Source organism: Theobroma cacao, chromosome 9 (assembly GCF_053813885.1).
Source record: "Theobroma cacao isolate CCN51 chromosome 9, ASM5381388v1, whole genome shotgun sequence".
Lineage (NCBI taxonomy): Eukaryota > Viridiplantae > Streptophyta > Magnoliopsida > Malvales > Malvaceae > Theobroma > Theobroma cacao.
In genome coordinates this window covers 36,394,056-36,466,144 of record NC_142647.1, presented here as the reverse complement: position 1 = coordinate 36,466,144, position 72,089 = coordinate 36,394,056, and the positions used below count along the sequence as shown (strand labels likewise).

The following is a 72,089-nucleotide window of genomic DNA, read 5'->3' as shown; positions in this document are numbered from 1 at the left end:
TCCTAAATATGCTAAACTAACTTAAAACACTAACATAACTTAAAATCAAATTAATCTAACAAGTTTCTCTCTCCTAACCCATTTTTTCCAGAATTGAATTCATCCTCAAATCACATGATTCAACCATGGAAAATGATGGGAAATGCATGGAAATGATAAATCTTAAGCTAAGCTTGAAAAATCATACCTTTAAACACTTGATTTCTTGAAAAATCATACTTTTTCTTTGAATTTTCTCACTCTAGGGTTTGTTCTTATTTCTCTCTCTCTCCTGCTGGTTTTGGCTCACCATCCCAATGAAGAATTCTGAAATTTTCAAGCCTTTTAATAGGCTTAATAAAATATTATTATTTTATTTACCTTTTGAATATTTTATTATTTTATTTTTTTTTAGCCATCTTTTTGACTTTCTTTTTCTACCACTCAATCCTCTTCACTTATCCATGTCTTCCTTGAAATTTCTAGACTTTTCCAAAGTTTTGGTGGAGTAAATTTTTTAAAATTACACTTTTACCCCCGTAAAGTGAAAAATTACATTTTTACCCCAAAAACTGAAAAATTGCCCATAGACATATTTTTCATCCATTATACTCATACCATTCTACAATTTGTCAAATGTGATCTAAATTCTCTTAAAATCTCAAATTTTATCCACGATTGGAAAAATTACGATTTTACCCCTACACTCCAGAAATCACCGGAATTAAACTTTTTCACTTCTAAACCTCAAATCATACTCCAATAAGTCAAATGGACCAAAAAAATCTTTTCAAAAAATTCCCATTTTGTCCCTAAGTGGCAAATGACCATTTTACCCCTAGATAGTGAAAATTCCAATTTGACTCCAAATTGATCCTCGAACTCCGAATTACCATTTTGAGTCATCCCTAAACTGTGAAACTCTTAATTTCACCTTAAAATTCCTATTTGAACTAGTTCGAGGCTTAATCGACTCAATGGTACTATTAGGGGCAATATCATATTTTAATGATTGCTCGAACTTCTTAAATATACAAACATTCTATCAAGCATGTGAATGACATTATAATTATTTTACAAAGTAGGGTTTGACAAAATAAGATTAAAATAATTCTATAAAATGTAATTATCAGTTAGCATTTAGCCTAACTAGCAAGTAGACTTATCTCCCAATAGCTTAATATACATTATCTTACATTGCTAGCATTTTGATTGATGGTGAAAGCTGATACTTCATTCTCATTTATTCCGATCCTCAAACCCTTAATGGTGATTCCGTTTTCAACTAAATAAAATTGGTTAGCAGTAGCCATCATGCATATTCATATATAGATAAGGCCAACGCTTTCATTAAAGGGGAAGTAGGTGCATTAATAATTCGTCTATTTGATTCATAGCAACTGCATTTGAAACCATTGCTTCTTGACCCAACATACATTGGAAGAAAAAATTAATAGGTTTATCTCAGTGAAATTCTATCAATATAAATCAAGTGTTATATCTTGATTCAACAAAAATAGATAACCCTATCAATAAATTAGCATATAATTTGATAACTTATCATAAAATTTAACTAACTGCACATGTGGCGTAAAACTTGAAATTAGGACCTCAAGATTTTAATCTTATCGTGTGTGAGTTTGGCCCAACTTGATAAACAGTCTTGATTATTTATTCAAGGAGAGATTTACATGTAAATTTGTGGTTGACAATTGCCTTCGTCAAACTTTTAAAAATTTATTGAAATTATATAGAAAATTTTAAAATTTTTGTAATAGAAATAATCATTTTGCTCTTACAAAATTGAAAGTATTAGAATAAGAAATTCAAAATTTTGAGCATATGAATCTTTTTAAGTTAACCACCAACTTAATTCAGGCTTCTACAATTGTATACGAAATTCAAAGAAAAAAATTATAATAAAAAAGTCTTAACAATTATTTTATACAAAACTATATATATACTATCACTGCAATTTATTACAATCTAAAATTTTGAGCATATGAATCATTTTGAGTTAACTATGGACTTTATAAATGAGCTTAATTGCTTATTTAAGACGTGAAAATGGTGGGGCAATTGCTTCCACTGAACTTTTAAAAATTTATGGAAATTATATAAAAAGTTTAAAACTTTAATAGAAATAATCATTTCGCCCTCACAAAATTGAAAATATTAGAACTTTTATTGAAAATAATATTCACCACAAGAATTTATAAAAGCCTAATAATTTGAGCATATGAATCTTTTTGAGTTAATCATCAACTTAATTTAGACTTCAATTATTTTTATAAGAAAATCCCAAGAAAAAAAATTAATAAAAGTCTAACTATTATTTTTATGCAAAACCATATATATATATATATATATATATATATATACATATATATCATCTTTCAAGACATTTTTTGAAACATAAGGATATACGTTGTCGTTTATAAAGTTATTATATAAATACATTTTTCAACTTGAAATATTTTTTGTGAATAAAACAAATCCACTATATAAAAATTTTTATTTATTATTTGCTATGAAATAATAATCAAAATCTTAAAAAATATAATATAATGAATAAAAGAATATAAAATGACATAAAAATTAAAAAATATAAAACTAAAGATAAAATAAAAAAGTCATAAATTTTTTTATTGTTGTGGTTTTCTCACTCTTATTCTTTCTTTTGTTCTAAGTGTGTTGATCAAAAAAACCATTTACAATTTACAATATCCAATAAATTGAAAAAAATCCTATATTAGATCAACAAAAACAAAATGGCAATGTATTAAATATTAGATCTAATTTTTTTTCATTTCTAATCATAATATTTTTATAATATTTTGAACGTTAGATGAAAGTCCTTTTTACTAATTTTATGTTATAAATAATCATAAATATATTTAAAAAATAATGAGAACAATTTATTAGACATGTAGTTATCATTATCTTACGGTACGATACAAGTAGAAAATCATAGGTATTTATAGTTGTATTGCATTTGATCAAGTATCGAAACTGCATCATATGATACGTGATACATATCTTACGATATGAGAGCACATCGTACGATACAGTCAATACATTTTTTATGAGCTTAATTCTAATTAATTTTTAAAAAGTTTTTTTTGAGTTGAAACATGAAAAATTATATTTTATGAGTTTCAAGCTTTAGATTTTAAACAAAAAAATACTAAAAAATTAAATTTCCTTTTAATTTCAACATGATAAATGTTTTTTAAATTTTTTATTAATAAATTAATATGAAAAAATATATAGTTTATTTTAAAAATATATTATTCAGAAATATGTTGAGAATTTAAATTAAAAAAATAATGATCTTTTCAATTTATGTTTTATAATCTCAATTCTACTAAAAAACATAATATTTTTCAATTTATTTATTTTATATGTATAAATGTTATTTACAATTAATTTGAAAATTTTTTACCGTATTTTACGATACAATATGATACCTGATACTAAAAAAATAAGATTTCGATACACTATACGTATCTTGATTTAACAACTATGATTAGACAACAATTGACCTTGATGTAGGTAGTTAGTATTAAGTACATGATTGAATCATTTCCCAAATATTGGTTATTGATTAAATTACGAAACCCTATTTCTTGGACATAAAAATTACCCAAACCAATATCTTATTTCAGAATAGCATCATCCTCCCCTTTACTATTACCCCTGTTAGTCTAACTGTTTTTTTTTTACGTTGCTGAATGTTAAGATTAAAAAATCTTAGTCTTTATGATTGCAATGAAATGAAAATATATAACAAAATAAAAAATAAGCAACTAAGCATTTAACTCATTGGTTGGTGCATGATCCCTCTATCTAAAGAATAGGATTCGAATTCCCTTTCTCCCAATCAAAAAAATAAAATAAAAATAAAAAAACCCCTAAGTTCCTTAACTTCAGGTATAAGAATGATTGAAGCCTAGCTATCTAAATCTAGACATAATGGAGTTAGTCCAAATTTATCTATCACTATTTGAAATTCTCTCATAGACAGACGGATCCTCAACTTTAAACTCTATTTTATCCTCCTTACAAGTCGTCCAAATATAAATCACAAGAGTTCTGTCTCAACCGCAACTAGTTAAGCATATAACAATCTCATTCAAAATCAAAACTTTGGTATCCAAAAATTGAAAGAATCCCCCTTTCGACCAACACCTTCTTTAATAAGTTTATCTGCTTCCTCATTCCCTTTTCTCATACTATGAGTGATTTTCCAACTCTTAACTAATGTTAAGTTTGAAATCTGAATTAAACATTACCAGCACCTCCATGGAGCTATCTCATAATTATTAATCTAAGATATTGCATTTCTAGAATCATTTTCTATCTAGAGGTTTAATGTTCAATGTCTCATGTAATTGGAAAAAAGATGAAAAGCCTTGTTGATAACTTGTAACTCAGCATAATTAGAGTTACAATAAGCAATTAAACGTGAGAACTTCACAGAGAAAACCCCATTATTATCTTGTAGTAGACCACCAATTCTAACTAGTTTCAAATTACGGGAAGCCATACTATCCACATTAAGTTTCACTTATCTTTTAGGAGGAGCCATCCATCAAACATCTAGTCTCATTGGTTTAACTTAATGTGACATCATTAATCTATGAGGTATTTGAAACATATCATCAATTCTCTCAGCTATGTTCGACCATTTTGCTTTAGACCAGGTGGCCACACGTATTTTAATGAGATCATAGACTTGAATAGTTGATAATTCTATGAAATAGAATTCTTTTTATCTCAAATTGTTCTTAAAAGTTAGGTAAGTCTTGAGTTTATGTTAGAATTTAGTTATTTTTAGTTATTTCTAATTAATATATTTTTATTAAGTTATTTTGTTTTATGATAATTTTATGTTTATTTGTCTTAGTTTAGTTATTAAATATTAGTTTTTATGTTTTTGTAGCACTCTAGAAGAATAAGGCTTAATTAGATGAAAAAAAGTGTTTAAGGAGATCAAGCCCTATTCATACATGCCACGATATTTTGAGCATAACTCTCACGTTAGATGTCCAAATGTTGTGATTCTTAGACCATTGGATAGCTAAGAGACAAAGCTACAACTTACATGAGATAACTTTGCTAGTTCTGCTTCGAAGAAAGAGAAAATTGTGTTGCAAGTTGATGGATTGCAATAGTAGGTAAGAAAAAAAAAACATGAGACCAAGGCACAATGTTAAGAGAGCAATTTTGGACTCCTTTACTTGAGAAGTCCCTTCATGGATTATACTAAGTTTCTTCTACACTTGTTTAGTTGTTGTACAACTTGAGACTTTATTAAATTCAGTGGGGGTCAAGGCACAATGTAATGTATTGATGGCCTTAAAATTTACTTGAACTTTCTTAGTCTCAGCCTTGGTCCATTCAGACCTTGGCTTGGGCATCAACTTATTTGTTACCACATTCACGGTTGAGGGTATAAAGGATCCATCAATTATGACATCCCACATTTCATAGTCTATAGCTTTAATATAGATTGACATCCTAGTGCTCCAATAAGGGTAATTAGAGCCATCAAACAGAGGTGGTCTATTTGTTAATTGTCCCTCAGCCACTACTGATTTTAGTTGAGCCATTTGGATCCTCTCAAAGGGTGTTAAACCTTAATAATAGGGGACTAGCTCTGATACCACTTGTTGGTTCCAATAATATGTGCTAGAGGGGGGGTGAATAGCACAAATCAGCTCTTGACAAGATAAGGAACTAATTTTCAGAACAAAGAAAATAAAAACAGAGAACAATGCACAACAATTTATAATGGTTCGGTCCAAGGCCTACATGCACTACCTTGATTATCTAACTAAGGATTTTCAATAAATCCACTAAGAACCGGTGAAATTAACAAGCTTTCACCAAGCTTTACAATGGCTTTTACAAGGCTCAACCAAAACCTTTTACACTAGTTTTTCACGGGCTAAACTAAAGCCCAACACCTAACTTTTCAAGGCTAAGTTATAACCTTAACACCTTCAAGCACACCGAGCTTAAAACAACCTCTTAGAGTGACTTCCTCACTTTAAGAATAAAACAAGAAAGGTAGAAGAAAGTATCTATGATCACAATTTGATCTAAATGGTACAAGGTTAAGTGCTGAACACAAGTACAAAAGATGATCGTTTGAGTGCAGCAAAATGTGGAGAAGATTTTTTTATTTTTCTACCCTATAAGGCTTAAATCTTCTCTCTAAACTCTTAAAAAAACTTCCTTCTAATTGATGGAAGACACTTTTATACTTAGAGAAACATCTTTGATGGCAGTTTGACAGTTTTCTAGCCATTGGAGATAGTTGAGAGTTAGTTCTAGCCGTTACTCAGCCTTTTGGTTCAAATTTCAAACTTGCAGGCAGAATGCTTTTAGTCGACTACTCGATAGCTTAGTTGACTAGGTTGTCTCTATTTTCTGCTCCTTGTCTTTGGTAGTTTTGGTAGTAAACACTTAGTTGACTAGTCCATTTCTTGGTTAACTAAGTTGTCTCTGTTCTTCAAACTCTTCAGCCCGCCATTTCTCCAATTTGAATCTTGGCCAACCAACATTATTCCTTATTTAACTAATGACCTTCCTCCTTGTTAATCAGTCATGTCTCATTATTTTTATCTCTCTTTTTCTTTTAATATACACTTTGAAGGATTGATTTATTAATTTCATACATTGATTTTCCTGCACAGTTAAGTAAAGGTATTAGACACAAATGAATGGGAATGTTTTATTATCATCAAAAACTAATGGAGTCAACAATCTCCCCTTTTTTTTATGATGACAAAACATTCCTTGATTAAACAGCATAGTGTCTTTTTACTCATTGTAGTTTTTTGCAGAAAATGGGGATTGCTCCCCCTAAACATATGCTCCCCCTTAGTGTGTGCATATTTATTCTAGCAAATTTTACCCTTGTCATGTAGAGAATGACATTGTACATTTAAAGCATACATATGTGTAGAATTTTGGTGTGATTTATAGCAATGAATGTTGATAATTTTTCATAAAAAATTCAGCAGTGTCTGTCAACAGTATATAGTCATCAGATTTTGTCTATTCCCTTCATAATTCAATCAACACACTATACACAACATCCATAAATATTTGCAATCGTAAGTTGATCAATTATCAGCATACAACAGCAGTTATCAGCATGCAGTTCAATATGGTTCAACAGTAGATTTTGTTAACAACAGTTAAAATATCATGGATAGCAGATTATCAGCAAACATTCAATTTTCAGCAAACAAACATCATAGATATATCAGCATTCATGTCTCACACTACCATATAAACAACAAAATTAAAATTGAGTGTTCAAGTGCCACCATGGCACAAATAGTAGTTAATCAAAAGATGTTTCGAAATTGCCCCTGAACTGTTTTTGCTTCATATCCCCTATTTTTCTAAGTTTTTGCTCCTGATTCATTTTTGCTTTCTTTTTTTTCTAAGTTCGTTGCTGGTTCCTCCACTCTAACACATTTTTTTTATTCTCTAGCTGGTTCTTGCAACCCTAGTTCTGCCATTCTACTCCCCCTTTTTGTCAACATCAAAGGAAGGGGCTTCTATTCATCTGATGTGTCAGAGGGTGAGGATTTAGTGCCATAGAAAGGGTTTAAAGGAAAAGGAGAGGGCTCTCGGAGAGGTGATGACTTTCTAAGGGAAGGTTCTGGTGAGGACTTGTTTGAGACAGGGACTAGACTTTGATGAGAAGAGGCTGAAACTGGTCTAGATTTCCCTGCCAAACTAGAAGACTTTCTTCTTTTGAGAAAAGTTGTCTTGGTGGCCATAGTCTTTTTTCCCTTGGTTGGTGGTTTTCCTTTTATTGATGGTGTTGTAGTGGCTTTTTCTTTCCTAGATTGTGCCTTTACTTTAGGAGCTGATGCAGGTTTCTTCCCTTTTCCTATATCTCCACCACCTTTTTGAGTTTCTGTCCTGGCAGTTTCTTTTTTAGCTTGTCCCTCTCTAACCATTTGGTGGAAAATATCCATAATTGATATTTTTTCTGAGTTGGGAGGGGAAGCCTACTGTTTCTTTGTTTCTGAACCAACCACTTCAGTGCCTTGTTCTGATTCATTTTTACTTTGAAGTTCCAAATAGGGTGTCTTGGTTGGCTGATCAACCCCTTGGTGAGAGTCTTCAATCTATAGAACAGGACTGACGGATTTGTAGGTGGAACCTTCAACTTGAATGCCATGACTTCCACCATGAAGAGCAAACTTTTTTGCTGGCTCAGCTGAACCTTCAGCACCTTGCTGTGTTGGTACAATGCTAGATGTTGCAAAGGTGTCTACAGCCACAAGTTCAAATGGTTCATTTCTTCCTTTTTCAGGTCATTTTCCAATTTTGTAATTTTCTCTTCAATTTTCTGTAATCTTTTTCCTTGGTCAGTAAGCTTCCCATCGATTCTCATAAAAAGATTGAAAATAACTTCATTTGAGAATCTAGATTGTGTTCTTTCTTATTGAGTAGGCAAGCTGGATTCTTTTCCAGGACCAGTCTTGGGGGTCTTAATGAATCTTTCCCCATCGAGTATATAACCCATTTTGATCAAACTGCCTTAGTAAATGGCTTGATCTCTAGTTTTCACCATGTCCATTTCATACCTCTTTGCCCAAACTCCCTTTTTCTGCACAAGAGATGTGATGGCATTCCCATAAGGCAAGTTGATCTTATCAAGTCTGCAAGCTCCTCTTATCTTTTCAATCATAAACCTTCCTACATTCAGAGAAACTCCATTGAAGGCATGTTCCATCAGCCCAAGATCCTGAAGGCTGACGTAACTCAAACTTCCAATTCTACCCTGAATGTTTGTTGCTATAAAATAGTGTAAAATCCTAATCTGGGGGCTGATTATCAGTCCTGAATTGCTCTTTGACGAATAATTTTCCTTTCTCCTAGTGATGATTTCCCATAATGAGGATGGATCATACTTTTCTAGGAACTCATACTCACCTTTTTCACACTCGATTTTTAGTAAGCTTCCTAAATCCTCAATAAAGACAACAAATTCTTTCCCATTCAAATATACATTCAGACCATCTTCGACATAATCATCAGAATCCTCTAATTCCTTTTCTTTTAAAGCAATGCCAGAATAGAATTCCTTTACCAAACTTGCACTATAGGATCTATTCTTAAAGGTGTTATATCCTTTTAGTTTTAGTTCATCAAAAGAGTCGGATAAACTAGTCTGAATCTCTAAGTTCTCATCAAAACTCTTCTAATCAATATATTTGCCGCAGGAAATTGGTGCATTCTCAATATTTTTGAACCTCAGTTCATGCAATCTATTTTTGAACTTAGAAGACGATGAACTAGTACCTTTCTTGAGTGTAGTTTCCTTGTCCTTCTTCTTTTCCATTTTCTGCTTCTTCTCTTTTAGTTTCTCTGATATCTCTTTCACTAACAAAGACATGATTTTTTGTTTCTTTTTCAAACTTTTCGTTTCTGTCCCTTCTTCTAGTGGTCTCTTCCCTTTCTTCTTTTCTATGATTTCTTTGCTCTGTTGAGATCTTTCCATTCTGATTCAAGAATTTGTCTGACAGGGGTTTTGTCTAAATGGCAAAGGGTTTGAATAGATTTTAGAAGAAAATGTGAAGAGATGGGTTTCAGTTTTAAAGGCTCGGGTTTCAGGGGAGAGAAAAGTGGAGAAAGAGAAGTTGTTAGCCGTTTTTAATTCCTCTTAGAGAAACCGTTCAACTCCCCCTTAAATATTGCCCTATTCTATTTGCTTAAAATTTCAAAACTCCTTTTAAATTTTAGTTATTCACCTCAAGCAACATTTCTTCTTTCTTTATTACCCGGTAGGCAGTTTCTTCCCATTATTTTATTTCTCCTACTTTTATTTTAACTGAGTCTTATTATTTAATGCTACCAGAACACTCTTAGTTAACTAAGATTCATCTTAGTCCACTAAATGCATTCTATTTCATGTACATGAACCAAAGATTTTCTCACAATTCTTGCTGACTAATCATACCTAAATTCCTTCTAATTTCACAGAATCTATCTTCATTCAATGGTTTAGTAAAAATATCAGCTAGTTAATGCAATGTATTCACAAATTCAATTTTAATATCATTTTTTATTACATGGTCTCTAACAAAATGATGTCTAATTTCAATGTGTTTTACTTTAGATGCTGTACAGGATTTTTTGATATATTAATTGCACTTATGTTATCACATTATATTGGTACATTATGCATAGTCATTCCATAGTCCTTCAATTGTTGTTTAATCCAAAGAATTTGTGCAGAGCAGCTTCCTAGGGATATATACTCTGCTTCTGCTGTAGATAAAGCCACTGAGTTTTACTTTTTGTTGGACCATGATACAGCAGCTTCCTAGTGCTTTTTCTATTAGTTTTGCTTCCTGTAAAGTCTGCATCCGATAGCCTACAAGATCAAATGATGATTCTCTAGAATACCATAATCCTAAAGTTAGAGTTTCTAAGAGGAATCGAAAAATTCTCTTAACAGCTGTTAGGTGTGATTCTTTAGGTTGTGACTGAAATCTAGCATACAAACACACACTAAACTGAAATCCGGTCTGCTTGCTGTTAAGTAAAGTAGTGAACCGATCATACCTCTATATAGCTTTTGATCTACATTCTTTCCTTTTTCATCAAGATCAAGTTTTGTGGATGGACTCATTGGTGTGGAGATTGATTTGAGCTTCAGCATATCGAACTTTTTAAGCATATCTCGAGTGTATCTTTCTTGGTTGATGAAGATTCCTTCCACACTTTGCTTAATTTGAAGACCAAGAAAGTGCTTCAACTTTCCCATCATGCTCATCTCAAATTCACCTTGCATTTCTTTTGCAAAATTCTTGCATAAAGCCTCATTAGTTGCACCAAATACAATGTCATCTACATATAATTGCACGATAATTAAATCATTTAAACATCATTTAATAAACAAAGTAGTATCAATGCTGCCTCTATCATAACCTTTTCCAACTAGAAATTTTGAAAGCCTTTCATAACAAGCTCTAGGAGCTTGTTTTAATCTATACAAGGCTTTGTGGAGTTTGAAAACATGATCTGGTTTTTCAAAATCTTCAAAACTTGGTGGTTGTTCAACATATACTTCCTCTTGAATGAATTCCATTTAAAAATGCACTTTTTACATCCATTTGGTATAATTTGAAATTCATAGAGCATGCAAAGGCTAACAACAACCTTATGGCTTCAATCCTAGCAACGGGTGAAAGGTTTCATCATAGTCTATTCCTTCCTCTTAGTTGTAACCTTGTGCCACCAATCTAGCTTTATTTCTAACTACATAACCTTGCTCATCTACCTTATTTCTAAACACCCATTTGGTGCCAACAATAGGGTGATTTGAAGGTCTAGGTACTAATGACCATACATGGTTTCTTGTGAATTAATCAAGTTCTTTTGCATGGCCATTATCCAACTTTCCTCTTTTTCAACTTCTTCAAAGTTTTTAGGCTTAATTTGAGATATAAAGGCTGAAAACTCACAAGTTTCTCTTGTTGCTTTCCTAGTTCTAACTTTTTGTGAAATGTCACTTATTAATTGGTCTTGTGGGTGGTCTCTTACAAATCTCCAACTCCTTGGAAGATCATCATGCTGATTTTCTACTATTTACAGATTTTCTAGAGATGGAGTTTCATTTTTTCTTCGAGGTGAGCTTTTTTCAATATTTTTATTATTTTCTAAGCTCATTTCTTCCATTTGTCTTTCTAAGATTTCTACATCACCATCATCATCATGAATTTCTTTTTGTAAAGCATTGGACTCATCAAAAACTACATGGATTGACTCTTCTACTGTTAAAGTCCTTTTGTTAAAAATCTTATAGGCCTTTGAGTTTAATGCATATCCTAAAAATATAGCTTCATCACTCTTTGCATCAAACTTTCCTAAGGGCTGTTTTCTATTATTCAATATAAAGCACTTACAACTAAGGCTCCTTAGGTGAGAAATGTTTGGTTTCCTACCTTTGTAGAGTTCATAAGGTGTCTTAGATAACATGGGTCTTATTGAGACTCTATTAAGTATATATGCTGCTGTGTTCACTGCCTCAGCCTAAAAATACTTTGGTAGTTTATTCTCACATAGCATAGTCCTAGCTATTTCTTTTAAGGTTTAGTTTTTCCTTTCTACAACTCCATTTTATTGGGGTGTTCTAGGTGCAAAAAAGTTGTGATCCAACCCCTTTTCATTGCAAAATTTCTCAAATTTCTCACTTTCAAATTCTCCTCCATGATCACTCCTTATGCTAACTATGGCTAGTCCTTTTTCATTTTCTACTTTCCTACAATGAGTTATGAAAGCTGATAAAGCATCATTCTTGTGAGCAAGAAAATAAACCCAAGTATATCTAGAATAATCATAAATTATTACAAAGCCATAAGATTTTCCTTCTAAGCTAGTTGTGCTTATTGGACCAAATAAATCAATATGCAGCATTTCAAGAGGTCTAGATGTTGACACAATCTTCTTAGACTTGAAAGATGTTTTAACTTGTTTTCTTAGTTGGCAAGCATCACATATTTTGTCATTTTCAAATTTCATATTTGGCAGCCCAACAACTAGATTTTTCTTAATTAATTTTGACATGGTATGCAAGCTTACATGTCCTAGTGTCCTATGCCATAACCAACTATCACTATCAACATTTGCAACTAAATATATTTCATCATTTATTTCAAAATCCTCAAGAAATATCACATACATATTTTTCAATCTCTGTCCTATAAATGAGACTTTGTTTGCTCCTATGTCAATTACTTCACACTTATTTCAATCAAAACACACTTTAAATCCTTTGTCACATAATTGACTAATGCTTAATAAATTATGCTTCAAACCCTTAACTAACAACACATGATTGATTTGAGTTTGGGAGTTCTTACCAACTGTACCTATCCCATGAATTTTACCTTTTGAATCATCACCAAAGGATACGATACCTCCCTTTTTTTTGTCCAACTAAGCAAATAACATTTCATCTCTTGTCATGTGCCATGAGCAGCCACTATCCATGTACCAAGGTTGCTTCTTCTTGAGTTGAGCTCTTAAACATGTCTCCTTTAAGTGCAACTCAACCTACAAAACAAAATTTTAGTTTGTCTTTATAGGTACCCATGCTTTGATGGGTCCTTGAGAGTTAGTTGCAACATAAGATCCTTTAGGGACCCAAATTTTTCTAACTTTCTACACATTTATTTTCTTAAAACAATCATATGATAAATGACCATATTTACCACAATTGTAGCATTTAGGTAATGCATTAGCAGAATTTTTATTGTGGTATGCATATCCTTTTGAAGATTCATTTTTCAAACATTTGAGAGTTGTGTTTTCATCAAGTAATTTCTATATAACATCAAACTTATTATCCAGCTCCAATTTTAAAACTTCAAAATCTATTTTTGAGTGTTCTAACTCAATTTTCTAAATATTTCTATTCTTAAAAATAGAATTGAATTCTTGTCTCAACTTATCCAAATAATTTTCAAGAGATGTAGCCTTTTTCTTTAATGTTTTGTATTTTGAAAAATGTTTTTCATATTCATCATAAAGGCTATCATATCCATCTTGTAAATCATCAATAGAAATGTCACAGGAGGATGAGGATACCTTGATTTCATTATCTTGTGCCATCAAGCAGAGGTTTGCTCTTTCCTCAGATTTTTCATTTTCAACTTCAAAGCTTGAAGTGTCACTGTTCGACCATACAGCTGCTACCATTGCTTTCTTGGATTTCTTTTTTTTTCTTTGGTGTCTCATCTTTTAGCAATGGACATTCTGACTTGAAGTGGCCAGGTTTCTTGCATTCGTAGCTGATTAACTCCTCATTTTTGATGGAGTCATTTTTGTTTCTTAATTTCCATGAAACACCTTGATCTTTTCTAAAGCCTCTTCTAGCTAATCTTCGGTTTCTTCTACCCATAAGCTTTCTGAATTTTCTTGCAACCAAAGCTAACTCTTCATCATCATCGCATGACAACTCTTCCAGCTCTTCTTCAAGGATGTTGGCTTTAAGTGCAATCTTTTTTCTTTTCCTTTGCTTCCCTTTTATCTTCTTTTTCTTCCTCTTTAAGCTCCAGCTCATGAGTTAGGAGAAAGCCACAAATCTCATCTAAGGTAATAACATTTAGGTTTTTTGCCTCTCGGATTGCAGTCACTTTAGGCTTTCAATTTTTTGGTAGACTCCTAAGCAGTCTCTTTACTAATTCATGTTCAGGAATAGGCTTGCCTAGCTGACTCAATTTATTTGTGATGTTTGTAAACCTATCAAACATGCTGGTGATGTCTTCACCAGGCTCTATTTTGAACATTTCATAGTTTTGTGTTAAGAGGGCAATTTTGGACTCCTTTACTTGAGAAGTCCCTTCATGGATTATTCTAAGTTTCTCCCACACTTGTTTAGTTGTTGTACAGTTTAAGACTTTGTTAAATTTAATGAGGGTCAAGGCACAATGTAATGTGTTGATGGCCTTAAAATTTACTTGAACTTTCTTAGTCTCAGCCTTGGTCCATTCAGACCTTGGCTTGGGCATCAACTCATTTGTTACCACATTCACAGTTGAGGGCATAAAGGGTCCATCAGTTATGACATCCCACATTTCATAGTCTATAGCTCTAATATAGATTGACATCTTAGTAATCCAATAAGGGTAATTAGAGCCATCAAACAGAGATGGTCTGTTTGTTGATTGTCCCTCAACCACTACTGATTTTAGTTAAGCCATTTGGATCATCCGAAAGGGTGTTAGACCTTAATAACAGGAGACTAGCTCTGATACCACTTGTTAGTCCCAATAATATGTGCTAGAGGGGGGGTGAATAGCACAAATCGGCTCTTGACAAGATAAGAAACTAATTTTCAGAACAAAGACAATAAAAACAGAGAACAATGAATAACAATTTATAATGGTTCGATCTAATACCTACATCCACTACCTTGATTATCCAACCAAGGATTTTCCCAACAAATCCACTAAGAACAGGTGAAATTCACAAGCTTTCACCAAGCTTTACAATGGCTTTTACAAGGCTCAGCCAAAACCTTTTACACTAGTTTTTCATGGACTAAACTAAAACCCAACACCTAACTTTTCAAGGCTAAGTTAGAACCTTAACACCTTCAAGCACACCGGGCTAGAAATAGCCTCTTAGAGTGACTCCCTCACTCTAAGAATAAAATAAAAAATGTAGAAAAAAGTACTTATGATCACAAGTTGATCTAAATGGTACAAGGTTGAGTGCTGAATACAAGTACAAAAAGATGATAATTTGAGTGCAGCAAAGTATGGAGAAGATTTTGTGATTTTTCTGCTCAATAAGGCTTAAATCTTCTCTCTAAACTCTAAAAAAAACTTCCTTCTAATTGTTGAAAGACCTTTTTATACTTGGAGAAACATCTCTGATGGCAGTTTGATAGTTTTCTAGTCGTTGGAGACAATTGAGAGTCGGTTCAAGCCGTTACTTTGTCTTTTAGTGCAGATTTTAAACTTGCAGGCAAAATGCTCTTAGTCGACTACTCGATATCTTAGTTAACTAGGTTGTCTCTGTTTTCTACTCCCTGTCTCTGGCAGTTTTGGCAATAAGCACTTAGTCGACCAGTCCATTTCTTGGTTGGCTAAGTTGTCTCTATTCTTCAAACTCTTCAGCCCGCCATTTCTCCAATTTGAATCTTGGCTAACCAACATTCTTCCTTATTCAACTAATGAGCTTCCTCCTTGTTAATCAGTCATGTCTCATTATTTTTATCTCCCTTTTTCTTTTAATATACACTTTGAAGGATTGATTTATTAATTTCATACATTAATTTTCTTGCATACTTAAGTAAAGGTATTAGATACAAATGAATGGGAATGTTTTACTATCATCAAAAACTAATGGAGTCAACAGAGATAATTAATTACTTATGTAAGGGTAATGGGGAGTGGAAATTGTTTAAAGGTTGCCTATGTCCTTTAAAAACAATAAGCTTTATGTTGCCTACAAATGTTGGTTCTATTTTATTACTGCTAGATTGTTTCCAATTAAGCATGTAAGTGATATCACTAAATATTGAGCTATGTTGCTTTATTGTATTCTAACTGGTAAAGCAATTAATATTGGACGTTTGATGTACCTCATTATCTTTAGTCTTCTAATACTCTTAGTGAGATTATTTGGTTTCTTTCTTTGATTACGAAATTGTGTAAGAGAGTTGGTGTGGAGTGCGGATCTAAGGAAGAGGTTCTTTATCCTAAGGGTCTAATTAATGATGGAATAATTGAAAAATATATGCAACAAGGGTCCTCAACTGTTGGAGGTAGTTCATCGACTACGAGACACTAAATGTCACGAACTACGCTCCTTTGTTTAAGTATGCAATAGTTTGTGTGGAACTTGAGTGGACGCTTCTACACAAGCTAGTCAATAACTTGTTCATTGATAACTCTATGATATAGAGTTATTTAGGCTTAGTTTTGATAGTAATTTAGCTTAGTTCTTGTAGTAATGCATAGAAATTATTAGATTTTATTTAATTATTTTAAATTAGTTAATTTAGGTGAGTCAATCTAATCTTAGTTAATTTTATGCTTAAATTGGTGTTAATGTGGTTAAGATAGGTTGTTAGTGATTTATTTGCGCTTTTGTAGGTGTTTGATAAAAGAAGAATTTTAGTGAAAAAAGAAGACCAATTTCAAGGTGTAAACTTCCACTGCATATATTTCGGTATTTCTACTATAACTCTCTCTACAAAGCTTCAAATGAAGAGATTTTTGAAGCATTGGAAAGATAAGAGAAAAAAGCTACAACTTTCATGTTTAACACTTTGTCCAGTTTGACCGGGAAGGTGGTAAAAATCTTGTAGAAGTTAACACACTATAGCATTCCTAGAGCAATTATGATTTCTGTTAATTAATTGGGTAAGGCTACAACCCACATAGTCTATTGAGGAAATCTAGATTTGAATTGACTTCTTTCTTTGCCCAACTTGGCCTAACTTCAAAGCCTATAAAAACCACTTTTCGAAAGACTTTTTTTTTTAAAAAAAATGGGGAGAATGAAACACCGGATTGATAGTTGAGAATCAAGTCACAAAGTCATTGAAGCTGAGAAGAATGTGAAAGATTCAAGAAGACTTGGAAGATCAAGATTATAATTCTTGAGTTTTATCTCTTTTATTATTCTCTTATTTCCTTAGTTTGTTTTTATTGTTTAAACTTTATTTGATGATGATGTGTAACTTGATGGGGAACTAAGTTTTTAATCTAAGATTATGATTGAACTCAATATGTAATCTAATTTATTTATCTCTCTTTTACTTATGTTTTACGGATTTTAATCATTTATTTTATTTTGTTCTTAATGCTTCTGACTGCTTGATCACCAATTAGATTGAATTGGAAATCTAGGTTAAACCTTGACGAAGGAGATTTAGTAGACCTTGAATAGAATAGCGTATGATCGAATGCACTTAGTTGATTAGGTGGTTTGATTTGCATATAGGGTAGACATACACCTATAAGCCAAACGTAGCCAGAATTAGAGCATGAACTTAAAGAATCTTTCTTCAATATAATTTGCATAGACATATGGTAAATTAATTAGGAAAGGTATTTTTATGAGAAACTCGACAGAGGCTTATAAATAGTTTAGGACTCTAGGTTAGCAACTTAATCTAGTAAACTAAGTTAAGAAACAGAGACAATAATCAGATGAAGTATTAAGGGACATCATAATCTTATTTTTGGTAGTTAAGTGAGCTTCATAAAACAAATTTACTATTTAATTTTCGTTTCAATTTACTAGTTTTAATTTTTCTTTTTTTTATTTTAATTGTTTGGATAAAATTAGGGTGTTATAATTTTAGCAGTTAACAGTAGGAATTAAACAATTATCTGTGGGAACGATACTCTACTTCATTACTATATTACTTGTTAACGATACGTGCACTTGCGTGAGAAATCAACAACATTCATATATAAACAAACATCAATAATAGCTACAAATTAGTTTAAGGCAACACAATATCGAAATCATAGGGCATAAAAAATGTCATATACACAACCAATGGAGCCATATAAAAAAATACTTTATTAATATCAAGATAGGTACAAAGGGATCGAGATACGCCTTTGTTGAGCCATAGAGCCAACCCTGGATGGTTTGCTACAGACATACCTTTACCAGTGAGGTAGCTTATTAATTCGTCAATTGTTCACCCCTTATAAAGAGTTTACAAGGTTTTACAAGTATTTCACTAGTAGCCATTATGATGCTTGAGATGGGAACTTTCTTTTCCTAAGTGGTCTTCCCCCTCAAGACTTAATAATTATTTCCAAAGATATCACCAAGTGCCATTACAATGTTTAAAAGAAGGATATCTCCCTTGAAGGTATAAAAAACTTAATCTTTTAAACAATTCTACCTTATCATAGCCTTATACAAGGTTGACTCATGACAACCTACCCCACTCAATTTGTCGATGTCCTCATTGATTGGTTGACTTGGAACTCTTCAATCTTCTGCTTGAAGGCATGGAGGTTGGCTTCTTTCTCCCAGGTGATTTCATCTATCCCTAGACTTTTTGTTTAACCAAATACTTTTGTGTTAGTCATCGATTGATTATGGTCATCCTCTCTATAAGAATCTCCTCTACTCGACATTGTGATGGTGGCTTAGTGGTGATAGTAGCTCTCATTGTCTGACTCTTGCTTACATCTGCTGGATCTGCATAAAATGGCTTTAGGTTGCAAACGTGAAACACTTGATGCACCTTCATCCACTTGAATGGATCAATCGTGTAGAGGGTCTTCCCCACCTTAGTTGTAATCTATATAGGATCCTTATACTTCTACACTAGTCGTCTATATTTTTTTCTTAAGAATTTTAGTTGTTTAAGTACCAATTTCACTAGCACAAGATCCCCTACCATAAAAAGTTACTCTCTTCAACTTTTTTTTGTCCACTTCTTCATACAGCTGGAGACTTTTTTTAGGTAAGTTTGAGCTATCTTGGTATTTGATCCACTCCTCAGCAAAGTTAAATGCTCGAGGGCTCTTCCTGCTATAGTATTCTACCTAGGTGTGGGGAAGTCTAGGTTATTGGCCTATGACAACCTCAAAGGGGATTTTGTTTATGGTAGAACTCTTCTGCAAATTGAAACATAATTGAGCCATATCTAATAGATTGGGCCAATTCTTCTAGTTTGTTTGCATGAAATGTCATAGACATTCTTCCAATAGTCCGTTGAAAAATTCTGTTTGACCATCTATTTATAGATGATAACTAGAGGAGATGTTGAGTTCTAACCTTAATAGTGTGAAAAGGTCTTTCCAAAAAAAGAATAGTAAATCATGGATCTCTATTGATAATAATGCTCTTAAGTATGCCCCAATACTTCACCACATGTTTGAAAATCATATAGGTTGTTTCCTTTGCATAGCCAAACTTTTGTGTTGGGATAAATTATCATACTTTGAAAAAAGATCCACTACTACCAAAATTGCTGTCATATCTCTCACTTTAGGAAGCCTTACTATGAAATCAAGAGAAATGCTTTGCCATGGCCTACTCGGTACTGGTAGTGGTACAAGCACTTCTACTAGTTTTTGTCTCTTTATTTTATGTTGTTGGCAAATAAGGCATGTCTAGGTATAATCCATCACATCTTGCTACATATGGGGCCAATAGTAACCTTGTTTCAATAATGCCACTATGCACTGCCAACCTAGATATCCTGCCCATTGAGTGTCATGACATTCCCGTATTAACTTTTATCTTAACTCTCTAACTCTCAAAACAAATATTCATGGCCCTTTTGTTAGTAAAAGTCCATTTTCCACCAAAATATACATAGATTTTCCATTAACTTCATGATAGCAACAGCTTGCATTTCCCTTTTTAATTTCTTTTCAATAAGGTTGTGAATATCCGTAGTTACTTTGTTGGCTGTGATTAGAGCTCTAAGAGTTGTGAATTCAACCTATCTGCTGAAGGCATTTTTGGTTTGGTTAGCCTTCCCAAACTTGTGTTCGAATGGATATCAAACTTGGCTAATAACTCTTGCCATCTTGCTTGTTTAGCTGTAAGTTTCGAATGAGTGAGAAAGTGACTAACTGCAGCATTGTCCATCTTAACCACAAATTGAGACCTTAATAAGTAGTGTCGCCATGCCCATAAGTAAAGAATCACAACTAAGAGCTCTTTTTCATGGGTAGTGTATCTTTTTTTAGCTTCATTCAGCTTTTGACTCTTAAATGCAATTGGATGTCCCTCTTACATCAATACCCCTCCAAAAGAAAAATCTAATGCATCTGTCTATACCTCTAAAGGTTTTTCAATATTGGGAGTGTTAGGACAAGATCCGTCATTATCACTTTCTTCAAATCTTTGAAAACTTCTTGGCATTGAGAGGTCTAGTCCTATTTTTGTCCCTTTTTAAGCAACTCTGTAAGGACCATTATTCTTTTCGAATACCCCTCCATAAATCTTGGATAATAATTAGGTAGCACTAAGAATAAGCGAAGCTTATTTGTATTTTTGTGGGTGGTCCACTCTTTGATAGCCTTCATTTTTTGCATATCCATCTATATGTCCCTTTGTTCAATTATATAGCCAAAGAACTAAATTTAGGTTTGCACGAATGTGAAAATCTCCTTTTTCATATACAACAGGCTATCGTGTAACCTTTGGAAGACCTATTGTAAGTGCCTTTGGTGCTTCTCTAAGGTTGAACTATACATTACAATATTGTCCAAGTTGATTACCATGAACTTGTCTAAATAATCATGGAAAACCTAATTCATCAATGTCCAAAAAGTGGCAAGAGCATTGGTTAGTCCAAAAGGCATAACAAGAAATTCAAACACACCATGCCACATCACACAGGTGGTTTTCTGTTCATCTCTAACAATAACTCTTACTTGATGGTAGCCCAATCTCAAATATAATTTAGAGAAGTACTTTACAGAACTCAACTGGTTAAAAAGATCTACTATAAGAGGAATTGGATATTTATTCTTCACTATGACTTTGTTCAGAGCTCGACAATCCACGCATAACCATAAACTCCCATCATGTTTTTTATGGAAAAGCACCAAGGCCCTAAAAGGTGCTTTTGAAGGTTGGATGAATCCATCTTAGATTATCTTATCTAATTGTTTCCTTAGCTCTACTAGCTTTGAGAGCCATCCTATATGGCCTCTTTACAAGTGGCTTAACACTTGAAAGTAATTCTATCTCATGGTTAGTAGCTCCTTGAGGTGGTAAGACCTAGGTAGCTGTTCTGGCATCATATCTACAAATTTTTTCAAAACCAACTCCACTTCCTTAAGTATTAGATTTATATTATCTTCGCCTTTATAGATGGGCATGGCCACATAGGAGGGCTTTCCTCTCTTAATCCTTTTTTTCAACTAGATAGTTGATATAATCCTCTTTCTAGTCTTGGGTAGAATTGTAACTGGTATCACACAACATTGTTCCTCGAAGAACATTAGACAACTTACACTAAGGAATGGGATGGCCTGTGTTTTCATCATAAAATCCAAGCCCAGAACAAAATCAAAGTCATATATAGTGACTACCGTCTTGTTCACCTTCCCTTCCTAGGAATCAATCTTAACATTTATGTCTTTAGAGTTCCCCATAATAGTTTAGGCTGGCGAGTTGACTGTTTTCATCTGCTTAAAGTTTTTATCAACCTTGAGACTGCATCTTTTTACCTCTCCTAGAGTGATGAAGGCATTGAAGGCTTTTGTGTCAAGCATGGCTTTGTTCTTTTTATCATTCACCAACACATTTACTTGTCAAGCACTAAGGAATCGAATTGAACCCATAGGTGTCGGTTCTTCCTCAACTTCCTTAACTAGGGTTTAGGCCCGAAGTGCTTCCACATTAATGGTACATATTGCACTTGGAGCTACTCGATGTGGGCAATTAGCTACTTAATGAGGTTCATTGTAAAGAAAACAAGATATTGAGGCTCGAGGTTTAAAGCCCCATGACTTAGTTTTTCTTGGTTAGGGTGTGTCTAATTACACTTGCAAGGCATTAAAGAACCGAATTAAACTCATACGTGTCGATTCCTCTTCTACTTCCTCAACTAGGGTCTAAGCTTGAAGTGCTTCCATATTAGCAGTACATATCGCACTAAAAGTTGCTCGATGTGGGCAATCAGCTACCCTATGAGGTTCATTGTAGAGAAAACAAGATATTATGGCTCAAGGTTTGAAGCCCCATGACTTAGTTCTTATTGGTTAAGGTGTGTGTCCCTAGCGGGTGGTTTCTTTTCTCCCCCCTCACTTAAGGGTTTGTTAACTTTTGGGAATTTCACCGTTGGAGCTTGAGCTACTAATTCTCAATAGAAGGTCTTTCTATTTATATGAGTTATCACTATAATTAATAAGACATTCAACAATTACCATTGCTGAAGTCATGTCTTATACCTTCTATCATTGTAACTCCATCTCTGCCCATGACTTCAAACCTTCAAGAAAATAGAACAACTTACCTTTCTCAATCATGTTTCTAATATTTAGCATTAAAGTATAGAAGTTTCTCACAAATTCTCATGCTAACTCAGTTTGCGTCAATTCTCGTAACTTCTGCCGAGCCATGTACTCTGCATTCTTAGGGAAAAACTAGTTCTTCAGTTCTCGCTTAAGGTCCATCCACATTTGAATGTGGCACTCGCCATCAATAAATTTGGAACGTCACCATAATTTTGCATCCCTTGCAAGATACATTACGCCCATCACCACCTTGTCTCCTCTAACACTATACGCACAACTCAAACATACTGTTCAATATCAAAAAAAGGTTTTCCAGCTCCTTTGCATCTCTGGCCCATTCGTATCATTTAGGCTCCAACATTTTAGCCCTTTTTCCCTCCCTCAATCTCTTGGGTTTGCACTATTATTACTTATAGTGTCATGACCCGAAACCTCCCTTGGGCCCATGACAATCGCCGCGATGTCCCGATTTACACTCATTACTGGGAATGCCAATCGGAACCCTGCAAGGCTTACGTATCAGTTTCTTGTCTTTCTTGTGAGCAATTGTTGTTAAATATTCCTTTTTAAACAATTACCAGTTGTTTCCGGCTCAAGTAAATCAAAAGACAAAATTATTTTAAAAGGATTTATAGATAAATATTACTATTCAAAATATTGATTAAAATATAGCATTTTTATAGAAAACAATATTTATAGAAACACGTGTAAGTAAAATAAATTCATACATACAATAATTTACAAAGTTATAATGTACAATAATAATTACAATGACAAGTGGCCCATAAATACACCAAGTGTTGGTGATAGTAACCTACTATCTGTGGGATAGAGGGGTCAACTGGAATCCTCGACAAAATCGGTTATCTATAAGCTACCACAGGCTTGAAATATTTGGAAAGGAGGTGGGTGAGATTTTGCAATCCCAATGAGTAAACAGACATTATTATAAATATCTAAAGGCGAGTAAAATGGAGGCTAGTTTAAACAACAAATCACAAACCATTTCATAAGGTTTTCAATTTATTTCTTAAACCATAAAATATTTGTAATTTAGCAAAACAGTTGTTAAGGCTTATGACTTTTATTAAAAATAGGGCTCAAGCCAAAAACTAATCCTCGAGGATACCTTTGTCGAGGCATCTAACCGAGTCTGCCAAGGTTGTTAAGATATTTACATGTTAAACACATGTTAGCTTTGAAAACAAGCCGTTTCTTGACGTTGGCCGAGTTACACATTCACGTGGGGGTTTGACGTGAAGTGAGCTCTAACACTACCCCGGGAGTTACCCTCCTCGCCTCTACAACCGAAGTAACTATATAACCGGGTTTACCGTACCCCTCTAATTGGCAGTCAATGAAAACTTGTCACTGCAGTGACTGAACCCACCAATTTTAATAAAATTTCGATAGTATAACGTGGCTTTTATTTATTTACCCAGCTGCATAGTAAAAGACAGCTTACATAAATTCTCAATGCAATTATAAAATATAGCCACATATACTCATAAATCATAAGCCATTCATAGGAAAATATATGTTTCAAGACAATTGGCAACCTCCTATTTACTCAATTTCATAATCAAAAGTTTCTTATTCCAGATAATCAACACCATATATTTATTTGTCACATTTATTTCTAAAACATCAAAAGTCCCATTTTAATCTTATTTTCGTTTCATAAAATACATAAGGAGCATTTAAAAATAAGCTCTAGATAATTTACAATAATAATAGGTTTACTCACCGTTTGTACAAATTAAATGCTTTCTAGGTGCCCCGATCATTGTTCGTCGGGTACGACTTCCTTGCCTTTACCGGAAGGCTCTCCTCCTAGACACATTGTAAAAATTACACAATTCACCACATTGATGCTAAATCACTATATAACTGACTTAAATCCTATGCTAAAGCATGGAATGAAATGCAATAGCCTAAAACGGCTTAAATGCGATATTAACCTATTTTTGGCACTTTACCCGATAAATTGCTAACGTTCTCCATTTAAACTCCAATTTAATTTTTTTCAGTTTCTATACCTCAATTGCACCCAAATTGACTTAATGTCCCTCAGTGTGGTGCAAATTATCAATCCTGATAGCAAATTATGGAAAATACCCATAGTGGGTAAAAATTTGTATTTTTACTCCGAAAATTCCTAATATTTTTCTAGGCTCATAATTCATTATTATTTATCATAATTCCTCAAATAAACATCAAAATCAGCTGCCAATATTCCCCTAGAAAATTCGGCATAATGGGTTTCAATGGGAGAAAATTATTTCTCTAGCTTATTTTTGCTATATTTCAATATAACCTAACTAAAATCACTTCATTCAATTAAAATCAACCAAAACTCAAGCTCAAAACTCATCCATGGAGGTTTGGTCAGCATGGGTGTCCATACCCACTTTCTAATTTTGCATGGAAATGAGAAAAAATACATGGGTAGTGAAAATCAAAAGGAAAATCAATGGAATTTACCTTTTTAATGCTTGATTTCTTGATTTCTCTTGATTTTCCCCAAAATTTTCAGCTAGGGTTCTTATTTCTTTTCCCCCTTTTCTCTCCTGGTTTGGACGGCTTGAAGAAGATGAGAATTCTAGAAATTTTGACCTTTTTAAAGGCTAAAATAATATAATATTATTTTATTCATTTTTTAATGTTTTATTAATTCCTTAAATTCTAACCATCCATTTGTTTCCATGTTTTCACCATACACTTGTCCCACATATCCATAGCTTAGATAAAATTCTCAGACTTATCCAAAGTCTTGGTGGAGTAATTTTTAAAATTTACATTTTTACCCCCATAAAAGTCAAAAATTATATTTTTGCCCAAAAAACTGAAAAATTGCCCATAGACATATTTTTCATGCCTTATACTCATACCATTCTCCAAGTTGTCAAATTTGGTCTAAATTCTCTCAAAATCTCAAATTTTATCTGCGGGTGGCAAAATTACGATTTTTACCCCTACAGTCTAGAAATCACCGGAATTAAACTTTTTCACTTCCTATCATTAAATTATACTCCAAATAGTTAATCTTGGTCAAAAATTTCACTCCATGATCAAATGATTATCTTAGGTGGCAAAATGATGATTTTGCCCCTAAACATCAAAATTTTTAATTTTTCCCCAAATGAACCATCGAACTCTAAACAATCATTTTTAATCATTCCTAGACTATAAAATATTAAATTTCATCCTACGATTCCTATTTGAACTAGTTCGAGGTTAAATCAACTCAAGTGTACCGTTAGGTACAATATCGGGTTTCGTCTATTTTTAGGGACTTTCCTAGCGTAATAACATGCTACTCAGTGCATGTATGTCATGACATGTGTTTATAGGGTCGGGTTTTACGTATAGCAATAATCAAGAGGTTTACCTGAGCTCTTAATTCTCCAAACTCACCTTGTAAAGTGCTCAACGCATCCCTGGTCTTCTCAGTAGGGTATTTATCATCTTGAATAATTCTCGCTGAATTGTCCCAATTTTATCTATCCGTTTACACGGGACCATTTAAGCTTTTATTGTCCCCACCAAGACCTCTAACTCATCAATTCTCTGATGGTCCTCTGCTACACTCCACGTGGTCACCATGTTTGCCTTTTCACTTAACATGTTTCGTCTGTGCTCTGAAATCAACTGTCACGAACTATGCTTTTTTGCTTAAGTACACAATAGTCCATACGACGCTTGAGTGGACGTTTCCACACAAGCTAGTCAATAACTCATTTATATTTGAACAAACATCAATAATAGCCATAAATCAGTTTAAGGCAATGCAACATCAAAATTATAAGGCATAACAAATACCATATACGCAATCACTGGAGCCACGTAAAGGAACTATTTTATTAATATTAAGATAAGTACAAATGGACCAAGACAAGCCATTGTCAAGCCATAGGGGCAACCTTACATGGTTTGCCACAGACATACCTTTACCAATGAGGTAGCCTAACAATCCACCGACTGCTCATCCCGTATAAAGAGCTTATAAGGTTTTACAAGTATTTCATCAATAGCCATTACAATGCTTGAGATGGGGACATTCCTTTCCTAAAAGGACTTCCCCTTAAAGACTTTATAATCATTTCTAGAGATGTCACCAAGTTCCATTACAATGTTTAAAAGGGGGACATCTCTTTTGAAGCTAAAAAAGACTAAATCTCCTAAATAGTTCTACCTTGTCATAGCCTGATACAAGGTTGGCTCATGACACCAAGAATCGCATCCTCAGATTTTTTCCATCATGCAAAGTATGGAGAAACTAGAGACTCGCATGGACAATCATTCACAATGCTTTAATGCAATTGAGCAAATGATGAAAGCTTATGCAAAACATATAGGCAAAGGTATGGACACTTTCCCTATGTTGCCTGATGATCCCACCATTGCTATTGCAGTTGATGATGATGATGAGGAGAAGGATGTTTAGACTATTTTCCTTTTGTGGCTTCATTGAAAAATGAGTTTTTGGTTTCCTTTTCTCTTTATTTTATTTTTATTGTTCTTTTTTCTTAAACATTGGGGACAATGTTTAGTTTTAAGTGTAGGGGTTGTCTTTATTTTATTTTGTGACTTTATTTACTCTTAAGTTGTTGGTCTTTATTTATTCTTAGTTGCTTATCTTTATTTTAATTGTTAAAATTTGTCTTTTGTTTAGTTACCTTCTATGTTATTATAAAAAAATTATTTTGAAAAATATATATTTAGAGATATTTTTACACCTTGTTTATGATTTTTTTCCTATCTTAGGTAGACATTATGATTATTTTATGATTTTAGGTTTTGTAAAGAATATAGGTATGATTTAAGTTTATGTTAATATTCTTATGAAAGCTTCATTATAGAATGTGACTTCCAAAAATTTGAGCACTATATTCTTTTACTTACTCCAACATCTGGATTGATATTCCTGATTGTAGTAGGAGTATAAATTTACAGAATATTTGTTGTAGTGCGACACTTCCAACGTCACAACCACCAGTTTCAAATTTTAAATTTTGAAGATGCCTACGATTCATAGAATTCTTTTTTTCAAGTTGCATTTAGCATCTTCAAGATTTAAATTTACCAGATGGGATTTACCATCTTCCAAACATCCTTCAAATTTCAAATTCCCAGCAATATTACATTCTTTAATAATATTCAAATTTCCATATCGTTTAACCCCATCAGCGACGAGTTTATGAACATTATTAAAAACAATGCATTGGCAACCAACACAATGCAGATTAATTACTTCCCTCTTCTCCATTTTCAAACAAACTAGATAATTTTTGTCCGAAACTGCTAAAATGTCTAAACAGCTAACCACCGAATTTAAATCCTTCTCTAATCTAGAAAAAATATTTTTAATCAAGCTAGAGTTTGAATTTAACTAAACTTCCTTTTCATTTGAATTTTTGAAAGGTTTATGCTTGCCAAATTCTCCTCACCCCAATGTGAATCAGATTTGAGATTCAAGTTATCCACCTTAGATGAATTTGCAACCAAACAATCCTTACCAATCGGGGCCACCATGTACCTCCATCTCAGTGACTAGTGCATGATGTGATGAGGCTGAACATTGACGATGTTGGAAATTATAGCTCTTAGAGTGAAGAGATCCTTCCTAATTTTAATTTGAGGATACAACAGAATGTTCTGAAAACTACTAACCTATACTAAGATTAATACACAGCTAAATCGAACCAAATTCGTGGTGTCCCGATCAATTCTCACAAATTTTCCCTAAGAATCCCCTAGTGCCTTGAAGAGGTTAAAATGCCATAGATAAATCGAAATTTCTTTAACTCTCACCCAACACAAAAATTCTAATTTATATTAAATAACATCATAAGGCACAAAGCTAGAAAACTATTCCTGAAAGTATTCAATATAATATGTAAGGAGAACTGCCATCTCATCCTCATTTTGGAAGGTAACAAGTACTTTAAGTCCCCCAACTTCTCGAATATGAACCATCATACCCATTGTTGCCAAATTCTGTTCAACCATTTTTAAACACATACCTTCCCAAAGAAAACCCAATGCACTATTCTTCAACCATGCATCATTAAATTTTGGCACAAAGAAATTAGCACTTAACTTTTCCTTACATTTATCCGTGGCCTTAGGTTTATCTTCAACCTTCCTTGACTGCGACTATTCATTCATCTTTTTACTCATTTTCACAACCTTAGGCTTATTATCTACTTTCCCTAGCTATGTACTTATATCCTTCCCCCGTATTGTTTTTTATCAGCTACTACATTTATGAATGAATGTTGATAAGGAAAATTATCATTTACTTGATCTTAAGGTAAAAGATGAGAAGGCTATCCCCTTTTCATTACCTTTTTCCTTGTAATACGTCATCTAGAAATAATGATCCCATCTCCAAAAAAGATTGTTGCTTGCTACACCCTAGCAAACCTATAACACATAAAAGCAAAACACTTACCTTTCCTTCTAAAAGATCTTGGGACAAAAACATCAACCACAACACCAAACTGATCAAACACTAATTTGATATTAGCCCATGACATTACTAGATTCTCAATGAAGGCTGTATACAAAGACCTCCATTAGGAATTTAAGAATATGATGCCTTAGAAAGAAAGTATATTCTCGTGTTTAATTCTATTTTTTTTGTAATGAAAATACATTTTGATAATAAGACGAAAAGTTTGTTTTAAGTAAACATTTATTATCTAATTATAAAAGTACCAAGTTTCTATTGAAAAATTAAAATATATTGTATGAAGAGTCATACATAGAAGACATGTATTTTTAATTAAATATAAAATTGTTCATAGCCATATATAACGCTAGTCATTTTAATATGTTAAGACTGTGGTGTCTAGATTACTTTCAATGTAAGGAATGTGGTTCGCTTCAAGAGAATGATGAGTCTCAAATCATCGAAGTAGTTGCTCTGAGTAATGACACTATTAAGTGAATTGGAATCATGTGAGAATGAAGTTTAAGTTTGACCGTTACTTGAAACTTAATCTCACACCTATGTATCCACTTATGGTAGAATCGAAATCCTTATGGATATTGGACTCGTGTTTTATCTTCTTATAATCTTTGATATGCCATGAGCATGATCATCATATTGCATTGATCTAGACTTTGTACGTTGGGATTATAATTGAGGTAAGCATCCAGGAACATAAATCCAATACATGGAGTTCATAGTATTAACATCACTTTTAATGATTTCAAGAGGATTGGTGATTAATTTGGGTCTAGTTGATTGATGAATTAGCTACTCATCACATCTTGATACTCAAAAGATTAGATCTAGAATATTGGATTACTAATTGGATGAAATCTAAAACTAGGGGACAAAACTAGCACAAAAGGTAAAACAATAATTTCCTCTATTGTCATTGGATGGTTATGAGTGTTCGTAACATAAGGTTTGCAATTGGATAACCAATATTAAATATTAATATTAGAATATTTCTTGTAATTGTAGATAGTCCAAGAGTGCAACCATAAATCTATGGTGGAATGATTCCATGGTTAATAAACTTGAATTATCTTAATGAGATTAAGAATAATTCTAAGTTTATTAGAGCTTAAAATATTTACGTCCAAATAGATTTCCCATTTAGCTTCATAGAATTCAAATTGTTTAAGATAGGATGTATCTTTAATTGATTAAATTAATGTTCAAAATGGTAATTTTAAATGTTGTCTTAATTAAGACAAGAGTTGTCTTAATTTACACAATGTACATAACTATAACTATAGTAAAAGAAAGCCTCATAAGGGCATTTTCTAGCTGCCATATAAAGCATTACTTTTTGGCCACATGGATGTTATTGGTTCTTCACACATTTGGTGGGCTTGGGATGTTTTTTTGCTGTGGTCTTTCGATTTCCCCAATTGAGGTTTACATCCTAACTGCCGTGTTGAGGTTTGGTTTGGTCTTTTTCAACTGAGGTTTTTCATTCTTTAGTCTTCTCTCAAGCTAAATGATTCATTTAGGGTCTCAACTTGCTTGCCTTAGCTTCATGGAGACAATAGATGCTAGGCATTTATAGCTTTACTTTGCACCAACTGCACTTGTTGTACTTTAGATGGTGTGCTCTTTTGGTTTTGTTATGGGGTGCCATACCTGATATTTGTTTAAACTTTGTGGACTTTTTCAGTGTTTTAAGCCTTCTTTTCGTCTTTTCAAATGATTTCCTTTTTTTTTTGGCTAGGGTGTTTTTCATATTTACAAAAAAAATTTCATGCATTATAGTATTTTTACCTTCTTTAATCTATTACAGAAGCTTCTTGCCTACTATTTTCTCGTTACTTTATTGGCCTTTTTTTTGCTTTTGTTGTGAGTGTTGTGCTTATGGCTTGTTATTGCCTTTTGTTGGTTCTTGCATATTTTAGCCTTTTCATTTTAATTTTATAACCACGTTTGTCTTCTCCACAAGTTGTCCTCTTCATTTGTTGGTGTCGTTTTCCTATTTATTATGAAATGCAATGCACCATTGTTTGATTTTTGCTTTATAATTCACTTTTATGTTAATCTATTCAAAAAAATAATGTTTGGAGGAGGAAAATTAATATTTTACTTTTTCAACGTGAAATGTAGATGGGCAGGACATGTTTACACTATCTGCTTGTTAGGTTGAAATGTTAAATTAAATTGGTTGTGGTTAATTATTGTTTAAACATATTTTTTGGGTTTTGATTGTCTATAATGGGAACACATGTTAGTGAAATTTGTTTATGGATTGTTTGAATCGAATAAATTTTTGTTGTGTGTTTTTTATTCTATATCAAGGGAAAAACTAAGAAATAATGAAGCCTAACAAATACCAAAGTCAATTAATCTAAATGTGATTGTATATGTGTTTCTATGTTTGGCGTCTATTCGAAAATAAAAGTTTGAATGAGTTAGGATTTCAGCATTGTTTTGGTTAGTGGAATAAAATTTTGAAAGGCTTCAGCTTTGGAAGATGTGGATTATAGTCTCTTGGGATTGAACTTGACATTGGTTGAGCAATTAGGCAAGGTGATAATTGATTTTAGCTTTCAATTATCTTGATTTTAAGGTTCGACAACAAGTGGTACTCTCTAGTTCACACATCCATCTTTTACCTTGGCATCTTCAACCGTATTGGTGGAAAACCTTTAAAGTGGTGAAAGTTTTGTCTTATGGATGTATTGAGATTTTTAATACACTTACAAGAGCATACTAGGTAATGAAACAAAGCCTCAAGCATTATTGCAGCAATAAAGAAGTGAAAAAGGGGGTATCATAATCAAGCTAGTGACTATAAAAAAGCATTTTTTGGGAGGCAACCCAAATTTCTAAACTTAGCTTATTTTAGTATTTATTTTCTTTATTTTTTATTTACAATGTGTGCTTGTCATTTAATGTTTATTTTATATTCTAATTGTCTTGTGTCTTATTTTGTAGGTCTTAGGAGTCAAAAATTAGAAAAAAAAAAAAAGAAAGGTTGAGCACCATGGCCCTCACATTGAGAGTTATGATTCTAGAATGAGGATTGCAATTAGCTAGAAACAAAGAACTTGAGCGCCACAACAATGAAACTGGAAGCGTAATGCTTCGGGTGCATACAAGCGAGAGCCGCAACCCTTACATTGAGAGCCACGACACTAGTTTGTGGTCGAATCTATAACAACCCGTTCCTTAATCGCTACTGACATCCTAGTCTTGCAGGAGAACCCGCCAAGTCCCAAACAAGCCTTATTCGAAACTCTTGTTAATACGTTATATTCAATCCACCAATTTGTGTAATTGCTTTGAACCGTATAACTCTTTGCAATATACTTGAAACGAAAAGCTAGACAAATCAACTAAACTTTTATTCCACATTAATTGCATAAATACATTAAAGTTTGTAATCTCCAACTGTACATTTACATTAAGACTAGTGTCCATTTACAACGAAATATACTATGAATGACTTGACCTCTAACAGTGGAGTGACTCGGAATAAAGTGCTACGAGATGCCTTTACCTATCTGCAATGGACAATATGTGCTAATGAATGCACGCTAGGCTGATCACTTCTATGCAAAAGGGGAGATAAGGAGGGTGAGTCTCACAGACTCAGTGATCATCAGCTCCGTGAGTAGGGCGTAGATGTGAAACAAGCTTAGAGCTAATAATTTGAAGGATAAACCAGAGTATAAAATGATATCCTTATAAAACCAAATAACAAATAAGGTATTTATGCCTTGCAAAAATAATGTCGTGAAAATCATAGTGTAATACTTTCCTTGGCAAACAATGTCGAAATCAAGGCATGGTAAAATAGATTTCAATCGTCAAAATCATTTATTACTTTCATAAATACAAATAGCCGTATAAAAACACGCATGATCCCAAACTCTTTGGCATGTAAGAAAATAACCGAGTATGCCCACATACATCAATTCATGATCAACATATAAAGCACTGAAAGCTTTTAATTAAAAAGGGGAGCTGTGGAAAAACTGATATCTCTCCACCATGCGAAAGAGTACAAGTCCAAAAACTCTTAAGGCTCTTTAGTAAGTAATCATAGATAATCAACCCGTGGACTTTCTTCCACCGGATTCTCAAAGCCATGGTAGTCTTGACAATGTTGGTTTTCATCGGAGAAATCATGTGGTCGCAACCACGTATATCAACTAGTGGCCTAACCACGTATAACAACCCGTGGCCTTGACACATATAATCATAGACAGTGGCCTAGCCATGTCTAATAGCCCCTTGGTGACCTAAAAAGTTTTCTAGCTATAGCTCACTTGTGCACAAGGGTCACACTATCCCAATGTGGCATTCGGCCTACTCTTGAAGCTTTTGGTTTGTCAAAACCATTTTCAAAACCAAGTCAAGGTTTTCAAGAGTTTTTCCTTAAATCATTTGAAAACAAGGTTTGGTAACCTTTCAAAATTGTTTTTCACATTAAAATGCATGGTGTAAACATTTCAATAAAGTTCGAACTAAAACCAACTCTTGAGAATTCACATTTAAACCATTTGTCAAGAGCATTTAACTATGCACGTCTCACAAAGATACAAGGCACAGTCTTGATGCAAAACAGTGCAAAAGGGCTTGTTTCTCGGTTTCTAAAACACTTTACATATATATATAGTATACACAAACAACTTCCAAATCAATTTGCATCCACAATTGCCTATTGTTTCTACCAGCTCGTGCTTTCCACAAAAGCAATGTATAAATCATTCCAAACCTTGTATTCAAATCACATATCATTCTCTAGCAACTCATGCTTTCCACAAAGGCATTGAATAATACTAGACATATACTTTAATATAGCATAGAATCTTTTAAAATTGACACCCCCTATTCTCCTTAGAATGGTGGGATGTTACTTCGCCAATAATATTTTCTCAAATGCTTACTTTATGCTTGCAACAATAATCCTTGCTTTGTCAACTTCCTGACATCATTTCAATCCAATACATTTAATAAGCTTTGTTGCCATTATATTCTACACTTGTTGTTCGCATTTAATTCTATACTTTCATCTCTTATTCTTAAGTGATAACCGTTTACACTAAATCCTTAGTGTAAACTTTGAAATAAATAAATTCGGCAACTTGTTTATGACTTCAAATGCCCATGTCAATCTTTCTCATAACATTTGTCATGTTCAAACTATCATTTTCGTACTATTAATCACATATATGGTAGCAACGATAAACTTGATTTCACCAAGTAATTTCTAAGCTTATATGCACCATTATTAACTTTTAACATGCTGCCACTAAGCACAATATCAATTTCCATTTGTGTTGCACCAATATTATTCATATTACACCATCATTCTTAACCTTTTTAAATCTTTCAAAACAACATATGTCCACAATGTGTTTTTCAAGCTTTCAACTAGCATAATTGTTTCGTAATCGTACTTAAGGCACTACACAATCATTTCACATTGTATGGCTTACCTTTGTGATGGCTTGGATCTTGCATGCAACTTCAATATTCTTCCAAAGCTTTAATCATCAAGCTGCCATAATAACTCACAAATAAATTCCCAAGATTTCTTATCAACCGTAGAATTAAAAATACAAGATTATACTTACCTTTTTCTTTATACTTCAAATCCACCATTCACAACAGCTTAGTTACATGCATGTAACTATATCCCTTCCAATCAAGCTAATCTTTGCTGCTACAAAACATTTCTTATTGTTACCAACCCATTTTCAAAGAATTTTCATGCTAAAACCACAATCCTTACCTTGTTTCTCTTGTCCATTGAAACCAAGCTTTACACCTCCATCAAGACTCCACAATTTCACCCTTGAATGTTGAAGACTCTTTGGGTGGTCAAATATGAAAACTCTACAAAATAGAGGAAGCAAACCTCACGATTTCTTTAAATCTTCTTCAAACCTGAGCCCTCATTTGATTTCTTCTTTCCACTCTTTTCTTTCTCTCTTTTAGGTGGAGTTTGCAAGAACTAAGTTCTTTCTCTTCTTCACTCTCAAAGGCACGGTTTTGCCTAAGTTCTCGACCCATTTCTCTTTTCTTTTTTCTTTCTATTGGTTATTTATTTGGCCACCCTCTTGGACCAATCACAATACATGTACACATTCACCTTTTATTTTCATTTGGCTATTTTGCCAACCTATGAATCTTCATGCAACAATTCTATCCCTTTTGCCATTTGTTGGAAATCTTTTACATTATCCATCCCATTCAGCTTCATGCATGGTTGGCCAATCAATTTACACTTCCATTCTCTCATTTTCCCATTCTTCCATTAGTTTAACATGTTTCTACTTACACCACCTTACTTTTGTCCAATAGCCTTTCATGCATTCTCCCACATTATTTCTCATTTGGCCTCCCATTTAGCCAATAACATTACATGCATATACATTTCCTTTCATTTAGTCCAACATTGCCACCAAGTGTCCATCATGCATAAATCTTCTATGCTTTCTTTAACTAGTAAAATCACATGCATATTTCACCTTGTGCATTTGTCTCCTCCCTTATTATTTGTCACATGGTGGGGGTCCCACATGTTCCCCACTACAAGTACATCCTTGCATGCATATCTTTGCATGTAATAGTATTTGTTACAGGTATATTCCATCCTCCCACATAATCTAATTTTCCTTGATTAGTTAATTTTCATTTAACTTAAATGGTAAAATTGCACATAAGTCTTCAAATTTTTTCCTTATTTACCATTTGACCCTCCAAACTTTTCATCCTTTACAATTTGGTCCTCCAAATATTTCATAAATTGCAATTTGATCTTTCAACTTGTTCATAATTATAGCTTCACCCCTTTACTTTTCGTTATTTGCAATTCCACCCCTCAACTTTTTTGTCTTTTCAATTAGGTTCTCCATCATTCCTTTAATTCCAATTTCTTTTTATTTTTCTTCCTTTACACTTGTACAAATAAAGTATCAATTTCATACTTCACCAAGGTGTCACCTAATATTTAAAAATATACTTATGTCAGTTAAAATCCTACTGCGCAACTATACGTATTGAATAGATAGTATATTAGCAAGCAAGGTATCGATCCCACAGGGAATTAATCTAAAACTTTACTAAGTACTAAAATTAGAACAATTTAATCTTATCCAAATAATCAAAATTAAATAATTAATTAAAACTAAAATTAAAACCAACAAGAAAAATCAAAATAATAACTTGAGAAAATATCCAATCAATAAACCTAGGAATACAATATCCCTCACACTTTATCTAAATCTTACCTCTCTTCCTTAACTTATTTTAATAGGTTGAATTGCTAACCTAGAGTCCTAAATTATTTATATAAGGGTCTCCCGACTCATCTTATAAAAATATCTAGTTTAACCAAAACACTATATCCCTATATGAATTGAAATTAAAATAGACTCATTAAGTTCAGGCTCTAATCTGGCTACATATGGCCTATAGGTATATCTTTATCCTATACGCAAATCAATTAATATGATCATATGCTATCCCAATTTTAGTCTACTCTAAACTCCCTTTCCCAAGTTTGTTTACGCTTCGAGTTTGAGCATCGCGGCTCTCAGGGTTGAGCGTCGTGGTGCTCAACCATTTTTCCAATCTTTGCGTTGTTCAATGCCGCGGCTCTCCTTTTGAGGGCCGCGACGCTGAAACATTCTGTTTCATACTGCAACGCTAATTTTTTTTTTTTGAATTTTTTTAATTTTTTTTAAACCAATTACTTGTAAAAGAAAAAAAATAGTAAATTAAAAGAAATAAATTCTAACTAAACTAAAAAAAAATTAAATAAAAGAAAGGCTAAAATAAGTAAAGTTTAGAAATTTGGGTTATCTCCCAAGAAGCGCCCGTTTATAGTCACTAGCTTGACTATAGTGCCTCATTTTTCAATTCTTCATCCTCGGAATATGGTCTAAGGCTCATCCCATTAACCATGGTTATTCCTGTATCCTCACTATAAATCTCAATTATTCCACAAGGATAAGCCTTTACTACTTTGAAAGGACCCCACCATCTTTCTTTGCGTTTCCATGGAAAAAGCTTGAAGTATGATCTAGAAAGCAACATTACTTGATGTCCAATCTTGAAAGGATAATTAGATGGTGGTGGAGGATGCTTCGTTACTAATTGCTCGGGTCTCACAAGCAGAGGTGGTGGCTTAAACTCAAAAGATTGGTGCTTGCTCACTTATAGGTGGAGAATTAGGTTCACCTTTGCCTTCATCAATTGACTCCACTCTATAGCAATAATTTGTAGGGTTAGGATTTTTATTTGCATTGAAAATGTTAAACTCAACTACCTCTTCTCCAACTTTGAAAGTTATCTTGCCTTTTCTCACATCAATGATTGGGCCTGCAGTGGCCAAGAATGGTCACCCCAAGATTAAAGGAATTTCCAAATCTTCTTCCATCTCAAGCACAATGAAGTCCACTGGAATGTAGAGATGCCCAACTTTAACCAATACATCCTCAATAATCCTAACAGGATACTTGATTGTTCTATCTGCTAATTGCAAAAAAACTGTGGTAGGTTATATCTCATTAAGTCCAATTTTCTCAGCAATTGACAAAGGCATGATTAAAACACTTGCACCCAAATCACATAAAGCTTTAGTAAATTTAAATCTACCAATAGTACAAGGTATAGAAAAACTCCCTGGATCTTTAAGTTTTGGTGGAAGCTTGTTCTGAATTATTGCACTGCACTCCTCAGTAAGTGCCATTGTTTCAAAGTCTTCCAGTTTCCTCTTCTTAGTTAAGATGTCTTTCAGGAATTTGACATAACTTGTCATGTTTTCCAAAGCTTCAGCAAAAGGGATGTTTATGTGGAGCTTCTTGAAGACATTGAGGAATTTCTCAAACTGCTTATCAAGCCTTTGCTTTTTCAACCTTTGTGGGAATGGTGGTGGAGGGTCATTTGCTTCAAAATTCCCTTGATTTTTAGCTTGACCATTATCTGTCTTTTCCACTTCAACTTCTTTCTCAACAATTGCCTTGTCATCATCTAGATGCTCCTTTGAAGATTCAATTGATTTTTCATTCACCCTTCTAACTTCTTTTCCACTCCTAAGTGTAACTGCATTACAATGTTCCTTACCTTTGGGATTGACTTGTGTATCACTTGGTAAGGCACCTTGGCGTCTACTATTGATGGAGTTTGCAACCTGTCCCATTTGGGTCTCAAGATTTCTCAAGGAGGCTCCATAGCTCTGAATTATGGCATCAGTCTTGGACATATATTGCAAGATAAGTTTTTTCACTTGGGACTTCTTTTTAGGAATTGGTGGTCTAGATTGTTGTTGAAAACCAGGAGGCACGTTGGGGTTTGAATTGGAAGGCCTTGCATTGTTGTTCCATGAAAAGTTGGGGTGGTTTTTCCAACCAGGATTGTATGTATTAGAGTATGGGTTATTCTATTGCTTGTTGAAGTTCCCCTCAAATTGGACTGATGCAGAATTGTATGAACATTGATCACTTGAATGGCCATCTCCACACATCTCACCAATTGAATTTTGAACTGCATGAACTCCCATTGTGTCAATCTTCTTGGACAGTGTAGCCACTTGGGCGGCTAAGTTGCTCATTGCATCAATCTCATAGGCTCCAATAGCTTTTCTCGAACCCGACCTTTCTGAAGGCCATTGATAATTATTTGAAGCCATCTCTTCCAACAAATTATAAGCATCTGTAGTATTCTTACTCATCAATGCCCCACCAGCAGCAGCATCAATTGTGGTTTTAATTGACCTAAATAGCCCATTGTAGAATGTATGAACTTGCAACCAATCAAGAATCCCATGATGTGGACATTTTCGTAGTAGTTCTTTAAACCTCTCCCAAGCTTCATACAAGGACTCACCATCAAATTGTGTGAATGAGGTGATATCGTTGCTCAACTTTGTAGTCTTTGCAGGCGGAAAGAACTTTGCGAGAACTTTTAAGCCAATTCCTCCCATGTAGTGATAGACCCATTAGGCAATGAATTAAGCCAACTTTTTGCTTTATCCCTCAGAGAGAATGGAAATAGTCTCAATCTAATAGCATCATCAGTTACTCCATTGTATTTAAAAGTATTGCAAATCTCCAAGAAATTTACTAAATGAGCATTAGGATCATCACTGGGTAACCCACCAAACTGAACTGAAGATTAAATCATCTGAATATAGGCTGGTTTAATTTCAAAATTATTCGCATTGATGGAAGGTCTCTTAATGCTTTGGTGCAAACCTTGCAACAGAGGAACTGCATAATCTCACAATGCTCTATTTGCTTCGGGAACCACATTAATGGCATTATTACCATTATTAATGTTATCCTCGGCCATTGTCTGATTTAAAGCTGCAACTTGCAAATTCTCTCTTTGATGTCTTCTAAAAGTTCTTTCTATCTCAGGATCAAAAAGAACAAGATTCAAGTTGTCTCTTCTTTGCATACAATGACCAAAGATATCTGCAAGATAAACAAAATCTAAAATTAAAACAAGAAAAATAAAATTTGAAGTAAGACCAAATTGCTTGGTATTAGTATTAGTAAAAATTCTAGAAACAACTCTCCGGCAACGGTGCCAAAACCTTGCCAATTAAAATCCTACTACGCAAGTATACGTATTGAATAGATAGTATATTAGCAAGCAGGGTATCGATCCCACAGGGAATTAATCTAAAACTTTACTAAGTACTAAAATTAGAACAATTCAATCTTATTCAAACAATCAAAATTAATTAATTAACTAAAACTAATTAACTAAAATTAAAATCAACAAGAAAAATAAAAATAATAATAACTTTAAAAAAATATCAAATCAAACAAGCCTAGGATCACAATATCCCTCACACTTCATATAAATCTTATCTCTCTTTCTTAACTTATTTCAACAAGTTGAATTGCTAACCTAGAGTTCTCAATTATTGATAAGGGTCTCCTGACTCATCCTATAAAAATATCTATTTTAATCAAAACACTATATCCCAATGTGAATTGAAATTAAAATAGATTCATTAAGTTCAGGCTCTAATCTGGCTATATATGGCCTATAGGTATATCCCTATCCTATACGCAAATCAATGAATATGATCATATGCTGTCCCAATTTTAGTCTACTCTAAACTCCTTTTTCCAAGTTTGTTTAGGTTCCTAAATCAATTTAATTGGTGGCCAAGCAATTAAAAGCATTAAGAACAAATTGGAATAAACAATTCAAATCCCATTAAAAATAAGTAAGATAGAGATTAAAAACTTAGACTACATGTGAGTTCAATTGCAATCCTAGAAAAAGAAATTTAGCTACTCATAATCGCAAAATAAAATAACATTGTATAAAATTCAACCATTGAAAGTATCAAGAAAGATAAAAGCTAAGGAATAAAACAAAATAATATTTGCCATCTTGATCTCCAAGTTTCAGCCTCAACTTCTAGTTTCTTGAATCTCCCAAAGGTTCTCTTAATGTTGTTAAACCTATCCTATTTATACTAATAAACTTAACCTAAAATTCCTTCAGCTAGAGTTTAATTTGGGCTTAAAAGTGTAATGAGAGGCCCAAAAATCAATTGTCCATCTTTACAAATTTCCATTCCCGATGTAGTACGTTTAGCCATTTTCCGATGTGCTTTTCTCTATCTTCAAAGCATAACTGGGTAAAGAAATCTTAATAAAAACTGTAGCCCTGTCTCTTATCTTTCCACTGGTCCAAGAATCGTATCATTTGAAGTTTTGTAACTCGAGATATGGCTAAAATACTGAAGCATATGCAAGCAGATTCTAGGGCTTTTAACATCTTACTTTCTAAAATTAAGCCCAATCACTTTTAATCCTACAAAAAAAATATAAAAACTAATAAATCATAACCAAATTAAAAGGAATAACATAAAATTAAAATAACTAACTTAAAAGTAACCTAATTATAAAAACAACTAACAATAAGTAAATTATAATTGAAAATTGAGGACTTAGCTAATATTTAATAACAAAATTAGAGTAAAATAATTCTATAAAATATAATTATCAACTTACCCTCATTTGCTTTATTTAATAAAGGCACACGGGCCCAACTAACGTCATTTTTCTTTTAAATTCTTTCTTACTTCTTCTCCCCTACTTATATTAGCCATATAGTCCTCCTTCATGACTAATTTCAATAATAGATAAAATATTAATATTTTATTATTATTTTATTAGTAAAATATTATTTTATTCCAAAATTCTCCACTTGTCTGCTCGGGTCCTCAATTGTCTCACTTTGTCTCGATTCACTTCTAAATCACCTTTTAACTGGCTCATTCATCCTCAATAAAAAATTATTATTTTATTATTATTTTTTCATGTGTGAAATATTTTATTTCAAAATATCCTTTTCCACTTGTCTCCACACTTTCGCACTTAAATTAGTGTCAATTGACCCTCTTTCTATCGATAAGGTCGTATTGGCTTCTATATGAGGGTACGGGGTATTACACAATCCAAACCTTATTTAAATCACCTTTTCCTCTTTTCTTTTTCCATTTTACAACCCCAAACTCTTCACCCTCCTCCTCTTTCAAAAGTTCTTGCATCTCAACTACTTCAGCAGTTATTCTTTTAGGTTGTCAAGTTCTTGTAATCATCCCATTTGCAAACTCATTCACTATTTATCATATTCTCAACATATTTTCTCAAATGATGTAGACATTCTTAACAATTTTGGTTGGAAATTCTTAATGATTGAAGTGTGGGTTTTACCCAAGGATTCAGACTCTGATGACAACTTTGGTGAGAAGGATGAGGAGGACCGGTATATTCCAGCCACGACTTTAAGGGAGTATTTTCTCTGCCTTACTTTACTTTTTGAAACATTGGGGACAATGTTCATTTTAAGTTTGGGGGGGAAGTGTTTAAATTTTTATGTTTATGTTTCGAAGTAAATTTTAGTTGTTTAGCATGATAATTGAGGAGTAGGTGAATTTAGGAAATGTTAAAACCTTAAGCTATAATTAGTGCACCAATGAAATTGATTTACCTATCCAATGATGATAACTAGTTATCTTGTTGATCTTTTGCTCTTAGTAATCATGAATATCGTTTGAATGTCTTGTGAAGTTTTATGTTAGCATCATGATCAGATGAAATTTTCATACTTGAGCACCATGTCTCTTGCATTGAAATATCATGTCTCTTTAGAGAATGCTTATGCAAATGAAGATTTTAGAACTATGTTTAGAGTTTTAGAATTTGTTTAACTTTTCCGTAAGGCGAAATCATAAGGCTATACTTAGTTAGGGAAATGACTTAGGTCATTTTTGGACCGATTGAGCCTTTCAAGCCAACCCATTTACAATTTTTATCCCTAGTATACCCCTTTGAGCTTAAATTGTCTTTTCTTTGATTTAAACACATGAAGAACATTAGCTTAGCCTTTAAAAAATTTCTCCAATTTTTAGAACCTCAATTCTAAGCATATATATTGTTTTAGGAAATGTATGTTGAGCTATTTGATGAAAAAAGTGTAAAAGATTAACTGTAAAGAAAAATGTAAAACTTTTATGAAGGGTTCATCCCACTACCAATGAAAGAAACAAGTTTTGGGGTGTTGAACTGAGAATACGAAAAAATGTGTTTGATGAAGGAAAAATGGAAGGGAAAGAAAAAGGTGTACTTGGTGAAGAAAAATAAGGTTATATAGGTCCTAGAGCAATTATGTGCTTAGGGCGACTTGAGCTACATGTTGTCCTATATTGTCCTATGTCATACCTCAATCGTAGCCATACATTATAAGCTGAATAAAGTCCTAAGGATCCTTAATTTAGCATTAACCTACATTAGAATAGAAGGAGATGAAAAACAAACTTATGAAACTTTAAACCAGTTTGAAGTTTGCATGAGCGTAAACATCTCTGATGTACATGAGATTCATGGAAAGATTTTATGCACACACACAAGAGAATTTATCAAAAAATGAGCATGCATTTGATTATAATGTGAATCTAGATAATATTTATGTTTGAGTGGAGAAGATGAGATAGTTTATGAGGAAATTAGAAGTTGTCAATGAATTAGTGTATCTAAATTTGTTAGTTTGACATTTTCAAGTACTTTATTTTGTTTTCTTAGTTTTTGTTCAAGGACTAGCAAAATATTAAGTTTGGGGGTGTGATAGCTCTATGATATAGAGTTATTTTACTACAGTTTGATTATTGAAAATAGTTAGATCCTTGTATTTTCAATTTTAGGTAATTTTTATATTTTCTTTTATTTAGTTTAATGCATTTGAATTATTTTAAGTTGAGTAATTTAAGTTCAATTCATATCAATAATTTTAATTTGAGAAATCTCTAATTTAGTCTCGATTTTGAAGGTTCTCAAGTGTTAAGTACTTCATGGAAGTAACATATGCAAGATGGTGAGGTGAAGAATTTGTTGAACATGTTGCAGTCTTTTAACCATAACTTTCTCTACAAAACTCCAAATGAGGTGATTCTTGGACCAATAAAAAGCTGAGAGGAAAGGTTACAAATTTTCATTTACTATTTTGCCCAGCTCAGAGTGAAAATTAGTCAAAATTTGTGTCAAAAAGAGAGTACTGCAATAGGAGAGAAATGCAAAACAGAACACATGAGGGTCGTGGCACTAAAAGGCAAGGAAAGCAATTTTACAAGGCAGAACACTTGAGAGCCACAACATTGGGGCTTATTTCCATAAAACTTTTTTAATGAACATTTGGAAATTTGGTTAATTTGTGCTTATTTAAGGGACCTTTTCAAAGAATTTTTGAGAGAGAACGGCAGCAGCTTTTTTAGAGATTTTAAGCTAAGAATTAAGTAAGAAAATAAGAGCAATTAAGAGAGATTTGAGACCACAAAGCTTCAACATTAGTTTCTTTCTCTGTTTTGTGTTATTCTTATTTTCTTTGACTTGAATTCATGGCTAAATTCCTTTGGATAATGTTTTCTTTAGATATCATGAATTAATTTTCTTTTCTAGGATTATGGTGGATTTCAACATGTAGTTTGTATAATAATTTCTCTTTTATTTATCATAAATGGGTTTAGTTTTGCATATTCAAATATGTTCTTAATACTTTTAATTGTCTGATCAACAATTAATTGATTTGTGAACTAATTAAAACTTGACAAAGAGATTTTAGATTGGAATAAGATTCGAATAGTGTAAGTTCACGTCACTTAGGTGATCTAATTTGTGTTTCGGGTAAACATACTTCAATTGCCATACATAGCCAAATTAGGACACTAGCTTAATGAACTTAATTTAATTGATTCCTATTGACATATAGTGAACTAATTAAGTTAGGTATTTGTGCAAGCATCTCGATGGAGACTTATACATAATCTTGAATCCTAGGTTAGTAAAACCACCCAGGAAGATAAGTAATAAGAGAAGCTGGTATTAGATGAAGTGTTGAATGAACCCTTGATCCTAGGTTTTTAGTTTATTGTCTTTCTCAAGTATATTTAATTTATGTGGGTTGATTTAGTGTTTATTTTATTTTATTTTAATTAATTTTATACAAATTTTGATTACTTAAATAAAATTGATTTGTTATAAGATTTTAGTACTTAGTAAAAATTTAGGAACAAATCCATGTGGGAACGATACTCTACTTCCACTATATTACTTATTTGTGATAATGTGCACTTGCGTGAAAATTCAACAACAAGTTTTTGGCGCTAATACCAAGGATTGAACCCTTGTCACCTACGTGACAAGCGGGAATACTTACCACTATACCACAATGATTAGTCGCAATTTAAGTTTTATTTCTTTGTTTTCCAAGTTCGTTACATCGTTGTGTGAGAAGAGAAAAAAGCTTGGAGATTGTACCTTGTGATCCAGAAATTGAGAGAACATTCTATAGACTTTGACAAGAAAATCAATAAGGTTTTGCTCAAACAAATACAATGGCTAATTGATAAGATGAACAACAAATCCAAGAGCGAGTAGTAGTTGAAAGTCATTACTTACAATACTATGTTGTCCTATTGGTGTAAAGAATTCCATGAAGCATTCAAAGGCTGGTTATTCAAGCCAACAATTTCAAGATCAAGCCAGTCATGATCACTATGATTCAAACTTCAGTCTAGTTTGGAGGTCTACAAAATGATGATCCAAATGGCCATATATCAAACTTCTTGGAGATATGTGATACTTTCAAACACAATGGTGTCATAGATGATGCAATTCGTTTGAGGCTTTAAACCATAGTTGAATGCACTCCCACTGGCTCAATAACAACATGGGACGATCTTGCTCAAAAGTTCCTTACTAAGTTTTTTCCTCCTACCAAGATAGCGAAAATGAAGAATGATATTGCATCATCATGTAGCATGATTCTAAATTGTTGTACGAGGCTTGGGAAAGATATAAAGAATTACTTTGATGTTGTCTTCATCATGGTCTTCCAAAGTGGCTTTTAGTGCAAACATTTTATAAAGGTTTGAGTGGTCATGTTCAGACTACCATTGATGCCACTGCAAAAAGAGCTTTAATGGCTAAATCAATTGATGGGGCATAAAATTTGTTTGAAGAGATGGCTGCAAACAACTACCAGTAGCTAGTAAAGCGATCAATACATAAGAGAATAGCCGAAATTCATGATGTAGATGCTTTTTTGGCATTATTTACACAAGTAGCAGCTTTAACTAAGACACTTGAATATTTTGGTACTAATTTTGTTTAAAGTCCTTTTGTAGCTTGTCAGTATTATGGAGATGATCATGTAAGCCATCATTATCCAAGTTTGACAGAAAATAGTGCAATTTGTGGGGAATAGACAGTAAAATAAACCTTACTCCAACACTTACAACCTAGGGTGGAGGAACTATCCAAACTTCTCTTGGGCCAATAATCAAGAGCCATCCTCAATTTCAAGGCCAAATGCGCCTCTGGGATTCTAACATCAACCAAAAGTGCCTATCTTTGAAAAAAGCCAACTGTGGAAGATTTACTAAGTCAATACATGACACAAACTAATCGAATGATCTAAAGTCAAGCAACATCACTACGAAACCTTGAGATTCAGGTTAGTCAAATTGGCAATTTATTAAACAACAAAGCTCCAGGAACACTACCTAGTGATATCGAGGTGAATCCTAGAATAAAAGGTAAGGAATAAGTTATGGCAATCACCCTGAAGAGTGGAAAATAGGTTGAAAGTAGTATTAGGCAAACTAAACTTCAAGATAAGCCTATTAAGAATGAAACAGTGATTGGGACAATTGATAAGAAAATTCAAGAGAAGAAAGAAGAAAAACTAGGCAACTCTACCACCACCACCATTTCCTTAGCGTTTTTAGAAACAAAAGCTTGACAGGCACTTCCATAAGTTTTTTTGAAGTATTCAAATCACATCAACATTCCTTTCGTAAAAGCTTTAAAGCAAATGCCATCATATGTGAAGTTTCTGAAAGACATGTTAACAAGGAAGAAGAAATTAGAGGATTTTGAGACAATTACACTCACTAAAGAGTGCAACGCAATAATCTAGAACAACCTTCCACAAAAGCTTAAGGACCCAAGGAGTTTTTCTATCTCTTGATCAATTGGTAATTTTAATTTTTCGAAAGCTTTGCGTGATTTGGGTGTTGATGTCTCAATTATGCCTTTGTTTGTTGGTAGAAGACTTAGATTGATGGAGATTCAACTTACTACAATCACCTTGCAGCTAGCAAATAGAGGATGGCTTACTTAAAGTGGGAAAATTATGCATTTCAATGGACTTCCTTGTACTTGAGATGGAGGAAGATTAAAAGGTTTCGATCATATTAGGATGTCTATTCTTGGCTACTACAAGCGCACTCATCAATGTAAAGGAAGGCAAGCTAACTTTCAAAGTTGGTGAGTCAGTAGTTGAATTTACTATTTTCACTGTGACTAAATACCCTTCCTCCACAACTCAATGCTATAAAGTAGACTTAGCTAATAAAGGTAAAGGTAATTCTACTCCACCACTTAGAAGTAAGCCAGCATCAACTATTGAGTTAGAGCCACCACCATCACATCTTAAAACTAAGCAATGTTATGATGAGCATAATCCACCACCCTTTAGTGATCTTGATTTTGAGGTTAGACAGCAAGTAGTATTCTCTAATTCATGCATCCATCTTTTACCTTGGCACCTTCAACCATATTGGTGAAAACCTTTAAAGTGGTGAAAGTTTTGTCTTATAGATATATTGAGATTTTTAGTATGTTTATAGAAGCATTCATGTCATGACCCGGAACTCCCATCGAGCCCGTGACAACCGCCGCGACGTTTCGATCGACATTCATTACCCGGAATGTCAACCGAGACCCCGCAAGGCTTAATATCAGCTTCTCATTTCCCCTGTGGGTAACTGTTTCCAAATACCACATTTTAAAAGATTTTAAACTGTTTCCAACTTAAACAAATGAAATATTAATTTCCGTCTCACAGGGGTATTTTTGTCATTTATCCCAAAAATATCAAAAATCAACTAAAAATATAGTATGTAAGTGGAAAACACATATTTCTTAATCAAAAATAATTTTGGATGTCTAAAACATTCGTTTAAAATGGAATTATGACTGTTATAATAAAATAAAAATATTCAATAAAATATTCAATTTTCACATAAAACGATATTTTAAGAACACTGCATAAATAATTTTTTATAGCGTAAAAGCAAAATAAATTCTTACATACAGTAATACAGATAACCAAAGTATAGAATTTAATTTACAGTGACACGTGGGCCCACGAATGACCAAAAGTATCAAAAGAAATGAACCTACAGTCTTTGGATGTGGCAAGTTCAACTGTAATCCTTGCCGATATCAGTTATCTACAATCTATTCTGAACCTGAAATGGGTGGAAATGAGAGTGGTGAGATTATAAAATTCCAGTGAGCAAACAAACATCACTCAAAATATCTAAAGTCGAGTAAAAGGAGACTATTAAAACATTTCATCAAACTGTAATTTATCATCTTTCAACTTATTTCAACCAAATGAAATCAATTTATTTAAAGCAAGTAATCAGCATGGCTTATGAATTTCTTAAAAAACTTGGCTCATGCCAAAAATTATTATCATACTCAGTTATTTGGGATACCTTGGCCGAGGGCTATCCCAACTGAGTCCGCCAAGGCTATTAGAAAGTCATGTTTTTATTTTGAAAACATAGCCATTCCTTGACGTTGGCCGAGTTCCCCTTCACGAGGTGGTTTGGCGTGAAGTGAACTCTAAAAGTTATACCTCAGGAGTTACCCTACTCGCCTCTCCAACCGAGGTAAAAATATAACAGGATTCCGTGCCCCTCTAATAGGCTAGTCCACAGAATCCAGCCCACTGCAGCAGGTCAAACCCACCATACAATAAAATTTTGACAGCATGACAGGGCTAATATATATTACTACCCAGCCTACAAGGGTAAAATAAAGCGATTCATATAATTCATAAAAACACAGCCCAGCCAGTCATGCCAATACAATAACATAAGCCATTAATTCAATTTTAAATTTACAACATATCAGTGGTCTCCAATTACTCTATTTTCAAAATCGTTATTTCGTTTCAAGACAATTTATAAAATATTTTCATTTAAACTCATTTTGTTTACAAAACATAAAAATTTACCATTTGAACTGATTTTCATAAAATTCACCAAAACCGAATAAAAACATACTTTAGATAATTAAAATGATGGTAAGGTTACTCACCGTGTCTAGAGTGAGGATTTTCGAAATACTCAGACTATTGGTCCTCGGGTGCAATTTCCTTGCCTTTATCAGAGGACTCACCACCTTGACATAGTACAAAATCGAGAAATTCACCACATTGGTACTAAATTGAAATTAAACTAATTTAGACTACTAATGCTTGATATGGAATGCAAAAATGTCTAAATTTTTGCCTAAATGCGGTGTTAGCCTATTTCGGTCTTTTACCCGATAAATTGATATACGCGTCCGTTTAAACTCCAAATTAATTTTTTTCAGTTTCTATACCTCAATTGCACCCAAATTGACTTAATTTCCCTCAGTGTGGTGCAAATTATCAGTCCCGATAACAAATTACGAAAATACCCCTAGTGGGTAAAAATTTGTATTTTTGCTCCGAAAATTTCCATTATTTTTCTAGGCTCATAATTCATCATTATTCATCATAATTCCTCAAATAACCATCAAGATCAGCAGCCAATATTCCCCTAGAAAATTCAGCATAATGGGTTTCAATGGGAGAAAATTATATTTCTAGCTTATTTTTGCTATATTTCAATATAACTTAACTAAAATCACTTAATTCAATTAAAATCAACCAAAAATCAAGCTCAAAACTCATCCATGGAGGTTTGGCCAGCATGGGTGTCCATACCCACTTTCTAATTTTGCATGGAAATGAGAAAAAAATGCATGGGTAGTGAAAATCACAAGGAAAATCAATGAAATTTACCTTTTTAATGCTTGATTTCTTGATTTCTCTTGATTTTCTCCAAATTTTTCAGGTAGGATTCTTGTTTTTTTTTTCCCTTTTCTCCCCTGGTTTGGACAGCTGAAGAAGATGAGAATTTCGGAATTTTTACCTTTTTAAAGGCTAAAATAATATAATATTATTTTATTCATTTTTTTAATGTTTTATTAATTCCTTAAATTCTAGCCATCCATTTGTTTCCAAATTTTCACCATACACTTGTCCCACATATCCATAGCTTAGGTAAAATTCTCAGACTTATCCAAAGTCTTGGTGGAGTAATTTTTGAAATTTACACTTTTACCCCCGTAAAAGTCAAAAATTACATTTTTGCCCCAAAAATTGAAAAATTGCCCATAGACATATTTTTCATCCCTTATACTCATACCATTCTCCAATTTGTCAAATTTGATCTAAATTCTCTCAAAATCTCAAATTTTGTCCGCGGGTGGCAAAATTACGATTTTTGCCCCTACACTCTAGAAATCACTGGAATTAAACTTTTTCACTGCCAAACCCTCAAATTATACTCCAATACTCAAATCATACTCCAATAAGTCAAATGGGGCTAAAAAAATTCTTTTCTAAAAATTCCCATTGTGTCCTTGGGTGGCAAATGACCATTTTGCCCCTGGACAGTAAAAATTCTAGTTTGACTTCAAATTGATCCTCGAACTCCAAATCACCATATTAAACCATTCTGGGACTTTAATATTCTTAATTTCATTTTAAATTCTCTATTTGATCTAGTTCGAGACTTAAATTAACTTAATTGTACCATTTGGTACATTGTCGTCTTTTAACGATTTTTCTTTCAAGGCTTTCCAAGTATGCAAGCATATTGTCAATCATATGAATGACATGGAAAGTATTTTATAAGATCGGGCTTGACAATTCAAGGTAATGAAACAAAGCCTCAAACATTATTGCAATGATGAAAAAGTGAAAAGGGGGGTATAATAGTCAAGTTAGTGACTATAAAGAAGCACTTCTTGAGAGGCAACCTAAATTTCTAAACTTAGCTTATTTTAGTATTTATTTTCTTTAGTTTTTGTTTACAATGTGTTCTTGTCATTTAATGTTTATTTTATATTCTAAATATCTTGTGTCTTATTTTGCAGGTATTAGGAGTCAAAATTTCAAAAAAAAAAATAGAATGGTTGAGCCCCACAACCTTCACATTGAAAGCCACGGTGCTGGAATGAGGATTGCAATTAGCTATAATCTTAGGTTTTTTGTCTACTATCTTTCTCAAGTATATTTAATTTCTGTTGGTTAATTTTGTGTTTATTTTAATTTTGGTTTAATTAATTTTATTCAAATTTTGATTGCTTAAATAAGATTGATTTGTTATAAGATTTTAGTTCTTAGTAAAAATTTAGGGACAAATCCCTATGGGAACAATTCTCTACTTCTACTATATTACTTGTTTATGACAACGTACACTTGTGTGAAAATTCAACAACATCAGCATTCAACTAAATTGCTTTTAAAATAAAATTCATCTATTTGTTTAAAAAAAATATAAAATTTCAATCATTTATATACATTTTCATTATTATTGCAATTCTTTACTGAACTACTTCTTACTTTAGATTAAATGGTAGAAAACTTAGGCTAGGTTCCCTTTTTTATGAATAATTTATGTTGGCTTTGTTGAATTGGCTGAGGCATTTATATGATGCCAAGTTTGTCTTTGTGATTGGAACTTTTTATGACATGACATTATTTTACAAGGTTATGCTTTGGTTTTTTCTTCTACAACTGTATGTCTGAGTTTTTTTTTTTTTGGGATTTTGTTCTTCTGTTTTATTCATGTCCTCAACTTATTTCGATAGATAGAGTAACAAGTAGTCATGTCCATATATTGGTGTATGATCTATTGTGCTTGATTCGACATTCAACCAAATTGCTTTTAGAATTAAATTCATATAACTTTTTTTAAAAGATAAAGTTTCGATCATTTATTTACACTTTCATTATTATTGCAATTCTCTACTGAACTACTTCTTGCCTTAGATTTAAATGGCAGAAAACTTCGGCTAGGGTTTCTTTTTTATGAATAATTTATGTTGGCTTTGTTGAATTGCCTCAAGCATATGTAGTATTCCAAGTCTATCTTTGTGTTTGTAACTTTTTATGACATGACATTATTTTACAAGGTTATGCTTTGGTTTTTTCTTCTACAAGTGTGTAGCTTTGTGTGTGTGTGTTTTTTTTTTTTTTTATGGATATTGTTCTTTTGTTTTCTTCATGTCCTCATCTTATTTCAATAGATAGAGTAGCAAGCAAACATGTCTCTATATTTTGTGTGTGATCTATTGCTCTTGATTCAACATTCAACCAAATTGCTTTTAGAATTAAATTCATTATCTTTTTTTAAAAAAGATAAAGCTTTGATCATTTATATACACTTTCGTTATTATTGCAATCCTCTACAACCATGCATGCTTTACTCATGACTATTGATTCGATTAAGCTCATTCATTATTCCTTGATGTTGTGCTATTCTTTTCAACAGCTACGCACTTTGCTCTTTGCTTGATAGCACAAGAGTTTCTTGCAATCAATTATAAAGTGACAATTTATTGTTTATTAACTATTCTTTCTAGCCTTCAGGTATGTCTTTTTTTTACTGTATAAAATTATAAGCACAAGGAAAACTAAATACACTGTAAAACATAAAATTTTATTTGTTTTCAAGTAAACATTATTCATGTTTACATGAAATATGGAAACACTTTTTATATTAACATGAAAGATTTTTACATGAAATATGAACGAAGGATTATATGGAAATATGGAAAATGTAGAAACACTTTTTAAATTCCAATTCATTGGAAAACATCTATCTCCCCTCTATCTTTCTATATCTCTTTCTTTTCTTCCAAAATCTTTCCCTTTCCCTCCTCATGCTTCTCCTCTCTACATTCCAAAACCTCTTTCTTTTCTTTTTTACTTCCTTCGTTCATTGCTTAACCTAGTTAAGCTAATTTTGCTTGTAAAAATCTCACTTGTTTAATCTCACCATCTTTCCCCCAAGAAACTAGGGTTTCGTCTAATGTTACCCCTTTTAGTATAAAACCAGGGCACTCAGACATTCGTGCATGTGCAAACTATGAAGCATATCTGGCTTGAAGTCCTTGTTGCTTGAAAGTTAATTTTGGTTGATTTAATTATGAGCATTTGCTAAGTCGCTTTGAAAAAAAAAAAAAGCAATGAAAAAGTCATGCCCATTTCTTCATGGACACTGTTGCTCTCCTTTTCTTTTTTTTTTTCAATTATAAGCACAAGGAAAACTAAATACACTGTAAAACATAAAATTTTATTTGTTTTCAAGTAAACATTATTCATGTTGCGTGTTAAGTTCCTTGAACCAAAATCTAGAGCCATTTTAAAAGTAATATTTAAATCTACTTTAATTCCAAAATACAATGTACCCTAATCCCAATCAAGACAAATTAAATAATATCCATTTAATGTAGAGTTCATGAATTTGTATGATCTGCTGCTCCTTATTTAGCATCCAATTAAACTACTTTTGGAATTAAATTCATTTACTTTTTTTTGTAGAAGGTAAACTTTCACTCATTTATATAGTCAATTGGATCGTTGGAACTAATAAAATGCATTATAAATTTTGATATTCTAGCAAAACATTTTTCAGGTCCGACCACATAATTCTTTGAAACTTTCTTGATGATAAGATATATTGTGTATGATTTTTTAATATAATTTGTATTATTTAATAGTTATTGTTTGAATTTATAATTGAGTGTTATTTTATTTGATTAGTTTTGTTCTAAAATGATACACTTATATTTTACTTTGCATTTTGTTAGCAATTTATTGTTCCATTCATTAAGAGATCTCAAAAGCAGCACTCATTGCATTTTGTCAAGTATTGCATTTTGTCAAGTACGTTAATTTTCACTTTGTTTAGGGTGTAAGGTTTAGGGTTTAAAGGTCCAACACCTTCTTTGAACAATTAAGTTTATCTATTTTTTCCTTGGTTGTATTTGGTATGTTTACGATTGATGCTTTTAGGAAAGTATTGGTTTTTGTCTCATATTCTATTTATAGTTGATTTTTCTTTGCTATCTCTTTCAACTTTTTTTCTTTTTTGCTATTTATCTTTTTCCTATTAAAATGGATGAAAATAATAATGCGAGACAAAATATGTTGGCTCCGTTATTTTTTTATGATAATAAAACATTCCCATTCATTTATGTCTAACCAAACTAATTGAGTGTGCAGGATGAAAATGTATGTCAAAAATGAATTAATCACTAAAAAGCAAATATCAAAACTCATAAGAATAAGGAGCTACAAATGAACCACAAAACAGAAGCCTCATAGTCGGATAAAGAAGAAAGTTAGTCAGCTAAAATTCAAATGAAGTTGGCCGGTCCAAAAACAGAAAAGACTTAGTTGACCAAGAACTATGGTTGGTCAACTAAAAGCTTACTGCCAGAAACTGGATTCAGAGATAAAGACGACTTAATCGACGAATAAGCATATACAGTACACTAAAAGCATTTTGTTTGAAGATTTGAATTTGAATACTAGAAGACAGATTAACGGCTAGAACTAACTCCAAACTATTTCCCAACAGTCAAAAATTATCAAACATCCATCAGAGTTGGTTTTCCAAGTATATAAGGCACTCCCAACGGTTAAGAACAAGATTAGATGCTTCCAAGATCAAAAAGAGCTCAAAAATAGCAAAAACTATTTGCATACTTTCTACACTTCACTCCTATCCTTGTAATAGAGTTAAGCACTTCATCTTGTACCATTCAGATCAGGTTAGTGATCATAGGTACTTCTTTATTTCTATTCTCCTTGATTACTTAGAATGTGGGAGTCACTCTAAGGGGATTGATCAAGCTTGGGTTAGCTTAATTGGGTGTATAGCTTCTAACTGAGCCTAGGAAAAGTTAGTTTTGGGTTTTGGTTGATCTTGGGAAAAACTATTGTTAAAGGTTGTGGATGAGCCTGTGAAAAGCAATTGTAAAAGCTTGGTGGGAGCTTGGGAATTCCACCATTTATAGTGATTTAGTTTGGTAAATCCTTGACTGAATAATTAAGGTAATGGATGTAGGTCTTTGACCGAACCACTATAAATCTTTGTGTATTGTCTCCTCTGTTTTATTTTTTATTTTCATCCTTTCTTAAATCAGTCTTTCATCTTGCATCAAAGTTCTCATCATTGACCTTTAATTTGCCCCCAATTAGAAATCAAGTTTAGTAAGAGCCAAAAAGTGTTATTCACCCCCTCACTAGCACATTTATTTAGGACCAACAAGTGGTATCATAGCCTATCCCTCTTTCTCAAGGCTTAACATCCTAAGGGAGATCCTAATGGCTGTTCAAAAATCAGTAGTTATTGAGGGATAGTCCATAAATAGACCACCTCTATTTGATGGCTCAAGTTACCTCTATTGGAGCACTAGAATGTCAATCTATATAAGAGCAATAGATTATGAGATGTAGGATGTCATCACTGATGGATCCTTCATTCCCTCAACCATAAATGTATGACCAATGAAATGATTCCTAAGCCAAGGTTTGAATGGATTGAAGCTAAACCCAAAAAGGTCCAGACAAATTTTAAGGCAATAAACACTTTGCATTGTGCTTTAACTTCTAATAAGTTTAACAAAGTGTCAAGTTGTACAATAGCTAAACAAGTGTGGGACAAACTTAGGATTATCCATGAAGGGACTTCACAAGTTAAGGAGTCCAAAATAGACCTCCTAACTCACAATTATGAGATGTTTAAGATGGAACCTGATGAAGATATCACCAGCATGCTAGATAGGCTCATTAATATTACCAATATAATTCGTTAGCTAGGAAAACCAATTCCCAAACATGAAATTATCAAGACTTCTTAGAAGCCTACCTAAAAATTGGAAGCAAAAGGTGACTGCCATTCGTGAAGCCAAGGACTTAAATGCCATCACCCTTGATGAAATTTGTGGGTCTCTTCTCACTCATGAGCTGGAGCTTAAGGAAGAGGAAAAGGAAGACAAAAAAAGAAGCAAAAGAAAAGAAGAAAAGTATTACCTTAAAAGCAAGCATTCTTGAAGAAGAATTGGATAATTTATCCTATGATGATGATGAAAAATTGGCTATGGTGGCAAGAAGATTCAAAAAACTTATGGGACAAAAAGATAGGAAATTGGCTAGAAAAGGGTATAGAAGAGATGAAGGTTCCTCATGGAGAACCAAAAATAAAAAAGAGTCCAACAAGAAGGAAGAGATTATATGCTTCAAATGCAAGAAGCTTGGACACTTCAGGTCAAAATGCCCCTTGCTGAAAGAGGAAACTCCCAAGAAAAACTAAAAATCAAAGAAGGCAATGGTGGTTGCGACCTGGTCAGATGGTATTCTTTCAAGTTCAGATGTTGAAGAAGAAAAAGTGGAAGAAAGAGCAAATTTATGTTTGATGGCAAGAGATGAGGAATTTGAGGTATCTTCAGCTCCTTGTGATATTTCTATTGATGGACTCTAGGAAGAATATGAATGTTTTTATGATGAATTCGAAAAGCTTACTTCAAAATACAAAGTTTTGAAAAGAAAGACTGCATCTTTTGAGATGGATTTAGAAAAGATAAGACATGACTTCAATTCTGTTTTTGAACAAAGAAACTTTCTTCAAACGGAACTAGAACATTCAAATTCAAAAACAGATTTTGAAATCTGAAATTGGAATTGGCAAAATAGAACTGAAGCTTTACAAAAAGCAATTGATGAAAATACTGCTCTTAAGAGTTTGAGAAAAGAAACATCAAGAAGAAACACATACTTTAAGAAAAATTCTGATAATGTCTCATCTAGATGTTATATTTGTGATAAACTTGGTCATCTATCTTATGACTGTTATAGAAAAAAAGGCACGCAGAAAATAAAAAGGATTTGGTTTCCAAAATGATCCTATGTAGTAGCTAACCTTCAAGGACCCATCAAGGTACAAGTATTTGTTAAGAACTACTGAAAATCTATCTTGCAGGTTAAGCAAAACCAAAAAGATATATGCTCAAGAGCTCAATTGATGTAGAAGCAACCATGGTACATGGACAGTGGCTACTCAATACCCATGATTGGAAACGAAATGTTGTTTGCTTAGCTGGACAAGAAAAAGAGAGCTACTGTATCTTTTGGAGATGATTCAAAAGGTAGAATTCATGGTATAGAAACTATTGGTAAGAATTCTCAAGCTCAAATTAGTCATTTGTTGCTTGTTAAAGGTTTAAAACACAATTTATTAAGTATCAGTCAATTGTGTGATAAAGGTTTTAAGATATGTTTTGATTCAAATAAATGTGAAGTGATAGACATTAGTACCAACAAAACTTCATTCATAGGAAAAAGAATAAAAAATATGTATGTTATATTCCTTGAAGATCTTGAGCTTAATTGTGAAACATGTCTTATGGCAAATGAAGAAAATGATAGCTAGTTATGGCATAGGAGACTTGGACATGTGAGCATGCATACCATCTCAAAATTGATGAGAAAAAATCGAGTTGTTGGATTGCCTAAACTTAAATTTGAGAATGATCAGATTTTTGATGCTTGCCAACTAGGTACACAAGTTAGAACATCCTTCAAAACCAAGAAGATTGTCTCAACCTCTAAACCTCTTGAACTACTGCATATTGATTTGTTTGGTCCAATTAACACAACTAGCCTAAGAGGCAAATCATATGGCTTTGTGATAATTGGTGACTACTTTAGGTATACTTCAGTCTACTTTTTTGCTCAAAACAATGATGCTTTACCTGCATTTGTAAATCATTATAAGAAGGTTCAAAATGAAAAAAAAGACTTATTATAGTTAGCATTCGAAGTGATCATGGAGGTGAGTTTGAGGGAGATGAGTTTGAAAACTTTTGTTGTCAAGCCTAGCCCTAAATTATCTGTCAAGTCATACATATAGTTGACATCATGCCTATGTACTAGAATATCTCAGTAAAATAGGTAAAAGTCGGTATTGTACTTAAAAGTACAACTAAGTTGATTTATACCTCGAACTAATTAAAATAGAAATTTTAATATGAAATTTCAAATTTCACAGCCCAGGAATTTCTCAAAACAGTGTCCGGAGTTCGAGGCCCAGTTTGGAGTAAATCGGGAGAATTGACCGATTAGGGCTAAAACGGTCATTTTGTCATTTAAAGACAAAACGGGAATTTAAAAAAAAATTGGTAACAATTGATCAAGATTAATTATTTAGATTATTTAGAACATAATTGGAGTTTGATGAGTGAGAAATTTTCAATTCTCGATATTTTTGGAGTATAGGGGCAAAACGATAATTTTGCCATATCGGGGGCAAAATAGTAATTTTGCACCACCAACACTTGTCAAATTTGTGGAATTTAATTATGGTGGGAATGGATAAAAATGGAATAAAGGTATGGTGGAAAATTAAAATGAAAAGTCAAAATTTTAAAAAAAGGGGCCAATGACATGATGCCACGTGTCATGCCTTTATTAATTTATTATTTTTCCTTTTTAAAAGGCACAAAAACCAGCCCATCTTCCACCCCATGGTCGGCCAAACCAGCAAGAAGAGAGAGAAAACAAAAACCAAACCCTAGAGAGAGAAAATCAAAGAAAAAGTGTGAATTTTCAAGAAAATTAAGTGAAAAAGGTAAGATTTTTTCCATTAAGCTTGAGTTTTCTTATTCCCAAGCATTTCTCCTTATTTTTCATGATTAAATTGCATGTTTTCATGGTGATTTCATGGCTGGTCATATGGGTCTAGAGACAGAAAATTGTTGGATTGATTTGATTTTGATATATGTTAGTGTTTAGTGTTAGTTTAGCATGTTAGTAAACAGAATGTGTAGAAAAACATTCATTTTTCCCATTACCTAGCCTTAGCTGAATTTTCAAGTCAATGGTGAGGAAGAATGTGATGTTACTTTAGGTTATTTGATTATGAAATCATGGTTTTTGATATGGAAATTAATGAATTATGGAAAGAAAATCAAGTAGGAAAAATTGTGACAATGATGCACCATTTTGGCTGAATTTTTCCAAGAAGGAATATGAATGTGGCTTTGCTGATTTTTGGGTTATTTGGCTGGACATTGGTGATTTGAAGCATTAGAAAAAGAAATGGGATCAATTGGAGCTAAATTGGATGCGTATTTCAATTTATCGGGTAAAAGACCAAAATAGGTCAATACGATGTTTAGGCAAATTTTAGACCTTTTGCATTTCATACCATGCATTAGTGATCTAAATTAGTTATTTCAATTTAAGGGCAATGTAGTAAATTCCTTGATTTTATACTGTGTCAAGGTGGTGTGCCCTTCGACAAAGGCAAGGAAATTACGCTTGGGGCTCACTAAGCTGAGTACACCTGAAATCTAAACTTTTAAAACCTGTGAGTAAACCTATTATCGTCTGAATTATCTAGAGTAGTTTTTATTCAATTTTGTGATTTGTGAAAATTATTTTAAATGATGAATTTCTTGTTTTATGAGAAAAATATGAATTTATAAAATAAATGGAATTATAAAATAAATTGAATTTTTTATAAATTGATTTGAAAATAGAATGTTGGATTTGAATATTTGAGTAATTGGAGACCATGTGATTTATTGTAAATTATGATTTGAATTAAATGGCTTGTGATAAATTGGCATGATTGGCTGAATTTATACTTGTATTGAAAAATATGAACTGTTTATTTTGCCTTGATAAATTGGTTAGTAATGTAATTGCCATGCTATGCCATTGAGATTTGATCAATTGGTGGATTAAAGATTAGCTACTGTAGTGGCGGGGTTCCATGGACCAACCTATTAGAGGGGCACGGTAAACTCCTTTATATTCTCACCTCGATCGTAGAGGTGCATAGGGTATCTCTTGAGGTGGGCTTTTTGAGTGCAGTTCACGTTAACCACCACGTGAAGTGAGACTCATTCAACGCCAAGGAACGGCTACTTTTTTTTCAAAATAAAAACAAGTTTTATTATTATATAAAATTTTTCACAGCCTTGGCGGACTCGGTTGGATACCCCTGGTCCAGGTGTCCCCGAGTATAGGATTAGCATGAGCCAAGTTTTGAGAAATTCACGAGCCATATTGATTATTTGGTTGAAATGAATATTCGTGTTGTGAAAAATTTACTGAAATGAATTTTTTTAATTGTCTCCCTTTACTCGCCTTTAGATTATTTAGATGGTGCTTGTTTACTCACTGAGATTTTATAATCTCACCCTTTTTTTTATCTCATCATTTCAGGCCGAGTTAGCCTGTAGATAGCAGACATCGTCGAGAACTATAGTTTGCCATACTACTTCAAAAACTGTAGATTTACTGTCTTTACTACTTTTTTTCATTTGTGGGCCCACGTAGCACTGTAAATTAAATTTCATACTTTGGTTTTCCGTATTATAGTTTGTGTAAATATATTTAACTTTTACGCTACTAAAAATCATTTTCAGAATACTCTATAAATATTAATTTGTAAGAAAATAGAATATTTTGTCGAATATTTTTATTTTATTTAAATGGTTATAATTCCATTTTAAATCACGTTTTAGACATTCAAATTTAATTTCGATTTCGAAATATGCATTTCTCGCTTAAGTACTACATTTTGGTCGAATTTGAAATTGTTGACGAAAAATGACCAAAATGCCCCTGTGAAGTGAAATTTATTTTTTCACTGTTTTAAATCGAAAAAAGGCTTAAAAGCCTCTAAAATACGACATTTGGGAACGATTAACCACAAGGGAGATAAGAAACTGATACGAAAGCCTTGCGAGGTCTCAATATGGTATTGGGGGGATGAGTGCCTATCGGGACATCGCGGCGGTTGTCACGGACTCAAGGATGGTTTCGGGTCGTGACAATTGTAATGAAAAAGGGTTAGATCATAATTTTTTAGCACCTAGAACACCTTAACAAAATGTAATTGTAGAAAGAAAAAATCAAACATTAGAAGAAATGGCTCAAACCATGCTTTGTGAAAATAATCTACCAAAGTATTTTTGGGCAGAAGCTGTCAACACAACAGCCTACACTCTTAATAGAGTCTCAATAAGGGCCATGATATCAAAAACCCCATATGAACTATACAAAGAAAAAAAGCCAAACATCTCTCTTCTTAGAATTTTTGGCTGCAAATGCTTTGTATTGAACAATGGAAAACATTCTTTAGGAAAGTTTAATGCTAATAGTGATGATGCAATATTTCTAGGATATGCATTGAACTCAAAAGCTTATAGAGTTTTAAACAAAAGAACTTTAACAGTTGAAGAGTCTATCCATGTAGTTTTTGATGAATCTAATGTTGTGCAAGAGGAAGTTCTTGTTGATGAAAATGATGCAGAGGACTTTGAAAGACAAATGGAAGAAATAAGCCTAGAAAACAAGAAAAACAATGAAGAGAACCCCCTTGGAAGAGAAACAGAACCTCCACCTTTAGAAACTCTGCAAAGGACTAAAAATCAACACAGCAATCTTCCAAGAATTGGAAATATACCAAAGATCATCCACAAGAGCAGATCATTGGTGATCTTACATAAGGAGTCAAAACCAGGAGAAAAATTAGAGAAACATGTGAATTCACAACTTTTATCTCACAAATTGAGGCTAAAAGTTTTGAAGAGGCAAATAAAAGAGGAAAGTTGGATATTAGCCATGCAAGAAGAACTTGAACAATTTGAAAGAAATCGTGTATGGACACTGGTTTCTAGGCCATTCAATCACCCAATTGTTGGTACAAAGTGGGTGTTCAGAAATAAGGCAGATGAGCAAGGTAATGTTATTAGGAAAAAAGCTAGGTTAGTGGCTCAAGGATATAACCAAGAAGAAGGCATTGACTATGATGAAACATTTGCTCTTGTTGCTAGAATAGAAGCCATAAGATTATTGCTTGCATTTACATGTTTCATGAACTTCAAATTATTTCAAATAGATGTGAAAAATGCATTTTTAAATGGTCTCATTCAAGAAGAAGTCTATGTTAAACAATCCCTCAGATTTGAGGACTTTGAAAAACCTTATTATATTTTCAAACTACATAAGGCATTATATGGATTGAAACAAGCTCCAAGAGCTTGGTATGAAAGACTCTCAAAGTTTTTAGTTGAAAAAGGGTATATTAGAGGAAGCGTAGATACAACACTATTCATTAAGAAATACATGAATGATTTAATTATTGTTCAAATTTATATGGATGATATTGTATTTGGTGCTACAATGAGGTTTTGTGCAAGAACTTTGCTAAAGAAATGCAAGGTGAGTTTGAAATGAGCATGATGGGTGAACTAAAATTGTTTCTTGGCCTTTAAATCAAACAATGCAAGGATGGTATCTTTATCAATCAAGAAAGATATATTCAAGACATGCTGAAAAAGTTTGATGTGATGAAGCTGAAGCCAATCAGAACTCCAATGAGTCCCTCTAGCAAGCTTGATAAAGATGAAAAAGAAAATAATGTTGATCAAAAGCTTTATAAAGGTATGATTGGATCTTTGTTTTACTTAACTGTTAACAGGCTTGATATTCAATTTAGTGTATGCGTGTGTGCACGGTTTCAATCACAGTCTAAAGAATCACACTTAAGTATAGTAAAAAGAATCTTTAGGTACCTATTAGACACACAAAGTCTAGGACTATGGTATCCAAGAGAATCATCTTTTGATCTCATTGGATATTCTGATGCTGACTTTGCAAGAAGTAAAACAGATAGAAAAAGTACTAGTGGCACTTGTCAGCTTTTAGTAAACATGCTTGTATCTTGGTCAAGTAAGAAACAGAACTCTATTGCACTTTCAACTGCTGAAGCTGAATACATTTCCTTAGGTAGTTGCTATGCTCAGATTTTATGGATTAAACAACAATTAAAAGACTTTGGAGTAACCATGCATAATGTACCAATATTCTGTGATAACACAAATGCCATAAACATCTCAAAGAATTCAGTTCAGCACTCTAGGACCAAACATATTGAAATTAGACATCACTTTATTAGAGACCATGTGATTAAAGGAGACATTAAGATTGAGTTTGTTAACACTTTGCAACAATTAGCTTATATATTCACCAAGCCCTTGAATGAGGACAGATTCTATGAAATTAGGAGAAATCTAGGAATGGTTAATGTACAGGAGCTTTAGGAAAATTTGTGAGCTTTTCATTCATAAGACGGTAGGTACTTAGTTGATTAAGAGAATCGCTTAACCAACTAAGAGCATTCTATTTTTTTTTTGTTAATAGACTTAGTCGAATAAGAGCAAAACTTAGTTAGTTAAGAAACCAAGATAAAATATAATAAAAAGAAAAAGAGCAAGCATATCGAGTGAAGAAGAAAGGAAAAAACCACTTAAGTGAAAAATAAAAAGAGAGGCAAAATTTTGAAATTTGAAAAAGGGGGTAACTGACTACATTTAAAAGAGGGAGTCTAACAATTTTTTAAAGAAGAAAAACCACTCTTAACTTCTCACTTTTATTCTCTCATACTAGAAGCCACTCCTCTTAAAATTGAAACCCCATTTCCCTCAAACTCTTAAACCCTAAGTCTAAAACCATTCAAAATCAATGGCCAAAACCACATTATCCAATAATATTTTGGAAAAGAAGAAAGGAAAACGACCCATGGAAAAAAGTACACCATCCGAGATTCAAAAGAAGAGGAAGAAGAGTGAGTCAGCTTTGGTGACAGAGAAAACTAGGAAGAAACAAAAAGAGAAAGAACAGAAATTAGAGAAAAAGAAGGAAAAAGAAAAATCATCCAAAAAAGGTACTCCTCTATCCACCAAATTTAGAAATAAAACTCATGAGGATAGGTTTAGGAAGATAAAGAATGCACCCATTTCATGTGGAAAATACATTGACTTGGATAGCTTTAATGAGGTTTCAAAAATTAAAGAGGGTTTATCGAATTATCTTAAAGAGATAAAATTAAGGAAATTGAGTGTTTTTAATAACAGAACCTATAGTGCTAGCTTAATGAAGGAATTCTATGCTTGCATTGCACTAGATGAAAATGAACTTGAGGAACTTGAGGATTTTGTTGATGATGGTCTGAATGTGTTCCCGAATGGAAAAAAGTTTGTGGTCAGGGCCACAGATTTGGGAAGTCTGCTCAAAGTTGAGTGTGAAGAGAGAGAATATCAAATTCCTGAAGATTATAATCCCTCATCTCTATGGGAAATAATAATAAAAAAAAAGGAAAGATATTCATCCAAAAGTTATGCCAGTTTAATTAAAAGCCTTCATATTAGGATCCTGCATTATTTCATTGCCTCTATAATTCATGGAAGAAGCGGTAGCTTCAACTACGTAAGCCTTCAAGATATGCGGCTAATGAAGCATACCTTTAATGCTACTCCCCTTAACTTAGGAAGATTCATGATAGAAAATATGAAAGGAACATGTCAAGTTTATAAGGTAAATCTGTCATACGGAAACATAATTGTCACAACCCAATTCGCGGGCCATGATCGGCGCAAAGACTCAATGGGCTCAACCCATTAAGCCCAAGCAAGCCTACTAAATTGATCTTATACATTAATCCCTATTCGTTTAGAATCCAAAATTTGAAATATTCAAATACTGTTCCTTTAAAAATAATTCATAAAACTCAATCATACATTCATAATGGCATTATCCACCTATATATTTATAGATAGAGTAACAAATGATTCTTAATATTTCACACCAAGTATTCATATACACATGATTAGACCTTGACCGTCAGCGGAGTGACTCTGGATAGGAGATATGACTACTCAATGTCAAAGTACCTGCACAAAAGATGGGAGTATGCGAACACCTCAATCTACGTCTCAACCACCCCTGAATTTGAAAACATGAAGTTAAAAACGTGAGTATAAACTCAGTGAGTGAACATAAGAAGGGAACAAGCAAATACAAGGAATGATTTAGAAATCATGATGCACTTACATTCGAAAACAATGCAACCTAGTTCAAGTTCTTATTAAAATCTTTCCATTAACCCTGGGTTATTAAATCATTTCATAATGAAGGAACCATATTTAGCAAGAAATCGAAAAGAGAGGAAATTTCCAACAATCAACCAAGCAAGGCAGTATAAACAAAATGTTCTTGTTGCAATAAAATCAATGCACATGTAAATGGGAAATTTTCAAGATTTATCATGCCATATAATCACATATTATAATCATAATCTTTCTATTGCATATACATATGCTTAAGCATACATCAATTAATATACCACCACACCTCATCTAGGTCATGTACATCATCACCGGCATGTGCTCTGCCCACTCCGCACATGCACGATTGTAATTATCATAACAGAATCATTACCGGCATGTGCACTGCCACTCCGCACATGCACGGTTGTAATTATCACGACATCATCATTACCGGCATGTGCACTGCCCACTTCGCACATGCACGATTATAATTATCACGACAGCATCATTACCGGCATGTGCACTACCCACTTGGCACATGCACGGTTGTAATTATCACGACAGCATCATTACCGACATGTGCACTACCCACTCCGCACATGCACAGTTGCATTTGTCACACAATGGTACCATTTATGACTTAGTATATATACATATCATTATACAGAAACATATGAATTCATCACACTATCTATTTCATAACGTAAAAACATTTTATAAGGGCTTGTTCCTGTGGAAGTTTTTGAAGAAAAACCAATAAAACGTTTTAAAGGATTCAATCAAACATAAACGTGTATATCCCAAGACATTTTAATGCAAGTTCACTCACTTGGCAACAATGAGATTTTAAGTCGCTATTTGTTCGGAGGTGTCTCTAACTATTTTCACTGGCTGGTCGCTCGTTATTTACTCCAGCATGCCACCACAGTTCTCTAACTTTATCTTTGCACTTCCTAGCAATAATACGAACTCAATATATTTAATTACAAACGTATACGGGCAGCACTTCAATCAATTAATCGTTACTCAAATTTATATTTTCATCCTATCATGAAACCATCTTCAATTAACTCACATCTTAATACATTTTTACCAAAATTACTTACATCCATTGCTTACGAACTTCCTTAGATTATATCACCGATAACTTATTTATGATGTCACATGCCTACTTCAACCTTTCTAAATAATTTTCACCCAAATCCATCTTGTATTTCCACACATAATCCACATATATGGCAGCAACAATTATTCTCACTTTCACTCAATTATTTCCTAGTTTACATGCATTGTTATCTATCTAACTTTCAATACTTTGTTTCTCAATCCTCCATCCACAATATTCCTTTTTCATTTCTTTCAAACAACATGCTATACAATCTTAATAGTTTTCAACTAGCTTAGGCAAATAAATCCTTTCAACAACCATAATTCCTCATAATATTCAACTAACCATAGGCTTTAAAACATAGTGCTAAGCTTACCGTTTTCCTTTTCCACTTTCAGTCCTTCATGTACCCATGGGTTTATTGGCTTACATGTTACCAATTTTTCTCCAATCAAGCCAATCTTTGCTGCCACAAGACATTTCTCTAAGTCACTAACTCATTTTCAAAGACTACTCAAGCCAAAAACAAGAAGTCTTATCGTTCTTTGCTTGAATCACCAAAACCAAGCTTTTTCTTCCTTTCTCTCTTTTTCTTTCTTCTCCTCCTAGGGTTTTGGTGTGCTGAAAATTGGGGTTAAAGGCTATAAATTTAATGTTCAAGAAGTTTGGAGAAGAAAGGCAAAGAAAACATGGAAAGAAAAGTGAAGAAAACTTGATTTCATGGTGAATAAAGAGAAAATGGCACCGAAGCTTCAAGAATGGCATGGAACATGGATGAAGAAGAAGAAAAATCTGCTGGGGAAAGGATAAGGTCGGTCTAGGCCTAAAAAAATTAGAGTCAAAGATTCCTTTTGGAAGCTTTGACCAAACTTCACATAAAATTACTGTTTTGCCCTTTTTTGTTTCCTTCCATTTTAATTAGTCCTCTCAACACTCATTTAACTCTAATTTCATTCTATTACCTTCTTCTACACATGCACAAACAAAGTATGAAGTTTGTACTCTAACACAATATCCCCATAATATTTAAAATATTTATTTGCCCACGTTATCTTTACTTAATAAAGACACGCGGCCCCATTAACGTCATTTTTCTCCAAAATCCTCTCATTCTTCTTCTCCCCCACTTAAATTGACCATATACTCCTTTTTCATGAAAAATTTTGACACTGAATAAAATATTAATATTTTAATAGTATTTATTAATAAAATATTATTTTATTCTAAAAATTTCCTCTTGTCTCCTCTTATCACCTTGGTACCCAAAATACCTTATTATGCCTCAATTGACTTCTGAATTACTTTTTATCTTGCAAATTCTTTTTCGATAAAAATATCATTATTTTATTATTATTTCCTCGTGTGTGCAAAATTTTTTATCCCAAACTATTCCTTTCATCTTTCATCATTTCTAAACATTATAATTAACCTCAATTGGCATCCAATAAGCTTTATTAGTTACCATATCAAAGTACGAGGTATTATAATAATTACCTCTCTAATTAAGAAAAATGGGCATATGGAGTTCAAGATATGAACTAGACCAAGCGAAAAGTAGGGACTAGGTAATCTATTTAGGAAGTTTGCCAAAGATGGGGTACAAACTAGAAGGAGAAAAGTTTGTCAAGACCCCTAAGATCACTCCAAGGGATGAACATTCCATCCCTGCTCAGACAACTTCCTCCCAAATTTTGAATGAAATGATTCTGAATTTGCTAATGAGAATTAATGGGAAACTCCCTGGCCAGTCTACAAGGATACAAAAAATTGAAGATAAGTTGGAAGAGCTAGAAAATGTGATGAAAGAAAAAGGAAAATTACCTTTTGGTCTTGCAACTGAAGACATTTCTACAACACTAAGTCCAGCACTAGCAGAACAAGCTGTTGAAACTGCTATCCTCCAAGCTGAAGGTGATGAACAACAATTTGTTCCAGCAAGGAAATCTCCCATTCTTGAGCCTTAAAATGAAGAGGAATCCAATGAAGGCACTAAAGTACTTGGATGCTTTAATGACAACTCTCCACCACATGATGAACCACAACTAGAAAAACCATCTCCTCTTAACTCTGAGGAAGTTTCAATAATGGATGTCTTTCACCAAATGGTCAGAGAAGAACAAGCAAAAAGAGAAGCAGCAAAGAATAAAGCTCAGAAGTCAGCATTTACAAAGTCTTCTCTTGAGTCAGTTCACATTGCCAAAGAAAGTGGACCTACTGATATAGAACTAAGGCAAACAACTACTTCCATCAAAGCTAAATCCAAACCTACTGGTAAAGGTAGGAAGACCATGGCAACAAAGACAAAATTCCTTAAGAGAAGAAAGTCTTCAAGAATAGCTGAGAAAGCTAAACCCTCAATCAAGTTTCTGCTCAAGATCCACTCCAAATTTCAGATAGATCCTCCCTTGACTCCTCACCAAAAAGATCATCACCCGTGCCATCTCTTGAACCCCTCAATGTCCATTTTGGCACTGATGAGTCTACCACCTCTAACTCTTTTCAAACTAGTTGACCACCCCTGTTTTTTTTGTTGATGACAAAACAGGGGAGAAATATGATAGAAAGCTTAAGGGAGATAGAAAGTAATAAAATTTTAGGGAGAACGTAAAAGTGATTTAGGGGTAATTTATGAATCTAAACCTGACTCTAACGATATTAGGCTGTTTATGTTATTTATGCGCTGATGGTTGAAAATTGGATGCTGATAACTTATTTTTATAGTTGTTTTGTTGAATTGTGAACTGAAACTGTTTTTAAAATGAAAATGGATGCTGCTTATGCTTTTATGATATATGTTATTTCTGTTGGATAGTTAATGGCATTTGTTTTTGGAATGGATATGATTTGTTGAAAATATGTTGATGACAATGAATGATATTTCTGTCACCTATAACTGATTGTTTTGTAAGGCTGTATAAAAATATTTTGTCAAATGGTTGAATCTATACCTGTCATTTTCTTTAAGAGATAGATAAGAACTTGCTAAAATGAATAATAAAATCATGCATACTCTAAGGGGGAGAACACACTTAGGGGGAGAAAATCCTCATTTTGTGCAGAACAAAAAGAAACTAATAGACACTATGCTGTTAATCAAGGAATGTTTTGTCATTATCAAAAAAAGGGAGATTGTTGACTCCATTAGTTTTTGATGATAATAAAACATTCCCACTTATTTATGTCTAACCATACTACTTGAGAGTGCAAGATAAAAATGTATGTCAAAAATGAATTAATCATTAAAAAGCAAATATCAAAACTCATAAGAATAAGGAGCTACAAATAAGCCATAAAAAAAAAGCCTCGTAGTCAAATAAAGAAGGGAGATAGTCAACTAAAATTCAAATGAAGTTGGCTGATCTAGAAACAAAAAAGACTTAGTGGACCAAGAAGCATGGTTAGTCAACTAAGAGCTTACTACCAGAAATTGGGTTTAGAGACAAAGGTGACTTAATTGACTAAGAAGCATAATTAGTCAACTAAGAGCATTCTATCTGAATATTTGAATTTGAATACTAGAAGACAGATTAATGGCTAGAATTGACTCCAAACTGTTTCCCGATTGTCAAAAATTATCAAACATCCATTAGAGTTGGTTTTTCAAGTATATAAGGCACTCCTAACAGCTAAGAACAAGATTAGATGCTTCCAAGATCAAAAAGAACTCAAAAATAGCAAAAGCTCTCTACATACTTTCTGCACTTCACTCTTATCCTTGTAATAGAGTTAAGCACTTCATCTTGTACCATTCAAATCAGGTTAGTGATCATAAGTACATCTTTATTTCTATACTCCTTGATTACTTAGAGTGTGCGAGTCACTCTAAGGAGATTGATCAAGCTTGGGTTAGCTTGATTGGGTGTATAGGTTCTAACTCGGCCTAGAAAAAGTTAGTTTTGGGTTTTGATTGATCTAAAAAAAACCATTGTTAAAGGTTATTGCTGAGCTTGTGAAAAGCCATTGTAAAAGCTTGGTGGGAGCTTGGGAATTCCATCATTTATAGTCATTTGGTTTGGTAAATCCTTGGTTGAACAATCAAGGTAGTGGATGTAGATCTTTGATCGAACCACTATAAATCTTTATGTATTGTCTCCTCTGTTTTATTTTTCATATTCATTATTTCTTAAATCAGTCTTTCATCTTGCATTAAAGTTCTCATCAATTTGCCCCCAATTCGAAATCAAGTTTAGTAAGAGCCAAAAAGTACTATTCACCCCCCCTCTAGCACATTTATTTGGGACCAACAAAATAGACTTAAAAGAATGAAAACCTTGAAAATTAAGAGAATTGCTAAATATAGCAAGTTTACTAAACATTGCCTAATTACATCAAACAACAAAGAAAACAAAAACACAATCCGAGCATACAAATGATAATCAATGTCAACAAAGAAAAAGAAACATGCTACCAACCAATTGCTAAAACTCAAACACCCATATTCAACAACATATATGTGTGTCCAATTTTATTGAACTACCTATCAAAAGGCATGTGACAGTTCACTCTACTATTACTGTTGAAGGAGAATTGGAAATTATTCTGGTTAAACCCGTTACTGCTTCCTCGATACCTAGTGCAATAAATGCTATTTGTAGAGAAACAAAATCCAATTTTAATTTTTTTCCTCTAGCAAGCTCTAGCCACAATTTAGACAATGTTCTTACAAGCCATCATGCAAACTTGAATCGGAATCATCTCAATTATGTTTCTTTGCATCATATTGCTAGATCAGCAATGCTCGGTAACACAGACATTAATGGTAAATCTAATGACATAGATAATGAAATCTTAAATAGAATAAAAAATTTTCATGAACAAAATGACACCTTTCCTGATAGATCAATTATGGAAGGTTTGATGAACATGCTTGATGAGAATAATCAAATTGTTAAAGGTTTTAGATTAATCAAAGATACATTTAGACCAACAAATTTTGCCCCCTTTCAATTAAGGCTTATAAGGTTTCATAGTAATTTAGAGCCAAACTACACTCCACCAACAACCTCTGAAATTGTTGGCCTAATAATGTGAGATATAGGAGAAAATGATGGCCATCAAGACATAATAGTTAACCATGTTACTAAAGGCCTAAAACATATAAACGAGCTTCATCTTTCTTTTATGGTTATGTAATATCTTCTTCTTTTCCATTATGGTAAAAATAGATATACACTTGAGATAAATTTAGTTTGTTCACCGACAAGAGAAAACCAAAAAAAAAATTATGTAACAATGTGAGAATATTATGCTTACATAATCCAACAATAAATGGTTTTACAAAACACATTATTAAGAGGGTCCAAACTTTCCAACAATTAGTTGTTGATGCATTTGCAACTATAGAAAAAGAAAGGCTACTTTTTATAAGAAACAATCAAAAAAATTTAAGATTTGAATTGTATAAAGGTTTAAAACATGCTTTCAAAAGTGGTGCTAATGATGCAAACAATGTTGGCAAGCGAATAGTACTACCCTCAAGCTTGACTAGTAACCCTAGATACTTACTGCAAAATTATCAAGATGCCATCTCCATTTGCAGATATTATGGTTGTCAAGACTTTTTTATCACATTTATAAGCAATGATCGATGGAAAAAAATTGAAGCAACATTAAGTTTGATACCACATAAAAAATCAAAAGACAGGCCAAATATAACTTCAAGATTTGTTAAACTTAAGCTCCAATACTTAAATAACACTATCTATAGTTTTAATATTTTTTCATATGTAGTTGCTCCTCTAACAACATTTAATAACATCTGCAAAAAGTATAATTCCTCAACTATTGGATGTATATAATTGATCCTACCAATAGATCATTCTTGTTTTCTTCTCTTCCATTTCATTTCTTGTTTATGCCAAACATATTCTGTGGGAAAGTCTAGATAAAAGTAATTGCCCACCAGACTAGTTGAGTTGGTTACTAACCATCCATTTAGTGAAGGTAGTCTTGTTAATATCTGACTTATGTAAAATGCTAGACAAATTTGAGTTATCATGGAAAAAAACACTTTCTTCATTTGGTAAATTAACAAATAATCTTTGAATGGCTAGCTCTTTGTGGTGTATAGGAAAACTAAATAATCTCCAATATGCCTCGTACTCTGATAAATACCTACAGTCTAAATATGTTTTGATTTCATCGATCTCAATAGATCGATTTTCTTGACTTTGATCAAGATGTGAGTTAATGTTCTGTAAACCAATCCTTGCCCTATCTAGCCATTTATTTATGTACTTGAATGGGTATTTGATGGCTCTAAATCAACTACAAATTTCAACATTTATGTATGCTTGATATTTGACAACCAGATCAACATTGTGTGGAACAACATCTCTATTGTCTAATTCGATTCCGTTTTTCATTACTATATTATGTGGTGCATTTCTTCTTATGTATACTAGGTATCCATATTCATTTATTTCAGTTTTGGCTTGAAATTCTTTTGGGTAATATTTGGACTAATGTCCTTTACTCATGCATGGAGATTTAGGTCGTAATGGGTCGTATGGTCCATGGATCATAAAATTTACAATCGCTTGGTATCATATTGGATCTACATGTTTGTCTGGTAGCTCACTTGATATACTTGTATCAATATCTTTAAAATATAAGCATTTATGATGGACATCTAACCAAAGGAGGATATGTAC

General features: G+C 33.0%; 1 protein-coding gene and 1 non-coding gene across 2 annotated transcripts; one reads left to right on the top strand and one right to left on the bottom strand.

Moving 5' to 3' along the window:
* Positions 1–37,339: 37,339 nt before the first annotated feature.
* On the bottom strand, positions 37,340–38,203 carry LOC108663273 (uncharacterized). The gene is made up of 2 exons (XM_088809705.1): positions 37,669–38,203; positions 37,340–37,470 (listed from the first exon to the last, which is right to left on the bottom strand). Exons 1-2 carry the CDS (start codon positions 38,201–38,203, stop codon positions 37,340–37,342), a joined length of 666 nt encoding a protein of 221 aa, XP_088665831.1.
* Positions 38,204–38,759: 556 nt separating this feature from the next.
* On the top strand, positions 38,760–38,866 carry LOC148760912 (small nucleolar RNA R71). The gene has a single exon (XR_016028745.1). It is a non-coding gene; the product is annotated as a small nucleolar RNA R71 (small nucleolar RNA).
* The last annotated feature ends 33,223 nt before the right edge of the window (positions 38,867–72,089 follow it).

What these genes read in the sequence shown, in the direction of transcription:
- LOC108663273 (XM_088809705.1), bottom strand. Translation starts at nt 38,203, where the DNA reads ATGTCCAAGACTGATGCCATAATTCAGAGCTATGGAGCCTCCTTGAGA. An exon ending in GGCACTTACTGAGGAGTGCA is followed by an intron (nt 37,471 to 37,668) that starts GTGCAATAATTC and finishes TGCAATTAGCAG; the next exon opens with ATAGAACAATCAAGTATCCT.